The sequence below is a fragment of the Silurus aristotelis genome, assembly GCF_946808225.1.
Source record: "Silurus aristotelis genome assembly, chromosome: 15".
Classification (NCBI taxonomy): Eukaryota; Metazoa; Chordata; class Actinopteri; order Siluriformes; family Siluridae; genus Silurus; species Silurus aristotelis.
The window spans coordinates 19,398,800-19,470,888 of NC_139588.1; the positions used below are offsets into that span (position 1 = coordinate 19,398,800).

Sequence of the window (72,089 nt, forward strand, 5' to 3'; positions counted from 1 at the left end):
CATACACTATATCAGTCCGCATTACGTATTCTACTGCTAAAAATACTCACTGTTAAACATAAAACAAACCTGGAAAATTCTCAGCCTTGAATCCATCAACGCTGCGTTCAAAAAGCTGTTCTGAGAAACTGTTATTTCCTACTGTAAATGTATTCCTGCACACATATGTCAGCTGTACAAGCTACACAGAATGGGTGCAATAGCCTAAAGCCAAAAGTGCTCACAATGAGAAACCATCTGTTTTTATATAAACACCACTTTATATTTTAAATATGAAATACTCAAATATAAAATGCAACCCACTCCAACAATTTTTTGTGTAAAAAAAAAACAAAACAAAACAAAACAATAAAATAAAACAAAATTATATAATACTGTAAGCAACTAAAACATAGCATTTGGGTAATTATTATGTGGGTTTTAAATCCCATTAGATATCTGACATGTGACCTGTCACTATATAGTAGAAGATTAAAAAATGTAAACAGTTGGTTAATCAACATTATGTATTTTTTGGCAATTTCCTAATTATTGATTGGATGATATCGATTGCACTCAGTGGATATTTTCACAGAGCACAATTTGCAGTCTGCTTTCTATGCCATCATTAATTGTGTAACACAGTCAACTCCAAATGTATTGGACAGGCAGAGCCCTACAGTGAGAACAACTGGGCTTGGAAAATAAAAATAAACATAAACATAAGATGATACACTACATGGACAAAAAAAAAATTGTGGACACCTGGCCATAAGATTCATGTGCTTTATATGGTCATACATGTGCATTAACCTCCACTCTTCTGGGAAGATGTCCCACTAGATTATGGAGTGTGGCTTTGGAGATTTGTGTAAGATTCATTCAGCCAAATGGGTGTTTTTTGCACGACAAATTGATCTACAAACTAAAGTGAATTCCAGGAAAAAAAAAATACCATCCAAACCGACAGTGTGAAGCTCTTCAGAATCTACACAGGTAATATTTTGAAATTTTTATGTAAAAATGTGTTAAAACACGTTTCTCCATTGACATTGGAAAATACGTTGGGTTTTTTTGTTGCAATTTATGCCACAAATATTTTAGCACTGTTTTCTATGGGAAAATGTTTAAAACATGAATAATTAATAAGTGAAAAATGTGGGCATGTGTGTGTTTGTGTGTGCTGCCAAGCTTCTCTGCATAATTTCCTGTAAACCCAGAAGCCCATTTCTCACGCCACTTTGAGCTCTGCTTATGACTCGTACTACCTTCTAGGTCCAGATTATAAACATGCATTATCTAAATTAACCGATTTCTGTGGAAGATTAAATGTAAATGAAAAACCCTTTTCTTTTTAAGACTACTTTTTCACTGCATCACTGCACTCATTACATACACAATTTGTTTAAAAGAATTATCCATCTATAAGATCACTGACATTCTCTGAATCTACATGTGGATCATTTGATCATTGACTTTTGTCTCTAAACTTCTATATCACTATATATTTACACTGCGCACACATGATCAGTTTTAATAGTATGGGATATCTACAGAAACACCATTTCAACTAATATAATCAAACCAAGAACGCATTTTCAATTTACTCAATGGCAGTAACTGAGGTTTCCAACTATGTAATAATCCCAGGCCAGGCCACAATAACGATCTGTAATCAGAAAACAGTTCTGTGTGGCTGAGTAACAGTGAAAAGTTATAGCAATAAAATCTCTCACTGGCTTCAGGTGCAAATGTGTGTCCATGTGCATTAAGAACACATGATTGAAATAAACCGATCGAGTCCGAAATAACATTGGTATATTTTACAGCTCCATTAGACTACCGACTCTTCCACCCTCGCAGAGTTTACTTCGTAATTTATCCGCACACTACACACTGGGATATATCTGTGTTTAGATCAGCAAATGTCCGACTAGCAATGTAAATGTAAGGAATATGAGAAAATGGTATGTGCATATGCAAATCTCATTTACATATGTAAATCTCATTTACATATGTACATATGTAAATCTCATAATCGAATACTTTTAACTAGGATTTCGATCGATTTAATTAAATTTCATTTTTATTTGTATAGAGCTTTTAACAATGGACTTTGTCTCAAAGCAGCTTTGCAGAAATAAAGCGGTTACAAAATGAGTATAGCATCTATAAGTCCGTTCCTTATAAAGTTTATCACCAATGAGTGAGCCAGTGCTGACCGTAGCAAGGAGAAACTTCCTGTGATGGTAAGAGGAAGAAACCCTGAGAGAAACCAGACTCCATATGGAACCCATCCTCATCTGGATTGCACCGAATGTCCATTCATTACAGTTCCATCATTGTTGAGGTGTGCTGCTCAATGATCGCTTAAATGCAAAACTAATCATGCAACCTGTGGGCCTAAGCCACTGTAAAATTAATTACAAAAAATGTATTATTAAATGTATTTTTTGCCTTAATTTTTACTGTCAGGTTACATTACACATTTTTTTTGTGTTATTATATTTATTGTTTACTTATTTTTGTACCAAAATTACATAAATATATATATATATATATATATATATATATATATATATATATATATATATATATATATATATATATATATATATATATATATATATATTTTTTTTTTAAACAATGCATTGTAAGGTGAATATTAAATATTACATTATTTATATTAAATAACAATATATTCATTGGCTCAATGCAACAACAAATTTGAGATATATTTATATATAAAAAAATAAAAAATAAAAAAAAATATCATGAGACTTTGAATAAATTGGTTTATAAATCACAGACACTGTTTTGCTATTTGCTTTACCTGACTGTGAAGTCGTAGGAGCAGGATGCCAACACGGTCTTGCAAAATGGTGAGAACTGTAAAAGTCAGAAGAGAGGATAAATAACAGCTGTATAAAAAAATACACTGCTGCATAAACAAAACATATTGCAATAAATGATATGAGTTTGCATATGCACTGATTTGCTGCATCATCACTTTCTGACTATAATCAATCTGTTGCTTTTTAAAATGTACCAACCCTGTCTGCACCTCCTGTTCTATCAATCAGCAGAAAAGGACCACCACAGTGCCACTGCTAAACAGGTTTTAAATGGACCATTCTCAACACAGACACGAACATCGCTCTGTACAGTGTATTTAACACTAAATGTTGTCCCAAAGGAGCTTTACAGAAATCTAAATGTAAATTTAAATCCTTAATGAATTGGGACAGTGGCTCTACCAGAGGTCAATGTTAGGATGTGGTAGCTCAGTGGTTAAGGCATTGGACTCTTGATCAAAAGGTCACAAGTTTAAAACCCAGCACCATAAAGCTGCCACTGTTGGTCCCTTGAGCAAGGCCCTTAACTCTCAACTACTTAGTTTTAAGTCGCTCTGGATAAGTCTGCCAAATGTCATAAATGTAAACGTAGATGTTAACATTGTAAAATAAAAATAGAATAAAAAAAGCAAAAAAAAAATTTCGAACTTTTTAATAATAATTTTTAATAAATGTTTTAAGTAAAAGTAGAATAAAAAATTTGGCGAATAAAAATTTATAATCATAAAAAAATAATAATAATAACAATAAAACAAATTTACAACAGAATAAATAAATATAATATAATACCAGTATCAATAATAAAATAATACATTTCCGAATTTACACAAAAATGTAATAAAAAAAATACAATTGAAATAAAAGTAAAAGAATGCGACATAAAATTGACAATAAAATAAAATTAAAATAAAGAATAAAAAAAAAAGATTAAATGTAAATGAAAAACCCTTTTCTTTTTAAGACTACTTTTTCACTGCATCACTGCACTCATTACATACACAATTTGTTTAAAAGAATTAACCATCTATAAGATCACTGACATTCTCTGAATCTACATGTGGATCATTTGATCATTGACTTTTGTCTCTAAACTTCTATATCACTATATATTTACACTGCGCACACATGATCAGTTTTAATAGTATGGGATATCTACAGAAACACCATTTCAACTAATATAATCAAACCAAGAACGCATTTTCAATTTACTCAATGGCAGTAACTGAGGTTTCCAACTATGTAATAATCCCAGGCCAGGCCACAATAACGATCTGTAATCAGAAAACAGTTCTGTGTGGCTGAGTAACAGTGAAACGTTATAGCAATAAAATCTCTCACTGGCTTCAGGTGCAAATGTGTGTCCATGTGCATTAAGAACACATGATTGAAATAAACCGATCGAGTCCGAAATAACATTGGTATATTTTACAGCTCCATTAGACTGTAAGACCACCGACTCTTCCACCCTCGCAGAGTTTACTTCGTAATTTATCCGCACACTACACACTGGGATATATCTGTGTTTAGATCAGCAAATGTCCTAAATGTAATAAAAATATAACAACAGTAAAACTAAAATTTTACAATAGAACAAAAAAAAATTCGAACTTTTTAATAATAATTTTTAATAAATGTTTTAAATAAAAGTAGAATAAAAAGATTTGGCGAATAAAAATTAATAATCATAAAAAAAAAATTATAACAATAAAACATAAATTTACAACAGAATAAATAAATATAATATAATACCAGTATCAATAATAAAATAATACATTTCCGAATTTACACGAAAATGTATAAAAAAAAAATACAATTGAAATAAAAGTAAAAGAATGCGACATAAAATTTACAATAAAATAAAATAAAAAAAAAGAATAAAAAAAAAAGAAGGAAAACTGAAATTAAAAAATAAAACAAACAGAATAAAAAAAGATAAATTAAATTAGATAAATTAGATATAAAATAAATAAGAATCAAATAAAAAGGGATCAGATTTACTGTGGAGCATTGTCGGTTTTTATTTCTCGAACACCACAAATCAACTAACTGCACAATGTACTGCATGTTTCGCTTGATTTAACCGCTTATCAACACTGATGAGAGGCTTCTAATGCAGGAATCTAGTGATTAACAAGCTGAAATAACACGCAGACAACTTCAAACTGAAATGCCTAGACAACTAGAGCGACCTATTGATCCCCCACGACCCAGCCTTTCTCATTTTACTGACAGTTAGGTCATTTCCTAATCAGCCATATTATTTTTTGCATCTTTCATTAAAGGGGTTTCAGATCCCTGTGCTCAGAGCTGTAGAAGATGATGGAAGGGGTTAAAAAGACAATATAAACTGCTATATGTTTTAAACTTTTGTGATATGGAGGCAAGTATGTTAGTATATTTATATTTATGATGGTGTTTGGTAGACACCCTTATCTAGAGAGAAATCTCTCATTTATACAACTCAGTTTATGATTAAGGGCCTTGCTTAAGGGCCCAGAACAGGCAGCTTGGTGGTGCTGAGATTGAACTCAAGACCATTCGATCAGTAGTCCAACATCTTAACCACTGAGGTGTCACTTCCTTGTCAGAAGTTATGTCAGACATTTCCTCAATCTAATATTCTTCTAAAGTGTTGGTCTTCAACTGGGGGGTGACGGCGGTACTGCAGGGGGTCTGTTAATTAATGTTTAATTAGAAGGATTTTTTGTTGAGAAAATTAAACATGGTTAAAAACATCAACAATGAAATATTTAATTAAAAAATTATTATAATAAATACATTAAAGTTCTAGAAAAATTTAAGGTAAAGTTCATGTAAATGTATGATAGTCCACCCAGATTTTGGTTGCAAAATCGAAATTATGATGCACAAATCTTTTCGAAAGAATGAAAATCTATAAAAAATATACAGACAGTGATGCATGTACAACAACAGCATAGTTATAATAGTCTTAACATAATTAATACCAGCGTGATGAAATTGGTTTCTATTAATATCAGTGGATATGTTTGACACGTTTTGTATCAGGGGTCCCTGACCTGAAAAACGTTGAAGACCCCTGCGCTATAGTAACAGTTATTTTATTATAACGATGGCAATGAGAAATATTGGAATTCCTTCATCTAAGATATATGTACTTGTGTGAATCTTTTGTCAATGTGAAACAATCTACACTTACAGGCTATTATTTTACACTGAGAACAGGGACACTTTATCTTACACACACATGGTCACATCACGAGTATAACCTGTGCTTGTTAACTTTACCAAGCCGTATGCATTAATTGAGAACATTTCTCGAACACAATGTGACAGTGTTGGCATGATGGCGTGATTGAGGGTCACATTACATGCTAAGAAGGAAAAATCTAAAGTAAAATTGAGTATCACTTAGTGGAGTACGCCAGTGCCTCAGAATGACAAATCTATGAACTAGATATAGATTTAAACTATTCTGTATAGGGTAAAAAGACTGGCATGATCATTCACCAGAGTTTCCCCTGCAACAGCCTGACTGACACCATATTATCGTAATTACCGTATTTTTCGGACTATAAGCCGCTACTTTTTTCCCACATTTTGAACCCCGCGGCTTAAACAACGAAGCGGCTAATTTATGAATTTTTCCTGGGTTTTTCCCTGTTTCACAAACCGGTTTCACAAACTTCGTTACACCGTGTGTAACGTGTCTTTCGTTAAAGCCTGTGTAAAGTACATTAGTGTAGACAGGCTTATAGACAGGTGCGGCTTATTTATGTTAAAAATAAAAATTATTGTAAAATTCAGTGGGTGAGGCTTATATATGGGTGCACTTTATAGTCTGGAAATTACGGTCGGTTATTTATAGTAACTTCTCTCTCAAAGTTAAAAAGCAACAGATTGAACAGCACCACCGTATAAAACGAGTCACTTGACGTTACCTTTACTCTCCGGATGGCGTAGGAATGGCCCGGCATTTGAGCTACAGGCTGGCGGACGTTGCGAAGATCCCAAACACACACGCTGCAGTCGACGGCTCCCGTCGCCAACACATTCTGTAAAGCAAACATTTCGAGAATACAAATAGATGAAGTCTAGATGGTCAGAAAGAGTTTAATCAGGCATCCCAGAAGTAGTAGCGCAATCAAAGATATGCAACCTTCCTGTATCGTAAAATGTTTCTTCGGTAAAAAGAAAAAAATATGTTCTGAAAATTCGTAATCCGTAGGTTTGATGACTCCGTGATTAAAATAATTACTGTTAAAATTATATAAAACAATGAATTACAATGAAATTCAATTACTTAAGTAATGAATTATGAACCTAATTGACTATTCATATGTTATTTCGTGTATGTGTGTCATTTTCTTGTCACCTGATCATATTTGCACCAATCGCAGCTAAGGATCTCGGCTTTGTGTGCGGGAATTGCTAATCGACACGAGCCGGCTTTCACGTCCCAAACTCTCAGCGTGCCATCTCCTGGAAACACAGAAAAACGAGTTTTATGGCAAAAAAAAAAAAAAAAAAACTTGCTTCCAATAATTCTTGCAAAAATTATTTCACATGCAAAATATCAGTAATCTACGGGTTGACCATTCGTGATTGGGCAGAATTCACGCATTAAACCAATCAGAACCTGAAAACTGTCTACAGACTTGGAAATGAAGTCAGCACCTATTACTGTTGTAACCTGCAGGATATAAAGTGTTTACCAGGGCAAATCCATACATCGTCACCAGACATCCGTCATGCAAGTAGAAGTACAGATCATGTTTTAAAAGACTCTGGTAAAGGTTGAAGTACTGACTACACTTTTTCACTCAAGTTAAAGAAGTTTGGACTCTGACTTGTACTTAAGTAAAAAGTAGCCATAACTCATTGGTAACTGGACCTCACATCATATTAAAATATTAATAAAAAAGGCTGAACATCCACCAAAAAGAACACAAGCAGAGAAAAGATGATGATGATCAGGAAGGTCTCTGTTCTTAGTCATGTTTACATCATTGACTCTCTCTGTCTTATCAAGGTTAACTCCATACTTCTTGTTGCCTTCTGCCTTGAGTGTTTTTTCAGCTTCGTAAACTAGTCTACGTCTGTGGTGTGTGAGAGCCAGGAAATGATACACCAGTGGTAGATTGAAAAGGCTGTGCAATGACAAGAAATAGGATGATGGGCTAAAAATGGTGCCCAGTGAAAAAAAAACCTATTGATCATGTCACCAAACAGATTACAATTAAAGCCTGGTTTGAAATTTAAAAAGTACAGATATTTGTGTAAAAAAATATAGAGTGAGAGGTAAAAGTTGTCCGAAAAATAAATAGTGAAGCAAAGTACTGATACCAGAAAAAATCTACTTAAGTATTTGTACTTCATTACTTCCCACCACTGATCATCACCATCATCATCAAGGTCATTACAAGTGAATAATCTGCAATCATAAACATAAACATAGGTGTTGGTCGAAAAATCCCATATGAGGAACAACTGAATTGAAGAAAACTATGACATTACAACAAAACCAAGACTCATGAATGTACAAACAAACTAAACGGTCACTAAACTGGAAAGAAGCTGCCACAATCCGGAAACAAAACCGATCACAAGGCAGGGGTGGAGACTCCTGATGAACTGTAATGAATGGACATTCGGTGCCACCAAGATGAGGACGGGTTCCCTTCTGAGTCTGGTTCCTCTCAAGGTTTCTTCCTCATGCCACCTCAGGGGGTTGTCCCCTGGCCACAGACAAACTTACAATTATAAGGAACAAACGTATAGGCACTAAACGTATACATTCTTTTATAACCGCATTATCTTTGTAAAACTGCTTTGAGACATCGTCGAGTTTGTTTATTAAATTTTAACACCGTGTTAGCGTCAGTGCTACAAACATGGCTAACACAAGATTAGCATTAAATATTGCAAACACATTCGGGTTATACGTTATGAAAAATCCCTTGTAAACATGTTCCTGAATTAAACCATTTCCTAGCAGTATCGTCAAAATAATAATCCATCAAGACAAAGGTGGAGATTTACCTATCAGAAGAAACCATGTGTAAGTTCAAGTGAACAAGCAGAGACCCAGTGTAGACACTTGATCATGCCTTTATTTGAAACTATAAAGGACACTTATTTTAGTACTAGAACTTATTTCCTACAATTTACTATTTTTATATACGTTCCATTCCTTTTGCCATTTGTTTTGTGGTGTATAAGTTAATTAATGGTCTGAGGTCAGAAGGTGGTATTTCAGTCAGTTATTTCCACATCATGTGCTTTCCAGGCAGCCGTATCTACTCCCTCATTGTAGTCAAACCAATGTGAACCGAGCAAAATATAATATTAAAGGCTTCCTTCTTTAAATCGGTGCTTGAAGACAACATTGTGAATCAGAGACAATTAAGTCCGTGCTTGACCCTTGTAGCTTTGCTCCAAAAACCATATTGTTGATCTCCGATCATTGCTGCTGCTGATACGCTGTTAAGACCTTTTTGATCCATCCATAAAATGCAGTTCTGTGCAGTGGAAATTAACGCCTCAGTTCTAATTAATTAATTAAAGTAATGTTAAAATGTATTCTGATGGGTTTCTTATATTTAATGTCTATTATTAAAATCGCTATACAAATAAAAATGAGTTGAAATAAACTGAGAAAAAAAACAAACCAAACTAAACGCACATGATGAAGGCTACAAAAAAATAAATGTATTTACACGAAAACATTTATTATTAGTCATTATGATTGTGTTGTGAGTCAATCGTATGCATATCTTTGAATTAACTGTAAAAAAAATAAAATAAATAAATAAATAAATAATTAAAATAAAATAAAATAAAATAAAATAGTGATAGGAATTGGATTTTGGATAAGTTCAAATCACAGCCACACCAAGTTGCCACTCCTAGGGTCCTAAACCAGGCCCTTAACCCCATAGCTGCTCAGTTGTATGTATGAAATAAATATAATTTATTATATTTATTTATTTTATATTGTTGTTAAAATTAAAAATGTACAGGAACGACAATCAAATATAAAACTCTAGGTGAATGCATAATGATTCAGGAACAGTACAAAACTGGAGGCTATATATGTTAATTTGCAATCTTTCATTATTAGCAGCAAAACTTTTGGAGCCTCGATCGACTACATTTGGGGAACAGAGGATTGCTGTTATTTATTTATTTATTTATTTATTTATTTATTTTAGATTAACTGTTCGTTTTAAATACGACAATCAGCAAATGGTGGTCCTGCCAACTTCTCTTGCGGGTTCAGGCTGTGCACTAGTGCAGTAATTGCTGTGCACATGCTAGGACAGCAAATGCAGATCGAATCTAAATCCTAGAAATATTCCCTCTCTGACTATATTCTGCAGAAGCCTGTGAACCATGACGTTCATCTCAAGAAGCGTTTAGCTATAAGTGGATGAACATCAGAACTGCCAAGACGATGCGTCGGTGTTCCAGCTAGACACTGAATTTCAGCAAACCTCCCTCTCTCTCTCTTTGTAAAACCCTCTGTGACCTTCATTCACGTAAAGAAAAACTCCTAAAAGGAGGGGATTGCCTCGTTAGGCTCTGTAATTTAACATTCTGTAGTCAGCAGTTAGTGGGTCTCTACGTATCCGTGGAGACCTGCAACATCAGCACCATTTACAGTTCAGAGCTGAAAAACAGTTCAGCTGACCAGAAAAAAAAGGAACATAATTCTAGCGCTATTGATTATTGTACATATGTTCCGAGTTCAAGTCTGTGCATCAATTAACTCATCAAGCATTTAAATTCACTTTGAACTTTTCCCCTGCTGACAGACCTGAATCAAGTTGACAGGTAATTATTAAGCATTTAATGGTCTGGGCAAAGAGCAGCCCTAGTGAAGGAGGTGTGGCCTATCAGCCCTAGTAAAGTGGGAGTGTCTTGTGTACCTGTCAGCAATAATGGGAGAGTTGTAGCTTTTGTACCAATCAGTCCTAGTAAAGGAGGTGTGACCTGTCAGCCATAAAGAAGGAGGTGTGGCTTGTTTACCTCTCAGCCCTAGTGAAGAAGGTGGGGCCTGTCAGCCATAAAGAAGGAGGTGTGGCTTGTGTACCTGTCAACCTAAGTGAAGGAGGTGTGGCCTGTGTAACTTCCAGTGATAAAAAAGGGGGTGGGGCTTGTGTACCTGTCAGCCCAAGTGAAGGAGGTGTGGCCTGTGTAACTTTCAGTGATAAAGAGGTAGGTGGGGCTTGTGTACCTCTCAGCCTCATTAAAGGAAGTGTGGTGTGTATGCCTGTCGGTCACAAAATAGATGTGGCCGATGTGCCAGACTCAGTCACATTCAAGAAAGGTTTAGATTTTGTGCCTCAGTGAAGTTCGCACCAAACTAAAAGACTTTAAAGCCACTCTGATCTGATTAGTTTTTCTTTAGTTGCTTGAAAACATCTTGAAATATACGCTTAATTAAAAATCACTTATCCAAACATACATTTTAATGTCTCAGAGAATAAGCTAATGCAATACAAAAACCACAAAAAAAACCCCATACCCTTACCCAGCTTTTATCATACATTTTTATCTTAAATCCTTAAAGCACAGTAGTCAAGTGTCTCATAAACTTTTCATGCTTATTTGACAAGCATTTACCTTTCTGCATACTAAACAGGCTTCTGCTTTGCGCAGCTAAGCACAGAGCAAACAAAATATTATTCTCATTGACAATTTAATCTCACTGCTCGAATAAATGGCCTCAATTTACTTAACTACCACTCGAGAGCTTTTTTACGCAGACACGATAAGCAGCGGTCGATCAGAAAAGCCGCAGTGCTGAGCTCGAGCCAAATAAATGCTTGCACCAAACTAAAACTAGCGTCTATTGCGGAATATTGTGTGTCCCCAAATGGAGAGATTTATTCCCGGCTTGGTGCATTTCATGGATCCTCATTAGAAGGACAGGAAACTTCTGTTCCTGGAACTGCTGCCATCCTTGTAAAGTGGATTGCCGAGAGTCCAAAAGAAACAAAGTTCGGGAGATAAAATTAGCATTTCCGGGGATGCGGCGTTTAGTTCAAACCTTTGATTTGCAGCCCGCTCTGCTCGCTGCTGACTTTAATTGCGCCTAAATGCATCTCTCGTCGAGATTGCTGGCACACCAAGCCTTCGCCTTTCAAGCTTTCATGACACGGCTGTCAGCCGAGGCTGAGGAAGTTCGTATCTGCAGTGTGTGGCGGGGGGTTGGTGAGGATGCAGGACCGCTGATAAGCTTTAATCATGTGGTAGCGCTATTGTTTCTCTCCGCAGCTCTTCAAAGCAAACCTTCTCTGTAAAATGACATTATCATTCAACAGTGTGCCACATCGCTGCTCGACTACAAATCAAGGTGGAAACGCAGCACTTAAGAAGACTCGTACTTTAAAATCGGCACAAGCTTTTTTTAATAATAAGCAAGGATATAATGTCGAAGATTGTTCAGTTATTATTAGGCGATATACAAATTCGCAGGATCGAAATTGTGCCTTGTGACACGTTAACATAAAAAATAAATAAAAAAATTTAAAAAACGGCTTTACGTTTATCCTTATAATTCAGTCCCTTAGTGAGAAACCCTGAGAGAAACCAGACTTAAATATGAACCCATCCTCATTGTTCACTGATGGAGACTTGAGTAGAAAACAGTTTGCGTTCTCTTCAATTGGAGGCCACTCTGTGCAGCTAGGGATGGTTTCTCCTCAACGCCTTGGGTGGTTCCATGAAATTCAGGAGTAAGAACGGGAGCTTTGAGAATGGGTTTCGACTGTAGTTAATGTCAACAGTCTGCTACACTGACTCAGGACTACAGTTTGCATCTAATCACCATCACTGCACCTCTCAACATCGTTTATCTGTAATAAATGAACATTCAGTGCAACCCAGATGAGGATGTGGTTCCTTCTTAAGTTTGGTTCCTCTCAAGGTTTCTTCCTTATGCCATCTCGGGGAGTTTTTCCTCACCACAGTCGCCACCGGCTCACTCATCAGGGACGAACTTACACTTATAAAAAACATATACATTTTTATCACCACATTTTCTGTGTCAAGCTGCTTTGAGACAATGGTAATTGTTAAAAGCGCTAAACAAATAAAAATGAATTGAACTGAATTGAGTTTGTGGTCAATTATGCTCTAAAAACTGTAGAATCTCCAAGCTATTGGAATGTTCTAACATTTAAAACATATACATTATTATTATTATTATTACCATATTTAGTCTTCGTGCGCTATGTTGGATGGTTTTACTCAAAATCAACATAAATTTACATAAAGCATCTATATTTGTTCATGCGCATGTTGATTAGAGTATTAAAAACTTGAAAAGTATTCATTTGAGGTACATTTAGAACAGATACAAATGTGCGTTTAAGTTACGATTAATCTAAATATATAAATCTAAATATTTTAATCGATTGCTAGTCCTGGTATATACGCTATATGGACAAATGTTTTTGGACACCTGATCATAAGATTGGTAAGTGCTTTTTAAACATCCACAAACAGCACCAGTTTGCTGTTATAATAACCGCCACTCTACTGGGAAGATGTTTTACTAGATTTTGGAGTGTGCGTGTGGAGATTTGTGCTCATTCAGCACACTTCGATGTTAGTGAAGTCAGGTACTGATGTAGGTGAGGCGAGCTGAGGTGAGCTGGATTAGGGTGCAGTCAGCGGTCCGACCCATTTACAGTAAATCATATATCAAAGTCATGCCGGTTTGGGTCTAAAAGTTCAAGCAAAGGGAAAATTTTATGCTATCACATCCCAAGACATCCTATACAATTGGTGACTTCATCTTTGTGGTAAAAGATTGGGAAAGACGCACATATAGCTGGAAAAAGCAGGGATGCCAAAACTATTGTTCATATACTGCGTTTCAACAATGAATTTTTGTATTCTGTGTATTGTGTATCTGTCCCACACTGGTTGCACTTTATGTGGCGAGGACATTTACTTTAGTCCTGAGCTCTGTGTTCTGTTATGTAGCTTTACGTTGTGTGATGTAGCTCTATGTTGTTTAATGTAGCACCAGGGTTCTGGAGGAACGTTGTTTTATTTCGATATGTGCCGCGTCAGCTATATATGGTAGAAACGACAATTAAAGCTTCTTGACTTTACGTTATAATGTAATTGAACCACAATCCCATATGACTAGACCCAGACAACACAATGTAAAGCCATACTTTATAAATATTGAGTAAATTATATATAAATATATAAGTTTTTCTGAACGTTACTACTGAACTATCCTGAGGTAAATGCAAACATTCAGCTTTTCTCCCTTTGGCGAGAGAAACTCATTCTGGGCCACATTCCTGAAATCGGAGGTGTGAACCTCCAGCCTAAAGTGCTCTTTTATCTTTGAGTAAAGAACTGAAAGTAATTTCATGGTAGTGCCAATGAGGAGGGGCTCACATTTAACGCACGTGAGTGCTTGCTCGATGTACCAGGAAACCAGTTTAATGCATATTAATGGGTAACATTGGTTTCAAACTTTGGTTGGTTGAACATGTGAAGTATGTTGCTGGTCATATGTGATTACTCATTTAGGGGGTTAATTTATCTACTTTGCTAAGTACTCCTGTCCAGGTAAAATCCAGATGTTGCTATAGCAGGATGTGGATGAGAGGGGGGGGGGGGATATGAACTCTATTTCTCTCTCCACCATCAAATCCAAGAAACACTACTCATGTATGTGAAATAGTTAGAATAACACTTTTATCCGAGTGTTTTCTTTCTTTTTTTCACTGATGATGATGAACATACAAACAATTCTAAAAGATTGTTATAAAATCAAGCTCGATATGTAAAAAAAAAAAACTTGGTACATGTGGTTATAGGAAGCACATTATACATGATTAAACACTGAGTGGCCTAATGACATGGTGTTATTGTTTTGTATTCATCATATACCCCTTTTGCCAACATGAAGAAATTGTGTATGTACATTTACATATATGCTTTTAGCCCTTTAGCATTGTACCGCAAACACGCCACATAATCTAAAGCTGTAAATCCTATAATCATTGCTGTAGTGACATTTCTTGTTAGGAGACATTTATTTACCGTTTGTGAACGAAGTATTTACGGAAAGAGCTTTGTAAAGTTTACCAGCACAGGAAAGTCTTCAGCCCAGAGGATTTTACGCTTTCCGGGTTTCTCGGTAAAAGGAAAAGTCAAGGTTTATTAAAAAATGCCAGAGTGATAGAAAAGTTGGTAAAGGATGGACTTTTAATCTCACCTGTAAAATCGAACCATAAATTGTTCAAATGTGACGTGTCCTTCATTATTATTAAGAAATAAATATCAGTATTAATAAAAGGCTGTGGTAAAAGTTAAACACTATGCTGTTATGCAAAAATTATTCACCAATGCTTCAATGTTATTGAAAATTAATCAACACCTCTTGGCCAATCAGATTTGGGATTGCATCAGTTTTGTATTTAAGTTTTACTAAAAATTGAATATGCTAATAAACATTTAATAAAAAAACGTGTGTTTATTATTAGATGTCAGTCTGTTTTTTATGAATATTGCTTTTTTTTTTTTTTTTTTTTTTTTACAATTTTAATTGCATAAATTCTTCCTGATGTATATTATATATAAATTTTATGAATTACTCCAGAATATAAAAGATTGAATCTCTTTCTTTTTTTCTTTTTTTTTTTACTTCGATGTCTACTAATATTTTAAGCAAAAAAAAAAAAAGCGTAATTTATTAATTTTGATGATCATAAATAACATTATTTTTAAATATTCTTACTTCAACATAGAAAGGAAAACTATACAAAATGTGATTATTTACTACTTTCACTACCTTTTCTACTTTATTAGAGATAAACATGCTTAAACAAAAATTAATTGGTATTTAAAAAAAATATCTATATCATTTTGTCCTCAAATCCGATTTACTACATCCTAATGATAAAATTACTTATACCTCATAATTGTATTGATCTTTTTGAAAGATAGAACAAAAATAAATCATGCATGTTCCTCACACAACTGATGCACCGATCAATTCTTATAATTAATCATTTCCCCAGTATAAAGAGACACATTAATCCAACATAGCACAACCTGAAACCCAGCTAAAGCACTACACCACACTAGCATAGAGCAGCATAGAGTGTGTTTTGTTTTTTTATGACGGGCTTTACAGCATGTTTGTAACCTTTATAAAACGCTGCATCAGCAAACGCTTTTTCCGCGTGATCAAATTCAGCGTCGTTTCAGCATCGGGGCTCTGGGCATTGATTTCCAGACATCTCTCATTTCACACGTGTTTATGGCTCTGGCGCTCCTATTTTAATAAGAAAGAAAAGAGCTTTTTATCATTGTGTCAGAGTGTAGCATTGTGGCTAGATTTCAAAAGTCTGGACGATTCAAAAAGAGCAGAAGCAAAAACGTGTGCCTTGATGTATTCACTTTGAACTTTATCAGTGACTGCACATTAAAGTGAGCTGTAAGAGCTGAATGCTGTTATTCACCTGCCCATCATAGTTAGAATATGCGTTTGAAATGCTTTTCTGCTCACCACGGCTGTAAAGAGCGGCTGTTTAACTTGCCATTGCCTTTCTGTAAGCTCTATTCCTCTCTGACCTTTCTCATCGACACCTTTCAGGTGAAAATGCAAATCAACTAACCCCAATTTATGTTTTCAACCAATTGTAGAATCTGTGCCACATATAACTCAGGTTATGTAGTGCGTATATAGTTAATAGAGGAAAAAAAAAGCGATGATATACTGCTCACTGCATGTATATAAATAATTCACACCTAGGGTTGCAAAATTCTGGGAACGTTCCATGGGAATTAACGGGAATATATGGGAATTAATAGGAATAAACCTGGAGTTTACAAAATTGCAGCTTTGCCTGTAACAGCTAACTTAAATGTAGTTGATAAAAAGCAGCTTGCAGGATCATTTTGGTAAAAAAAAAAAAAACGGATTGAATGCAATTTCAGTGGAGTTTCATCGATCACATGCACACAGCACACTTACTGCAGGACTACTCAGGCCACACCCCCTACATGCACTGGGAATTCCTCCATAACATACGACATTTCTTTTAACAAATTTATATAATTCTTGAATGTAAATTATATAAATATTACATAAAATGATGTTTAAAACTCTCTTGTGCTGTGTGTAATCACGAATAAATCAAAGTCAAAAATGTCAGTTTTAAAATATTAATGTGCATGCACATCAGCTTATGACCAAACAAACGTTTATATTTATGTTTGTATATGATACAGTTTATATACATTTTCTCTAATTTCTAATTAATTCCCATAAATTCCCGTAAATTCCTGAGAACTTGGAATTCCCCCAAATTTCTGTAAAGTTACCTGAAATTCGCCACCCCTTCGCATCACCATTCACAACCCCCGAATAAAATTCACAATTTGTCAATAACTATAGTTATATATATATATATATATATATATATATATATATATATATATATATATATACACACACACACACACACACACACACACACACACACACACACACACACACACACACACACACACACACTTCATGAACACAAGTAATTGTTTAGATTTTAAAGAATGACAAATTGTTTGCAGTTATTTCCTCCTGCTCTACAGGCGTTGAGAGCTTTATTTCTGAAGCACCGATGCTCGGCAGGGTTGTGTGTTGCTTTATTTGGAACATAGCCTCTGGGTGAAACAGTGAGGTACTGAAGCGCAGGAGCTGCAGATTCTCTGTGTGAGCTGATAAGATCAGAACAGAGCAGCTGGGAGCTGAACAACTTTAGCACACGATGACAGAACCTTGTGATTCGCTCAAGAAGTACGTGCGTGCACACACACACACACACACACACACACACACACACACACACACACACACACACACACACACACACACACACACAATGCCAAGTGCTCTCCTTTTTGATAACATACATAGTTTTTCATATTTCCCTTAAAAGAATAACCCGTTTAATAAATTAAAAAAAAGATAGGATTTATTCAATTTAGCAACTCACGGCACAGGTTTTTGTATAACTTGCACCAAAATACTGACCTTAAGTATGGAATTGCAAAAAACTTTCATGTTGAATACTCAAAAACAACTGGTGGAAAACTACTGCACTACAGTTTACAGCTGCACCAAACTGTGATTCACATTGCCATCATTTAACATCACAGAAACAGTTCTCATTCATCTTGGTCTTCTCCTTACGTATAGTACTTTACTGAATGTATAAAGTGTTTACACGTTACTATATATTTCTGATTAAACCATGTAGGCTGCATCAAAACTTCATTTGTCAAAGCTGCTTAATATTTCGTCGACGTTATACAAGCCATTTTTGTAGATTAATCAAAACCTATTGGACCAAATCCCACATTTTAACATGAACCATGTCACTGATGAGCACAATTCATTCATTCATCCTTTCATTCATTTTCTCCCGCTTATCCGTAATTCGGGTCGCGGGGGCAGCAGTCTAAGCAGGCCCCCGCCTTCGACTGCTGCCCAATCCTCACAGCACCGTCCCTTACGGTCCCTCCTGCAGGTGGTGCGCCCACGGGAAGGCGGCCCCACGTCACTCCGACGTCACGGACCTTGATATTTCCCTCGTAAGGGACCCCCGGAGCATAGAGGGTTAAGGGCCTTGCTCAAGGGCCCAAGAGTGGCAGCTTGGCGATACCGGGGCTGGAACCCCAGACCTTCCGATCGGCAACCCAGCGCCTTAACCGCTTGAGCCACCACTCCCCCATGAGCACAATTAACTTCTGAAATCCTGGTTACTCTATAAACTGACTTTGTAGGGCACCATTGAAGCCCTCTGCTGGTCAAAATATAAAACTGGTGAAAAGTTCAGTGCAGAAGTTCTCAGACGAGTGACTATTTAGATAACTTATTATGGATCAATGGAACCATCCCCAGCCACTCTTAGTGCCGGTCCCAAGCCCGGATAAATTGGGGAGGGTTGCGTTAGGAAGGGCATCCAGCGTAAAACATGTGCCAAATCAAACGTGCGGAGGATCCGCTGTGGCGACCCCGGGAGAAGCCGAAAAGAAATCCCATTATGGATCAATGAATAGGGTTCCCTGGTGGTCTAGTGGTTAGGATGCGGCGCTCTCACCGCTGCGGCCCGGGTTCGATCCCCGGTCAGGGAACCAACCCCAGCCAGTCTTAGTGCCAGTCCCAAGCCCGGATAAATGGGGAGGGCAGCGTAAAAACATGTGTCAAATCAAACATGTAGATGGTCCGCTGTGGCGACCCCTAATGGAAGAATGTTTATTAGTAGTAAAACCATATTCAACATTAAATCCAAATATTCTTGTAAATGTTTTAAAAATAATGGTAATGCTAAAAGATGTAAATCATCATGGCAACTTTTGCTACGTTTCCACACGGACGATTTCAATTGCCGGACGTGTGAACCATTGGCGGAATTTGTTGCATAATTTGAGACTTGGCGTATCAGTGAAACAAATGTTTAGTGATTAAAAATCATTTTTAAGTCGAGTTTATTTTTTTATATCTATGTCAAATTAATTTGTGTTGCGTTTAAGGTTTTCATTTCGCCTCATTCATTTATTTATTGATCAGTGCCATTAACATTAATTTGCTTTAACGTATTATTTACGCATTAATTTATACAATTTAACATTTTATTTGTCATATAAGCACCACAGTACCGCTTGCAACAAAACGCTTTTTTTTTTAACTGTTCCATAAAATAGGAAAATTCCAAAATTAATGAATAAAAATATAAATTAAATATTAATATAAAAATTCATATATCAATATGAAATTTATATCAAATTGCATTAATAAAATATTAATATTATAATAATATCATAATATAATATGATAATATAGTATCATATTTCTTTAACTGCATATATGTGCATTCGTTTGTTTAATTCCAGCCAAAGAAATAAAAAATATATGGAAAATAAATTTCCGCTGCCCGAAACTCTCTGAGGTGAAATTATTTTTGTTTTTCATGTGTGCCTGATTGTGCGAATCATTTTCGATGTGTGGAATCGACTTAAAATCTTAGTCTAGTTCTAATGCAGAGAATCAGTGAATCAACTCTTTAATTAAGACAGGCTTTGACGTGAACCAAAATCAGAATGATGCTTGGTGACTGAACAAACGCACGTTAACCAAACGCACATGCTTTATCATATGATCAGTCAATTTCAAACCTTTTAGTGTAAACACATTAACTTCTGATGATTTGGCCAAGTGGAATAAAATAATGCTTTCTGATAATGCAAGAAAGATTGACTATATAAAAATAACCAGTAGTGTGCTGTAAAGAGTTCCTATACTTTATCAAAGATTATCTGTGTTCAAATACCTCGAGTTAAATTAAATGTGTCCTCATGAAGTGAAGTTTCGCTACAGCAGGCTTCAGAGCACCGTCACTCTAATCTGATAATGAAATTCCTTTTTATTGTATTTTTTTTATTACTGAATTTAATGGTTTTTGGTGATTTGGTGTCTGCTGCAGCTTAATTAGATTACTGTAAAGCACTTCTGCATGAATGCCAACGTGTCCATTAAGAAATTCCAGAAGCCCAGGACCTTATAAAAGATGGAAAGTTCAAACACACTAGCTCTATCCTAGGTATATAGGATAATATTACACATATATACAGTGTTTTTGTGTAAAAAATGTATTTATTATTAAAAGCAGGAAAAATCGCAAGAGTAAGGATTTTAGGCTCAAGGCCAAATTGTGACGTCTAGACGACTGGGTCAGGCATCTCCAAAACTGTAGATCTTGTGGGCTGTTACCTCGTCTGCAGTGATTAGTATCTATCACAAGTGCTCCAAGGAAGGAACAGTGATAAACCAGAAACAGGGTCATGGGGTCCGAGGCTCAGTAATACACGTAGGGAGCAAAGGCTGGCTCGTGTGGTCCAATCCAACTTGAAGTAAATGCTGTTGATGCTCGACGGATCAGGACAGTTTTGGCAGTAAAATGGGGACCAACACAATATTAGGTAGGTGGTCATAATGTTATGGCTGATCGGTGTAGACATTTGCACAGCACTGTATTTCAGTGCAATCCATTCCAATACTTTTGCTTAGACTGAAAATTGGGTGGTTACTTCCAAGTGAAAACAGAACAAGATGCAGTTATCAGAGAGTGAAAGCCAAATTCTGATTTATCGTCTCACAAGTAACTTCTGATCCAAATCCCAAATGCCTTCAGTGTATAGCAAAAAAAATTTAAATAATAAATTAAATAAATAAATAAAAACCTGCTCTGGCTGTCCCAATACTTTTGCACGGGAATGTTTTCCTGCGAGATTAAAAACAACGAGAGAGAGAGAGAGAGAGAGAGAGAGAGAGAGAGAGAGAGAGAGAGAGAGAGAGAGAGAGAGAGAAACAAAGAAATGGTGTGTGTGTGTGTGTGTGTGTGTGTGTGTGTGTGTGTGTGTGTGTGTGTGTGTGTGTGTTGGGGGGGGGGGTTGCTCAGTGTACTGTATCTTCTATTGTATTTCTACTATGCATTTCTTTCAGTCTTTTCTTTTAGTATCTTTTGGTAGCGCTCAGACCATCTTCAAGAAATGATGCATTAAAAATCCCGATTCATTATACTACACATTTACATCTCTATTATTCCTTGTAATCACAGGCCCTGATCCTAAAAAATCTAGATCTCCCTATCATATTTAATAGCAGCTCCTGGGGCCTATAAACACCAACATCTGTCCTAATCAGACAAATACCATCCAAATGCCTACAAGCTCTTGTGTCACTGACTTCCGATGGTTTAAATTATACAGATTCTAGTTTTTATTACTTGCATATTGCCATTCTTATGGCAAACCATTAACTTCGAATGCCTCTAAAATAAAACTCGTAGATTGGATAGAAAAAAATAAATTGAGTTCATTCTCCCTCAGTCTTTACTTCAACCAAACTCTGACTCTATATATTTATTGGTGTTTTACAACATGCATGCATCTCCAGCAGTATTTGTGTTTGTAAATGAACAAGGGGTTGTTTGTTATATCTGCATTTATACAATGCCATTTTGCTGCTCCTGTTTTTACATTGTACTGTACAATGCTATTTCTTTAGGTAAGTACTATTTGGGTACCCAGAGCTATAAAAAGTACCTAAAAGTCATACCTGATTAAAAGTATATATACTTTACTGCAAAACTACACAATAAGTGAAAAGTCACTAATTCCAATATAGTTTTTGATTTGAACAGTATCGAGCGTAGGCTCAAAGACGCACCAATCCTCAACACCAAGACACATGTTAGTGAAAAGATAAAAATGGCTGATTTCGAGGTTTTATTTCCCAAAATACAAATCAAACTCTCCACATCAGAAGTGCATTAACCAACAACACAACAGACTGTTCAGCATGTCGTAATGAACGAAGAGCAAACAAGTCGCCAAAAAAACAATATTTCAAAAAGGGATCTTCAATTAACAAATAACATTACAGTATCATGCCTCAAAGTAGAACCATTAATATTCAATAAACAAATTTAATTACAGAAAACGATTTTAGATAAAGTCAAACCAAATACCCAGAGCTGACTGACTGATTGCAAAATGTAATTGGTAACGCTCATAATCCATTCAAATGTAGTGTAGAGTAAAAAGTGCAAATACTGAATCACAAAATGTAGTTGAGTAGAGACTAAAGGTTGCTTATATCTTTTATACTCAGTAACTAGAAAGCAGCCAAAAAAGTACTTAAGTACAGTAAGGAAGTACATTTACACAAATACTTGACACCACTGTTGGAGAAAGTGCAAAAAATTTAACAATGCCAAAACCGCACTTACCTGAAGTTGAAGCGAAGCAGGCTGGGATGTGTGGAGACCAGATGGTGCTGTATACAACTCCCTCATGACCCTGAAGTGTGCACAAGGACTGAGGACACTCTGGGTCCCACTGTTAGACAGACAGACAGACATTTTACTGTGGTATATTTCACAGCATACAAAACATTGAACCTTTTCAATTGGGCTGAAGTGTAATAATAATTAATACTACTTGCTGTAATGATAACTTCCACTCTTCAGGGTAGATGTTCCACTAGATTTTGCAGGGTGCTTATAGATTTGAGTATAAATTATCTCCTATGTGTTCAGTAGGTTTGAGATCAGAGCTCTACAACAACCCACTGAAGATTTTCCACTTCAGCCCATATACAGTATACAGTGGAACCTCGGGTTACGAACGCCCCGGCATACGTATAATTCAGGTTACGAATCGCAGTTCGTCAAAATCTTTGCCCCTGGTTCCGAACAAAATTTCGGGATACAAACATACGAACGTCGCGCCCCAAAATATCGCATGCAAGTTGGTTCTTTTTGTATCGCCACCCAGCAAAGTGAATCTAAAAAGAGAAGTGATGACAATGATTCAGGTGACGAATCTAAAAAAAGAAAGTTAAGTGATGACAATGATTGGGGTGACAGTCTGTCCGATATCATAATGGAAGGAGATTCTCCTTCCAAACTATAACTCTCCCTCCTCCCCCTTCTACGAACGTCGATTCCATCATGCCAGCAGCGAGTCTTCTCGAAGGTAAAGTACCCAGTAAAGATAATGTTTTTCTCTCTTATATGTTTTTATATGTTTTTATACGGTATGATTTCAATATTAAAAGTAAATAATATTAGTGAATATTGGCTTTATTTTTATTTTTAAAGTAATATTTTTGGTTGTCCAAAACGAATTACCGAAGTTTCTGTTAATTCTTATGGGAAAATTTGTATCGGGATACGAACCTTTCAGGTTACGAGTAAAGTTCCGGAACGAATTAAATTCGTAACCCGAGGTTCCACTGTATTCTCATGGAGCTCACATTGTGCACAGGAGCATCTCCTAGTTTAAGTGAATGAGAAATTAGATGCTACCACATCTAAAGGCATCCTATGCAGAGCGGTAAGAGTTGGGAAGAACCACACATGACTAGAAGAGTCAAGTGTCCCAATTCTTTTGTCGAAGCAGTCTTCTTAACACTATGCAAAATAATTTATTGAAATAAAAAACCCTGGTGGAGAATTATAATAATTATATGAACTTCACTTTCACCCAGACAACGTTCGACAACCTGAAAACATACGAGGTTATGCTTTATTTAAAGCGGCACCCGATGGCTTGTGTGTTTATTTGTGAGTTGTCTACATTTCCTAGATTTACTTTTTAGTATTTAGATTTTCTAAAATGTTAAAATTTAACCAAGTAATATGTCTAAGTACAAAGATAAATATTTATATTTAAATGTTTCCTTAAGAAATGACTAGACCTGGACCACTCGAAACACTCTCACTTCACATTTGCGTTTTATCTGAATATATTTTTGTACATTCACTGCTGATCTTTATTAAAGCTCTCTTTCAGAGTTGCATGAGGATCTAAAAGTGAGCAGGTATTGTGTTCTACAGATGTAAGTGATTGGTGATGTATGTCAAATATTTCAACTTCAGGTCAGGACTTGTGCAGCTTTCTCACCACTTTGGCTGTGTGATCCCAGGATCCTGATACTACCAGGTTCTCGCTCCGTGTCTGGCTCCAATCTACTGCATACACCTGCAGCGCACACACACACACACACACACACATACACACACAATATAAATGTTATAAAGCAAAGGATTCAGATTGTACAGCACATCAGCAGAGCATCATTTTTAATGTCGGCAAAAACATAAGGGAAGTGAGTGGAAAATTCATTCAGTACAAAACGATACATTGATGCTATAAGACAGCGGTCCCCAACCTTTTTTGCGCCACGGACCGGTTTAATGTCAGACAATATTTTCAGATAATAAATAAAACGCAAATAATGTACGTTATGTATTCTTTGTGTGTGGCCAATTACAATCGCAATAGTGAAATGAAAGAACTCTGTTTACTGTTATCTGTCGAAACAGCGCTGCTTTTATGCCCCCAATAAAAATTCATTGAATCGTTCTGACATGCAGTTTCTATGCAGTGTGTACCGCACATCTCAAATCCTATACATGAGGCATTTCACCTCTTGAGTATGCTCCTTCAGCACTCTGATAGGACCTTGTGGGTTGGCGGTGTCCCAAATCTGCAGCGAGCCATCACCGGCTCCGGTCACCAGAACATGCTCATTGTTCTCGCTCCACGTCACGTCAAAAAGCCCATCGTTCCAGTCGAAGCTTTGCGTTAAAGTGAAAAAACACCGAAAATGGTTAAAGGCACTGTATCAAACTATGAATAAACAGAAACGGAAAAACTTTGCATGGATTATACCTTCTAATCAGCACAATATCCGACTCCCTCTGCTCCAGGACTAGCAGCGCTCCACATCCTGAAACATCCAGCAACATTTAAGTATTTGAAATAAAGTTTTAGCATACATACTGATTTCTATGATCAACACAGAACATCGTCCTTGATTTATTGTTGATTTTTATTCTACACGTTTTAGTTTAGAGAATAAAAGGAACATTGGTGAGGGAAAGAACATTTACAGCTGCTATAATGTCGAGTGAACTTTTACAGTCATTAGAACCGTATGGCATTCACAACATTCCTTTTGGACCAAACTGCTACATGAAAGAGCAAGTCAAGTTTATTTCTATGGCGCTTTTCACAACAGACATTGTCTCAAAGCAGCTTTACAGAAATCAACAGTTAAAGTGAATGGTGTGCATTTATCCCTGATGAGCAGCCGTGATGACTGTGACCAGGAAAAACTACCTTCGATGTTATGAGGAAGAAACCTTGAGAGGAACCAGACTCAAAAGGGGAACCCATCCTCATTTGGGTGACATTAAGAGTGTGATTATAGTCTTTAATCAATACAGAACACTGTAGAGTGAGAACTAACATGAGCACTGGAGTGTGTGATTATCAGTAATGTTCTTTCTACAGTCATATACAGACAATTGTGGTTATAAAACTAGGAGCTACTGAGCAACTCATAAAATAGCTCAACATTTGAGATCATTGATGATCATTACAAAGAGGTATTCAAGTGCAAAGTAAGAGACGTTCACATATACTGTGATTTTGATTGACAATGCAATTAGAAACTATTAATTTTGTGTCAATGGACGTAGTAAAGTCTGATCTATTTTCCTCTGAAAGAGCAGGGCGTTGGTATCTTGAAGCTGTACTTTAAATACCCGCTATGCCGAAATACTGAGCTGTTGCACAGGCCAGTGAGTTGGGAAGAAACGGGGACATTTCCACCGCATAACCGTGCCGAGCTGGACATCGGAACCACTTCATCTTCCCTCTGTTTCACAAAGAACATGCAGAAAACCTCTGATTTATAATATCCAGTGCAGGCTATCCGGCTAATACAACACGTACTGCAGAATATTATTATTTCACGGTATGTGTATGTAAAACCAGCCACCGCTTCACATGCTTTTCTACTACTTCCGTGTTTTGGTTCTGGGGGAAGACAAATACCGCGTACCTTCTACACATGCGCACTATGTAGACTATAAGGCAATAGTTTATAACGCATTAGGTAGTGCACTATCTAGTTAAAAAGGATTGAATTGGGATTAAACCCAAGTATCCAGCGCTGATTGGTGAATTCGTTCATTCGGGACGTTTATTGGCTGAGGAGTTTATAAAGCGGCATTGTGTGTCAGATGAACAAAACAAGCGAACAACATTAATGAATTATTTACGAATTTTCAAATATGTTTATATAAACATAAAAAACAAATCATCATTGCAAATCGCCAAGAGTAAATGAATTACTCAATTAACCAGTTCCCGGATGTTACACTTGGTTATATAACATTTATATATAAATAAATAACATTTGCTATATAAGTGGAAAAAGGGCCACAGCACTGACTTGTTGGTTAAAGCTGTTAAATGAGTGCCAATTTTATTATTATTATTTTAGGTGTATTCAGTTGTAGTATATAGTTTCTCCACTGTGTGGCGCCATTGTTCCTATAATATTCCACGTGTTCCTTTTCGAAATAAAACTTATGGCAAAAACCCATTTGCGAGTTGGTATCAAAAAGTTTCGAGTGTTCTAAAAATGTGCAAATGGTGCTATTCTGATCATTTGCGTTACCACGTCTGCGATCTAATCACATCTAATCGCAAGTTAGAACAAAGAGCTAACGTGAAATTCTGCGTGAAACCAGGCAAATCATTTGACATGCTGCAATCAGTCGTTCGAGGTGTTTTGAGTGGCGCCCGCGCTTCATGAGTGGAAGAACATAGTCGGAAGACGACAGGAGATCGGGAAGACCTTCGACGTGCTCAACCCCCGAAAATGACGAAAGCTTTCGGCAACTTGTGCATGATGATCGTCGGAGAACAATCCGTATGATCTAACTTCCGCATCCACCCCATTTCCCAGAAGATAAAGGTCGGCATATTTACACCATCTCCGTGATCCAGTGCAAATCGCAGAAGATTAGAAAAGAAGACTTCCAGAACACATTCCAGATGTTCCAGGAACTTTGGAAACGCTGTATTGCGGTGCATGTAGACCATTTTGAAGGTGATGGTGTGTAGATAAATAAAGTGCAGTGGAGATCTTGGTACAAATGTTACCGTGAAAGTCCCAGAATGCATTGCGGATATCCGAAAGCGTTTGTGTTGAGTTACCGAGACCTGATCAGTTGAGAATTTCTACGAGAAGATGAGTATGATGGTATTTGATAGAGATATTAACATGAAACCTATGAATGCTGATCATCTTAGTGACATGCAAAGGCTGGACAGACTGAAGGAATAAAGCTCTGCTGCAATAAAAACACTGAGAAAAAAAAAATACTCTGAGGGATTTTCTCACCCCAGTGTTTTCAGAGGTGTGCGATGTGAAGATCACGTGTCTCTCTGATATACGACGGCCTCTTCAAAGCCGCGAGCCTGAGAAGCAGCGTTCTAAAGCGAGATAAGCGGTGGATTTACTGCCCCACTCCGTTCCCATGTGCGTCTACGGTCTGCACCCGCCGTCTGCCCTAATCCCTATTCACTTGGAAATGCTGATACTTGTCCCTTTTAGGAATGTAAGGACAGAGTTTAATGGCGTGACAGTGATTTACTCGTGTAAAACTGTCCAGTGGAAAGGGAGTGGATTAGAGGGGCACAGAGAGCCATTTTGGGAAGAAGTGACCTCTCTTGTTCTCAGTTAACGCTTTGAAGGCTGCGAGTTTTGAAGTCAGAGGTTCACACACACACACACACACACACACACACACAAACACACCAAAAATTGGCTGCGGTCTGCAAGTGCGTCAGCTTGAAGTTCACTCTTGGTTTCTTGTTTTCATCTAAGAGAAGGTTGTAGGCATTGTAATGCCTCCTGACAGAAAATATCACATATTTCAATACATGAAACGTTTATTTATGGCATTTGGCAGATGCTCCTATCGAGAGCGACTCACAATTATCACATTTGTATACCTGAGCAGTTGAGGGTCAAGACCCATCATTGGCAGCTTAGCAGTGCTATGATTTTATAGACTTTTTATACTACGATTTGATCCATTTTTATCCACTTTATACACTGATTTATCTCAGATGTGGAAAACATGTGAAGCCTTTTAGCACATGCCAATTATGATTTCAAACTGCATTTTGCGAATTCAATCAAACCCACGTGAACTTGGGAAAAATATGCGATCGCACGGGGAAATAAATGCCTGAGCATAAAAATAAAAAGGGATGTAGATAGATTTTTGGAAACACCTAGTGCTTTAGGGTTTTTGAAAGACACATGCATGTTATATTTGTTCATATTTAAAGTAGACAGTTAAAAAATTGAAAAATCCTCCCTTAGCAAAACAGCTTTACATTTTCTTAGCTTCTCGTTCAGAGGGACATTATATCGGTAGGATAATGCTGAGGATGGAGCCGCCAGGAAGCAGGAAAAGAGGAAGACCAAGGAGGAGATGTATGGATGTGGTGAAGGAAGACATGCAGGTGGTTGGTTTGAAAGAGGCAGATGTAGAGGACAGAGGGGTATGAGGACGGATGATCCGCTGTGGCGAACCCTAATGGGAGAAGCCGAAAGAAGAAAAAGACAGTTCATTTCTCCAAACATTCAGCTACTTTGCCGTGTTGCTCTTGTGAAACTTGCCAAAGGTGTTATTTATTAGATTTCTGATCCGGTTCATCCCAGAGCAGTTAAATAGGATTTAGGTGCTGTGAATGGGCAGGTTATTTTATAAAATATATCTCTCTACATGACTGTTTATGGAATTGAAGTTATGTTGGTTCAGTTTTCCTTTCACCTGGAATAAATCTCCAACTTTCCCTGCTCCAAAACAACCCCACACTTGGACTCATTTGTCCATAGCACTTCACAGTCTAATTCTGGTGGTCCAATTTGACTGGATATTCTTCTCACTCAGGGCGGTTTCTCAACAACGGCCTGTGGATCCATGAAATTACAGAACAAGAACAGGAACTCTTTGGATTTGGACTTTAGTTAATGTCAACAGTCTGCTACACTGACTCAGGACTACATTTTGCATCTGATCACCATCACTGCACCTCAACATCGTGTATCTGTAATAAATGGACATTCGGTGCAACCCAGATGAGGATGTGGTTCCCTCTTGAGTCTGGTTCCTCTCAAGGTTTCTTCCTTATGGCATCTCGAGGAGTTTTTCCTCACCAAAGTCGCCACCAGTTCACTCATCAGGGACAAACTTACACTTATAAAGAACATCATATTAATTTTATCACTACATTATCTGTGTAAAGCTGCTTTGAGACAATGTTCATTGTTAAAAATGAATTGAACAGAATTTGATTACTTTCCAGTAACACCATTTCCCAAAGTGTTATACAACAGCAATTTGCCAATGATTACTTGAGGAATATAATTATTTTGTCAAGTCAAGTCAAGTCACGTTTCTGTCTATGGCGCTTTTCACAACAGACATTGTCTCAAAGCAGCTTTACAGAAATCAACAGTCAAGGTGAATGGTGTGCATTTATCCCTGATGAGCAGCCGTGGTGACTGTGACCAGGAAAAACTCCCTTAGATGTTATGAGGAAGAAACCTTGAGAGGAACCAGACTCAAAAGGGAAACCCATCCTCATTTGGGTGACATCAAGAGTTTGATCATAAATCTTTCAACAATACAGAACACTGGAGAGTGAGAACAAACATGAGTACAGGAGTATAAGATTATAAGTAAATGTTCTTTCTACAGTCTTTGGTATAAAAGTAGGAGCTACTGAGCTCAACATTTGTGATCATCACAGATCCAGCAAGGCAGATTTTGTATCAATTTATTAAGGAGTTGTAGTTATAAAGCCTGCAAAACGAGTGTCTTTATTTCACTCTAAATTGACAAGACAAAAAATTCACAGCTTGTTATGTTAGAAAGGAACTTGTGAAAGTGTTCGGAAAACATAAAACTGTTGCTATGAAGGTCTGACACTGGAGACTCCTACCACAATAAATGCAAAATATTAACACAATTTTTCTTCTTCTTTAATTTGTTACATCTAATATTAGAGAATCATCACCGTTTGATCAACACGAATTGATCCTTTAACAAAAACGTGTTGTTTCTTGTATTAACTTGTTATTGTGTTCACTCAGTCTGAACTGCACAAAAGCAAGAAAGTGTTTCACTTCAGAGAAAAACTCGACATTCCAAAGTGCCACACAGAGCTTCATCTGTTTGTTCAGCCTTTTGATGGTTTCTTCTATTCTTTTTTAATGCGTTACTATAAAACCACACTGAAGCCCTTTATTTCTTTCGCCAAATAGTTTCTGGAACTCGGGTTGTGTTTCAACAAACAAGTCTGTCCTCCGGTTTGCGGGTGAAAGAAAGGATGAGGACGAGGGCAAATAAAAAGGATTGAATTTTAATCGGTGACATCTGTTTTTTTTTTTTTTTTTTCATTTTTGCATAGAAAAAAAAAACGGTTACATATTAAGAGAGCAGGATGGGGATAAAATAAAAAAAAAGACATACAGTAGTGTGGTTTACTGGCAAATGCCACATACAACACCAACAAACAGTGAGAGCTGTAGCGCCAAAAATATGGTGGAGAGAATCCCGTCTCTCTCTTTTTAGGCAGTAGTGACCGAAGTGCATCATCATAACAATATACAGCTCCAGTATAAACTCTAGTTACACTCTTAGACATGTACATATTTACAGACTGAGTGGTTAATTCCTCACACACACTCTCATTCACACCTCCATTGTTCTGTGATTATCTGAAAAAAACCTTTGGCTTACTGTTGTTTTTCTTACAAACAATGAAAAATAATGTTTTGATGCTCGTTCTGATGAATAAAGTCACAGGAAATCTGGTTTGGATGGATTTACGGGCACAATGCCTCCTCGGATATAAAGTGGGCGGAGTTTATTCATGCTAGATGTTTTACTATAACCAATCACGTGGCTGATCATGATTGCACCTCCCACACAGATCCATACATGCAATCCACGTTATGAAATCTATTATAGATATTTTGCATAATATTAATATAAATAGAGAAACTCAGAGCTGAAAACCTGCCTAAAGGAAAGAAATGATAATTAACCTCTTATTAAATTGCTTTAAAAGTGAATTTTTGTACTCATGATAATTATGTGTGTAATACAGAACTGTACCTTCCATATTTATTATATCAGTGATTAAGGTTCTGGTCACTGATTAGAACGTTGGGGGTTTGAGCCCCAAGGATCACCAAGCTGCTACTCTTGGGCCCTTGAGCAGGGCCCTTAACCCTCTGATCTGTATCTGTGCTGTATCATAGCTGATCCTGCGCTTTGAGCCCAGCTTCCTAACATCACTCGGATTGGCAAAGAAAGAATTTCGCTGTACATTTGATAAGTAAACGTGTATGCTATACTGGCGCCTTTCATCCAACCTTTCCTGCCTGTTTACACCAAATATATATCATTTTCAATATTCTGCACTGTTTCCTGGGACTTTATACACAGACATGATATTTCAGTCGGACAGTGGTAGATCAGCAGTCAAAGGGACTGAAAGGTTGTGAGTTCAAATCCCACAAGAACCGCAACTAAGATCTTATTTGCTCATTTGAAATAAAGTGTATTTCTTTCACGCTATTGTGCAGAACGGCATTATCCCTTTATGTGACGTTTGTATGAAAGAAAAGGAAGAAACAAAAAAAGAACTTTTTTCTCCAAAGGGAAATGTCAGGGTGACGATAAGAAAAGAAAAAAAAAACAGCGATCGGCCCATTTCATTGAAAATACAAATCGATCATCCATATGTGTGATGCATACAGAACAGAACGATCCACATCCGTGTTTCCTCCTTGGTTTACTTCAGTGAGAGACGCCCAGCCAGGCACTTGTCGGATTGATTGTGGCTATTAAAAAAGAGCAGCGTTTACAGTTCGTAGTCTCGGCACTTAGAAGGCTCCCACTTCAGTCCCCCACGGCCGATACGGTTTAGCAGAACTGGAGCCGGAGCTGCTCTGCTGTGACGTTGATGATGTGGACGAGCTGGAAATGGACGGGCTGATGGTCGCCGATGATGTCATGCCAGGAGCGAAGAGCGGGAATCCGGCTGGGAACGACAGAGGGAACGTTGCCGAGAGCGAGAGAAGGGACGTGGAGAGCGGCGGTGCTATGCTGCCGGCGTGGGAGAAGGAGGAGCGATGTGGCTCTGAAGAGGAAGACGAGGAGGAATGCGACGGTACGGCGTGCGCTAGAAAGGCTGCGGGTAGCGGGTGAAGAGGGTGAAGCGGGTGTAGGGCCTGAGGGTGGTGTGTGATAGACGAGGTGACGAGCTGAGAGGCACAGCTGCTGAGGTGTGATACAAGACGAACACGCAGAGGGTCACTCGAGTCCAGTCCTTCTACTGAGCTCAGGTAGCGAGCCACTTCAGTCAGACACTCGCGGAAACCGATGCTCATGAAGTCCATGGCCAGGGAATGAAAATCGAAATAACCTGTTGAAAAAAAAAAGAGAAAACGTGGTTAAACTTTCACTCTGACAGTTACGTGATTACTAGATTAGCCTCCTGAACTACAAAAACACCCGCATTGTTCCAATAATCAGCTGATTCCATGCATATAGACGGTTAATGTTTTTTGGTTTGTTCTACCTCATTACATTTTGTTCTTCCCTTTTGCACATTGAAATATATCCGCACTATTTTCCTAAATACCACTTCATCATTATATCTATTATTCTCTTATTTTCTTTTCTCATATTTTATTTTTATAGTACCTTTGATCTAACGCGCACATTTTCAAACAGACGATCGGGTTTACATTTCAGTTGTTTGCTAAATATAACCATGTTTGTGACAAATAGAAATCTTGAAATCTTTATCTACTATCAGTTTTTTATAGATTTTTCAAATCGGTTTGTGGTTTCCTTCCAAAAAACCTGGTAATTGAGACAAGCGAGCAATTCAGGGCTTTAAGATCTTCCTTACTGATGCTCAAAAACCTCCAGACATTTCAATTACGTTGAATTAAACATCGGCTCTCGCGGGGTGTTCAATGTTTAATAATCGACCTGCACACCGATGAACCGACACAGTGTTAATCCGACTCTCACGGCATCGAATACGGATTTGATTCGAATCTTACAGCACTGAACTGAGATGTTGCCGTGTTCAGCTGACTCTTACAATGTTAGTAACAGTCTTGTGCACCGGTTCTGGAGAACTTCTGTAATCTTTCTCTGTATTTATCAGTATTATTAAACTCTAAAATGAATCACCTTCCATTCTGGTAAACCCCTGAGTCATCAGTTTCTGTCCATAAAGCAACACCATGATCAAATCCACACCAGGATGCAGAACATTTATGGGGTTTTTTTTGTTTAAAAATGTATTCTTCAGAGTTCTAACCTTTGGTATTTAGATTTTCTTTAATTGAATTAAAAATTCAAAATTTCCTATTATAATAAATGTATTTAAGAATTGAGCTTATTAAATTATAGGAGTAGAAATAAAGAGAGAAAATGGGATGAGGAATTAACACCTTTAAAATATATATATATATATTTATTAGATCTTTATTTCACTCTGTTACTGTGAATATGTCTTAATATCAATTCTACATATTTTACTTAAATAATGATTCTAAGGTAAATTATATGACTACATCTTTAAATAACTGCACTCACAGCATTTGGCAGACACTCTTATAAAGAGTGACTCACACACTGATCATTGAGTTTTAAGGGCCTTTGCTCAAGGGCCCAGCAGTGGCAGCTTGAAAGTGTTGGAATATCAACTCACAACCTTCTGATCAGAAGTCCAACACCTTATTCTAATGAGCTACCACTTTCCTAGTTGGACACCTGATTTCCAGCTATATGTAGTTGTTCTCCAAACTGTTTCCACAAAGTTGGATGCACACAAATGTATATGTCTGGATGTAGTGGCATACAATTTTCCCTTCAATTGGGTTGGAGTGGAAGATCTTGAGTTGCCCGCAATAGAGCTCTTATAGAACCTTATTGAACAACTTTAACCCTACCAACCCCCTTGTGTCTGAATAATCTCAAATCTCCATGAGCACCCTCCAACATCTAGTGGAACATCTGTTCAGAAGAGTGGAGGTTATATTTGCTGTTACATTATAACAGCAAATGGGGACTAAAAATGAAATGTGATGTTTAGAAAAGCTCATATTATAGTCAGTGTGTCCACATACTTTTGGCAATATAGTGTATATCAGATATGAAATCATTAAATCACTAGATTTTAATTTTTTTTCAGTTTTCAGTGGACTGATTTATTCTTTAATCGTAAATTTTTTTGAAAAATATGATAGAATCATTAAATAAAATGATTATCATTACTATGGCATAACACATGGGTTAAATGCTAAACGCCTTCACAAATGGCTCTTCAGTTAGTTGAAAATGAAGCCTCAGCTCATGCATGGAGATGAACCCCTGTGCGCTGAACACTCTGACTGTTTGTGTGTTTGTTTTGTCTCCCCAGTGAAGCGGGTTTACACTTGCTGTAAAGCACAAACACACCCCCAGCGGTGGGGTTCGTGAATACGTCCTGCTCGCCTCCCACTGGTTTATCAAAGCAAACACAAGCCCGGGGTCAAGTGATGCTTTTGTCCTGCCTGCGCTTTCCCACGGGCTCAATCCGGCCATTAGCGTCAACTTCCACTCCTTTAATCTGAGCCGAAAAGGAGACGAGCGCTCATGTTTCAAAACACACACACACACACACACACACACACACACACACACACACACACACACACACACACACACACACACACACACCGAGAGAGAGAGAGAGAAAAGAGAGAGACAGAAAAAAAGAAGGGAAGTCAATTATTTACCTTTTCCACCTGTAGCCTGAAGCATCTTTAGATGATCTACAGTCATCTGCAATATTTCAGCCTTCTCTAATTTAGCAGAGCCCTAAAAATAAAAAAAATAAATAAACAAATGCGATTATTCTTTCGACATGAAACACACATCACATCTATTCGCTTCGTTTACACTCACCTGCTTCTCGAAAGCAGTAGGCACCAGGCGACGCAACTCCGACAAACTGTTATTGATCCGGTCTCTCCGTCGCTTCTCGATGATCTGCAATAATATATCAGCGGTTTATTGTAAACATTTTACTTATTCTGTATATTTCTTTCCTTCGAACGTTCATGCCGATGCTGTGTTGCTCACCCCTCTGCGTTTTTTCCGGGCCATGACCTGCGAGGTGGTGGTGGTGGGCGAAGCACATCTCAGAAAAGAGCTGCTGCTTTGGCTGTAATGAGAGACATGGAAATGGGTTCGAATGACAATCATATCGCTGTTTTTGGATATCAGCATCCTGAAATGTTTAATGTTCACGAGTGCAAATGTTTTTGATTCTACGATGTTCTCGTATATTATGCAAGGCAGCTCCTGAACCCAATTCTATTAATTATTATTGATCATTAAAAGTGTAATGAAATTCAAAGTAACTTTATAAGTTACTAAAGCAGGTTTATTTGTCACATTTTTTTTTATCTCATATTCCAGGAAATTAGGAATTAGGAAGCTGGGGGTCAAAGCCCTTGGAGCACAGAGGGTTAAGGGTCTTGCTCAAAGTCCCAAGAGTGGCGATAATAGGGCTTGAACCCCCAACCTTCCAATCAGTAACCACTGAACTACCATCTCTTCCTAAACACAGCACAATAGAACTAACATTTATAGTGTTAAATTACATTTATGTTTTATATTAACACATTTACATCACACTGCATTTCATTGGCTCTACACTTGTACTCTGCACAGTCACAATAAAGCTTCATTTAATTTACATTAGTTCAGCCTTACAGTGTTACATTATCACCCGTAGTGTTCATCTACAAGTGTTGGAGTGTTTAACCTTCGAATTAATTCTCAGGTTGTGAAAACCTACAATTGAATTGACTCTTGATTCCGAACAACACTTACAATATTAATTTAATTCGCACAGCATTAATTCGACTCTGGTTTAAAAGTGTTGACACCCTTATGTTATGATTTGAGCTCGATAATGTCAAACGATATTTCTTCTAAATACTATAGACACTTTTAGCATTATATATTTTGTATAGTGTAAATTTTAATGTGAAATGCCACAATAAAATACCGTTTACAATCAATGTATTGTGATGCATAATGTGTTTCATAAAGCATTTCATTGCATGTGGTACGCTGTATGTGTGTATGTGACAAATTAAATGAGATTCGATTTGATTGATTTGATTTGACACTTTGATGCCTTTAGAATTGCATTTTAATTTGAATAATTACAAGATGCTTGCAAGAAAATTTATCTTTTGAATGGCAAATTGCTATTATTTTTAGCATTATAGATTTTCTATAGTATGAATTGCAATGTAAAATGCCACAATAAAATACACTGCTAAACGTTTACAATCAATGTATTATGATGCATAATGTGTTTCATAGAAAAGCCTTAGAGAATCGGGACAATTTCCCACAATTTCCAGCCCTTGTCCACAAACATACAAAAAAAATTCCTAACTTTTTATTATTTTTTTTTTTTTATAGATTATAAGCAGAGGAATAGAGGAATGATGTCATGTAAAGGATTGTGTAAACTGTTGCAAAATAATACTTTTTCAAAAATCTTGTATATGAAACTATGCAAAAGTATATGAAAAGTATATATATATATATATATATATATATATATATATATATATATATATATATATATATATATATATATATATATAAATTTTTTTTTTTTCATATACTTTTGCATTTTTTTTTTTGCATAGTTTATCATTCAAGATTTATATATATTTAAAGTATACTTTGTATATAAATACTGTACTTACGCGGGGTAATTATTCTCACTGCCCACGTCAATGGTCTCGTCCATGTCACTGTCGGACGTGGTGTCCTCGCAGGGACGCTTCATGTCGGCGCGAGCTTCGGTCTTCCAAGTGCGGATTCGAAGCGCGAGCGTTGTGCGCACAGCTGGTTTCGTGGCGCGCGCGCGCCTCTTTCTCAATTCTTCTCCCCTGTCTCTCTCGCTCTCGCGCGCGCCTCCGAGCTTCTTTTTCCCACGGAGCGCTCGAGCCTCGGGGCGCTTTCCTGACACGCCCACATCCCTTACTGGACACGCCCCCTATCCCGCTTTTAGGACACGCCCACATCATAAGAGCAGCAGAGAACAAAGAGTCAAGTATCAAGATTCAGGATACCCTGATGGACACCAAGCCGTGTTCCGAGGCCCTGTCTCTGCTATACATCAGCAATAAACTAAACAGAACGTGCAAGTAATGGGCATTAATACCAGTGATGAGTCGTGCATTTCACACCTTGGTCTTCAATGGTGTATCTGATTCGGTCCACCTCATCCTGATGATGCCACGGTTATTATACAAACCATCAATATTATTTAGAAATCTCATGCAGTGAGATGCAGGCATTATTTAAGCAATAAACCCAAAAAAACCCCACAGAACTCATCTCTATTAGAAGCATCAATATCAACTTTAGAAACTCCTGGTTTTCTGTGCATATTTGTGCACTTTTTTTCATGCATTACAGTTTCCTATGGGATTTGAAATGATGGCACATTGTCTTTTTTTTGTGCAAGTTCTACAGGAAAGAAAACACAAAAGTATAAATGGTTCATTATGCCCTTTTCTTACAATGTCTAAAAAAACAGCTATTTAATCCACAGTAATATATTTAAGTTTGGCTGATGTGGTTTGAGAGCTCTGACTTGTGCACTCTCTGACCATCCAATCAAAGGAGGTGAAAATGGCGACATTATTGTAGATCTGCTGCATGAAGATACAGGCACTTGCACTGTAGATTGTGAAGGATTTCTTAGACCCTGGCAACACATGATGTGACGGCTGAAATATGATTGGATCGAAACTAATACAAACATACAATATTGGAAGCGGTGCAACCAAAAGAAAAGTTATAAAATGAAGAAAGCAGACTACTGGAAATATTTTTATACATATTCACGGAAAAAATATATTAAAACGTAAGTATCATTGATTCTAGTGTTTAGGACAGTGTGAAGACGGAAGATTATGCGCAACATAGGACACATCACAGACATCTCCATAATTTATACACTTCATTTCCCGATATCAATCAACGATCGCGAAGTTTTTCGTTATATGAAATAAATGAAATGGAAATATGAATGTGGCTGAGAAAATTGCTCTAAAATGTAATTAACACATGTGTAACACATGCATCTCTTTACTCAAAATTTATATTTTGCACACATTGATGTGTGCAAAATATTGATTATATTGATTATACAATATTGATTATTGTGTCTACCTTTTTTTTTTTTTTGCAATGCATTTCGCACACGCATAATCTGTTGTGTCTTTTTTGGAGGAAAATTTGTGGAGGAACAACAAGCCTTTTCATTTGATGTCTGAGAACTTTTGCAAAAATGCATTGAAAATGCTTAATTATTACCATCCAGTGCACCACATTATAGAGCTACAATACACACTTAAACAACTACTTTTAAGAAAATATTTCTTTTTTTTTATTACAGTATTTAATAATAATAAAAGGTTTTCACAATTGGCCATTGAAACTCAATGTGGAAAATGTGCATCAGTATAGAATAATAATTAAAAAATAAAAATAAATTCTTTATGCCAAGTTTAGTTATAATACCCCATATTGTCATTCTTCCCAGGCAGAGCAAAGTCACTTTGATTTAAGTGTAAAAGTAAAAAAAAAAAAAAGAGAAACTTTCTTAGTTTTAGTAATTCTGGGTAAAACTTTATATATTTTGATCACTTTTTGATCAAAATATGAAATACTTATCACAATCAAACCTTCTACATAGGATTAAAATAAACATCAGTTGAAAAACAAAACAAGTCTGGCATAATCCCTCTTTTTTTGTGCTTTAGTGAATAAATGAACAAACAATGCTCACAAATTAACACACGTACCCACAGAAGCACATACTGGAGACTCCAGCTCAATAAGCGGTTTCCTGGGTTAACAGGACATTGTCTGGGGGCACACACACTCCCTCCTTTCTACACACACACACACACACACACACACACACACGCGCACACACGCACACACGCACGCACACACGCACACACACACACACACACACACGCACACACACACACACACACACACACACACACACACACACACACACACACACACACACACACACACACACACTCTTCTGTCATGTGCCTTCGTCCTGGTGGAGTGTAACACACTCTCCCAGGCATCCTGCCAGTGTAACAGGCTCTGTTCCCACAGCTCGGTGCAACATTGAAACCCAATCACCATGTGAGAGAAGTCACAGCGAGGGCCGTCAGGGGCCGCCGGGATCTCGCTGCCAGCCGTGAGGCGCCCGCTCGCCACCGTATTCTCCGCACTGTTTGTGTTTGCTCTATGCCCAATTGAACCAACATGACATAAAACCAGGGAAATGCCCAGCTACCATTGTGAACTGGGGCAGCATTTGACCTTTCTCACGTTAATTTTTCACAGCTTAGTGGTTTGGATTGTTTCAGAGAAAGTACCTAATTGTATATAAAAGGGATAGGCAACGTATTTAATTTTCACTTGGACAAAAACATCTCTTTATATGACAATTTTCGGTATATTTAAGTACGGCAAAATTAACACGATTAAAACAACTTTTTAGAAGAAATAAAACGCTTCAAGCAAGTTCGCCAGTACACGCTTTCACTTCGGTTTTAGATGACAAAAGCACATTCGAACGCATATCACTGATTCATTACAAAGAGAAACAAAATGACCAATGCCAAAATTGTCATTATTGCTATAAAATGAACCAACCATTTTTTCCATTACGAGACAAAAACACAGCCAACATAGAGAACACTGGGCATGTGAAGTGTGCAGTGTGACAGTTATAGGATTTGTCTGCAAAAGCAAGTTTTCAACACAAAAAGGTCTCCAACGGATTTGGCTGCCACAGCCCCCTCAATCAGCTGCCTGGTCTGAAAAGAATGATGTTTCAGCTAAACAGGCTCCAGCAAGTACCATGGACAATAATTCTGCCATGCTCCATACAGTAACTGCCAGGGGTCCACTATTTATGCCCAGATTTACACTTGGCATTTCAGAATAGAGAGACTATTATTTAGTAATTCAGTTGCCTGGAAAGGTTTATGCTTTGGCTACCGTATGGTCAGAAACAAAAACTCTGAAGATGCATGATGGAATAAAACAATCTGGATGCTGGAAATCTATCTTATATATAGTACATTTATATATGGTAGCTAGCAATGTACATTATTTTTCTATAACAGACAATACTATCCTGAAATTTTAAATTATACATATAAATTAAACAGTATTTCTATTTTTTTTTTTTTTTTAAACATGCTATACATGTATTTATACTACAAATGTAATGCTGGGAATCATCTATTAATTAAATGTATTTTTGTCATCGATTAGATTATAGCAGCTATAAACAGTCATTCACTCTGTCTTGAAGCTACACAGTGTAAAATCCTCTTTTGACTTTCCTGTGGTGGAAAACTTGAAAACACTGGCACTAAAAAACTACTTTAAAGAAGTTGCCCAGCAGAAAAGTTTTCCATGTCAGCAATGTTCTGATTTTTATGCGGCTTAGTTCATGTACAGCGTTCATCATACAAGCCTGTGTGAATGGGTGACTATGCAAAAAAAAAAAAGCTGCTTTTATAAAAAAATTTTATTGTATTTTTATATTATTTTATTTTAATCAACATGTTGGAACACACAAGCATGCAACAGAAGTAAAAGAATAAAAAAAAAAAAAGGAAGATTTTTTGTTTGTTTCTTTATATTATGATTTTTTTCAAGCGGAACACAAAAAGGTTAATTTATTATTATTATTATTATTATTATTATTATTATTATTATTATTATTATTATTATTAACAATAACAGCATTAATTTTTTTTATAAATATTGGGGCAATAATAATAATAATAATATTAATAATAATAATAATAATATTAATAATAATAATAATATTAATAATAATGGGGAGTGGTGGCTCCAGCGGTTAAGGCGCTGGGTTGCCGATCGGAAGGTCTGGGGTTCCAGCCCCGGTATCGCCAAGCTGCCACTCTTGGGCCCTTGAGCAAGGCCCTTAACCCTCTATGCTCCGGGGGTCCCTTACGAGGGGAATATCAAGGTCCGTGACATCGGAGTGACGTGGGGCCGCCTTACCGTGGGCTCACCACCTGCAGGAGGGACTGTAAGGGACGGTGCTGTGAGGATTGGGCAGCAGTCGAAGGCGGGGGCCTGCTTAGACTGCTGCCCCCGCGACCCGAATTACAGGTAAGCGGGAGTGAATGAATGAATGAATGAATGATAATAATAATAACCTTTTGCCACTTTTTTTTGGATATCTCAATGAATGCAGACTCACTGGAGAGCTTATTGCTTCTTGCTTCTTTCCATTCTGTCATCACTGTGACCAGGTGAAGCTTTATAGTGAGATTTTATGGGTCCAGCTTGACCCCATGCCCCTGGCTCTCTGCCCGTCATCCTGTCAGCAGCCTCTCATAGCACAGCTCTCTTCCAGGTGTGTGTGAACTCACCAGCTAATTAAAGTAGCTTTACGCACCCCGGAGTTTCCCTCATTTTCCCTTGCTGATGGAGGTGTCCCACGGTAAGTCCATTTATTTATTTATTTTACGATGTATGAGGCTATGAATTAAGTACAGTGATGCTACAGAACTTGTAGTATCAAATTGTAATGTGAGAGGACTTCAATGGACTTGAGTCCATTTTGTTTGAAACAGTTTTCAGCCCTTAATACTTGCTGTACATTAAAGTTAGATTTGGAGGTTTATTTTAAATAGGAAAAACTACACTAACATCAATAATAATAATAATAATAATAATAATAATAATAATAATAATAATAATAATAATAATAATAATAAATTATAAGAAATAAAATCCGGTCTAAAAACAAGAGAAGTGAACCAACGATATCCACCAAATTCGAAGAAGGCAGTGTCTCAACCCATCTGTCAATCATGTTTCCTCCCAGTTCATGTTTTATGGAGAGAATAATTTGTTGTTAATTGCATTTGTTTGGACTTTTTTTTTAAAGTTTTAGCTTTAGCTCAGAATAATTGCCAATATGTTTAATGCTCACAAATTACTACATTTATATTTATGGCATTTGGCAGACGCCCTCATCCAGAGCGACTTACAACTGAACAGAGGAAGGTTAAGGGCCTTGCTCAAGGGCCCAGCAGTGGCAGCTTGGTGATGGTGGGATTTAAACCTGTAACCTTCCGATCAAACGTCTAATGCCTTAACCACTGAGCTACCACCTTCTCCTGCAGTCTAGATCATGACCAAAATGTCTTATGACTGCATTAAAGTGAGCAATTGTGGTCAAAGTATGGTAATAATCCAAAGCAAACAAAAAAACTTTCACTGCCATCTGTAGTCATCTGAAGTACGGGAGCAATATTGGTCATTGTACAGTATGTGAATTAAAAAGCTGGCATACTCTGTCTCGCCTGTCAGTCACAGTGACAGTAGCTGATCATGGGCATCTGTAAACTTGTGTATGCAGAAGAGGGCAAATGGCACCTTCCTCCTTGAGAGCACACATGAGAGCATGAAAAGGACAAGCCCACTATTAAATCTGGCTCCTCTCCAGCCTTCTTCTTCCAGATGTCCTCTCAGGGCAGTTTTCCTTTGCACTGTCTCTGGGATCTATATCTACATCCTGATTTCTTTAAGCTGTGACAATGTCTATTGTTAAAGACTCTGTACAAATAAAGAATGAAATGAATACTAATTAATGAATTGCAGTGCTTGTTTTTTTCTTTAATCTGCCTTTTGTCAGTCCATCCTGGTCCCCTAAAAATAATAACATATTAGTGGAAGGACATGAGTGTGCAGCAAAGATTAAACCCCCAGCAGAGAATACACTGCTGTGCACTTTGGGAATAATTAGAGCATGATTCAGAGTGGCTCCGGCCTTACAAGACGGCTCAGCATGAAGGTTCATTCTCTGCGCTTGTGTGTGTGTGTGTGTGTGTGTGTGTGTGTGTGTGTGTGTGTGTGTGTCTTTTCTTTTCCCAGGAAGGAGGAAGGATTCCTTTCATCCTGTACATAGTTGCCGTGTGCAGGCGACCGACTCGGCCCCAGTGCCTAGTGAGAGACGCCCGGCCCTGGTGTGCCACGCTATCAGCCATTCCCAAGGCTGGCCAGTCTGGGAAAAGCTGTGTGGATAAGTTCCAAAATCAGCATTACATGCATTATTGTTTTTTTGTCCTCTCCGCGTCCAGAGCACACAATGAAAACAACAGCAGCGGCCACGGTCTCGAAGCCCTCCCTTCTAACACAAGGCTGCCCTCAGTCACTCGCAAAGTGGCCTTTGCTTCTAAAAAATTAACTGCTTCGTGGCAACCGAGTGTTGCCCAGACACCAGCTTCCTCTGCCTATGGTCTGCAATGTGTGTTTAAAAAGCAACAATAAATTTATAACTGTTTATTATCTTACAATAAAACCATTGAAGAGTTAAAAAGGTTTTTAAGGTTCCATTTAGCCCCTGTAACTCGTAAAAGTAAAACTTGAGGTTTTTAATAAAATAGAACTAACCAAAATGTGTTTAACTGCCATTCGTACTAAAGGAATAAACAAATTAAAGTCATCCTGTACATTGACTGGCAATTATTTTTAACTAAAAGTTTACATTCAATCTACCTATAATCGCAGTAACAGGCTTTACCTTGAATTTGACTTGGCCAGTTACTGTCACAATATCATTAAAAATAATTATAAAACATTGGAAATATATACAATGTTTCTTCCATGATCTTCAGAATATTCATTGTGTAATGTGTGAGAAATACAGTACATTTTAGATGTTTCATAAAGGTGAATGTGTTCGTCCAACAGGACCATTTTCCATAATGTGAGCATCAGCCTTTACATGGATTTACAGATGACATTATTTTAATAACATTTTAAGGTAAAATGTAGATGCAGAGGGCTGCAGCAGGCAAAAACGCTATGGTTCAGCTAACTGCTAAATATCGTAGCAGTTAGCGTATCAGTTTTGCACCAAAAAATTAGCGAAAGCGTATCAAAGTCATGATTTTTTTACACAATGTGAATGTATAATATTTAGACATACAGAAATGTACACTGTGGACGGTCATCCTGAACTCTGGACATTTAGCAAACGGCCCTTTTGATTGCTTTCAATAGCACAAGCTCATAGTGTGACATCATCCAAGGAAGTAATTGTTTCCATCGGCATATGAGCATGCACAAAAAGAGTTTTCCTTACACTCGCTGAAACAACAGCCTCTCTTGAAACAAACAGACTCAGGTTTTTCTTATTGTTGTCCAGGAGCTCAGAGACAAAACGGTTTTCCATTTTTTTGTTTTTCCAGTAAGCAGGAGCCTCACAATAGCTCGGGCCACCAGATTCAGCACCTCTTGACTCCCGGGACGTATTATAGGCCCTTTATTAGTGTTTGAGGTCACACAGAGACAAGCGAGTGCATCCTATATCAGGAAGCGCCGTCCGTCTCAGGAGTGAAATATTTGGCGTTGAGTGGGAGCGGTGGTCGCGAGTCGGATATCCTGGCGAGCGAGAACATGGCAGACGGGCTCCAGGCGTCGCACGGCTCACCGCTGCACAGAATGGCTTAGAATAATAGGGCCCTTCCTGCCATTCTCAGCTTTGCCGTAAGATTACGGTCCAGCTAATCTCATCCGCTGCTGCATGGCTGCATAGTGTTTTTAAAAATTTTTATTTTTTTTTTGGGAGAAATACCGAACAGTGCATAATGCTACATTAATATGGATGTGTGCTTTCAATGCAAGATTTACAGATCATACTCATAGACTAAATGAACAAATAAAAAAGAGATTTACATACAAGACAGGTGTCCCTTTTCTTTTTCCTGTTCCTAGGACCTAAGCTTCCTGTCAGGATACATAAGCTTACGGAAGCCTTGGATTTCCATTCTATGCATACAGCGCTCATTGTTCAAGCACACCCCCAAATCCCCCCTCCCAATAATACACACATTGTATGTGGTGTGTGGCCACCAACCGAGCTCACATGCTTTCTTTCAAAGCTGTTTAAAAGTTGTTGATGAGTCTATTTTCCTCTTATTTTTTATCCATAATAACCAAGTTCCATTTTTTTCCAGATCAGAGATGTGAAATCATGCTGTTTTAATAGAATGCTAACAAACACAATTTAAAGCAAAGTAAATAAATCCACAACCCTGCCCCCTCACACCCACCTCAACCACTTGTACAATATCAAATTGTATTGTAAGACAATAAACATAAGCCATGTAAAAAACAATAAACTAAGCAACAAAAAGTTAGAACTATTAGTTTAGCATCAAGTAAAGTCAAGCTGATGGTAACTCAGGTCACTCGGTACAATTGTGGTGAGCAGAAAAGCATTTTTCAGAATGCACAACAGGTCAAAACTTGAGGTGGATGGGATAAAACAGAAGACCACATCGTGTTTTACTATCACTATCAGTTAAAGTTTAAGTAGAGATACACAAGGCAAAATATAACCTCTGTAAAAGTAAAAATGCTCCCCTCAAACTTTCACTTGAGTCAAAATACAAAAGTATTTGCCTTCAAATGTACTTAAATCGACCTTAATCAACTCAATTTATGTTAAAAGACTGTAATGTTACTCTTAACAAACCAATATATTAATAGAATGATATTAATTAGTCAATAAAATTACCATGAGCCTAAAACCTTCTTTCCAACTACTTAAAAAAAAATCGTAAAGATAAGGCCACTGGTGTTGTGGCAAGTTAGAGTCTGCTAAAAAGTTAAAATGTTCTGCTTGCTGTTGACGCTGAACTGAACTGTATGTTGGTGATAAGTAAATGCCACCAAATGGCAATCAAAACAAGTTCAAAACAGAGCGTGCGCTCGACCCTGATTGGTGGCTTGCTTGAGCAACTGATTTCAGAAAATGTAGTTGAGTAAAAAGATATTTGATTTTGAAGTGTATTGAATTTAATGTCTCCCCAAATGGAAATACTTCAGTAAAGTACAAAACCTAATTAAGTACAGTAACGAGTAACTTTGTGACTGTCCACTGCTTTTATATGAGTAGTCCAGCTTTTTTAGTTGTCAATATTGTTACCCTTTTACCAATGCAACTCATCACATTAAATGCTATGCTAACCATGTGCTAACATTTAACAGCTACAATTGTAAAGCAAGACAATGTATCATGTCACAAATCAAAAGTCATCTCAAACTAGTTCCATGAACATGACAATAAGGTTGATATTCTTCATTGGTCTTTTCAATTTGAATTCAGTAATGCCCCTTTGGGATAGGGTTCAAACAGGAGATGTATGAAAAAATGCATAAACATGCACCCTCAAAATTTGGCTTGAATTGCATTATGTAACCATGTCAACATGGACTCAAAGGAATGTTTCCTTTATGTTCGTTGGTTTTCCCACCACATTAACTCACACCATTGTCACAATAATATTAAAGCTGTAGTCCCACCCCTCCTCTTCACCTTTTACATCTATATTTAATAATAATAATAATAATAATAATAATAATAATAATAATAATAATAATAATACAAACTAGATGTGTTTTAATTCATTTTAAATGAAGGACATGAGAAATGAAGGTAATGAGATACAGTTGGCCCAACATTAAGCTAGAGGATATAAGATTTCCTTATATATTTTATAGATTTTTAATATTAGCTTTTGTAGCTTCTGTACAAAACTAATACTTTGGCCAGTCGACTATATTATGGGATAAGCGGAAGCTGGATTAGTGTCTGTCTGCTCTCGCGCCTCCACACTACAGCTGCTCTGGACACCCATGGCTAGAAGTAAACGTGTTAAAGTCATTATCAGCCAAGAGGGAGGAAGTCATTGGACGCACATAAAGTGCCCTGGATACAGTCTGGGAAAGATATGTGCACGTGTGCACGTGGCACTGGTCAACGCAACCAACAGCCATGTCTCATCTCCTCTGCAAAGGACATCAAACTAAATGAGGGTCTAGAAGCTGTTGACATCTGTGCTCCGCATTACTCTGAAACACCCAAACTAAATAAACATGACACTTTTACCTAAGATAAACCAGGAGCAGATCTTCTGTGGCTACTAATCCGTGATATACAGTGGTGTGAAAAATTGTTTTCTTTTTTCTGATTTCTTTTTTTTTTTTCCATGTTTGTCACTCTTTAATGTTTCAGATCATCAAACTAATTTGAATATTAGTAAAAGATAACACAACTAAACACAACAGGCAGTTTTTAAATAAAGGTTTTTATTATTGAGGGAAAACCAAATCCACTGGTCCACTCATCTATGGAGAATTGTTGTAATTCAGCCACCTTGGAGGTTTTTCGAGCATGAACCATCTTTTTAACGTCATGCCACAACAAGGTCATCTTGCCTCTATCATGTCATATCCTACACCCACACCACCGCATTATGATAGTTTTGTTAAAGCCTGTGTTCATTTACTTTCTTTCACTTTCAGTAATCCTTTTCAGGGTGGCAGTGGATCCACTGTCTATCCCAAGAACAGTGGGTGTGAGACAGGTATACATTATGGATGGAATGCCAAATCCATTGCAAAATGCTATGAAGCTTCATTGCACTTTAGTGTGGGCAGTTCGATATGTTTTACAAAATAGGTGGAAACCTGGAGAACCTAAAGGACACCAATTTGGACATGGGGAGATGTGAAAAACTCCATATTGAATGCAAGTCAAGCTCAGGAACCAACCCAGGACACGTGACATGACAATGCTGCCCACTCTTCAACCCTGCAGTGCATATCGAAGAAAAAAAGTATTGCATCTACATTTTGAACAGAATTTTAACATTCAGTTCTTGACACAGATTTGAATATAGGAAAAATCCCTTCAAAATCAATTCTTAACTTTTTAAACAAAATACTCAATTATCTAAACTACAAATGTGGCAAACAGGATAATGTGGTAAGAATGTCCAAATGTGTGATACATGCTGGGTGTCGTAATGCTAAGAAATTGATTTAACAAAAGACAACAATATCAAATCTGGTACAGAACACGTGATACAGATTGCTAAATATTTCTAACAAAATATGGTAATGTAAACTTCCTCTACAATGAACGTGTGTTCTATAACCTGATTACAAGGTGAAGTATATTTTCAAAATATCGGCACGTGCACATTTGACCGTGTTCCTGTAGATCTCTTTTTTCAATGTAAAAAACCCAAACATCCTTTGATGAAAAACATGGCTCGTGGCCTCCAGACAACAGCATCCCAGTCTTAGGAGCTCTCCTTGGGTGAGGCCTTCACATTATTTCATCTGCCCAGGAAACTTCCAGTTATCAGAGCAAGACTCAGCAGCGCCATAACACTGATATGGTAAACCGTTGATAAACAACACTGGGTGGTGTTGTAAAGAGCTCAACTGTGTTGTTCTAGGGAACATAATGAAGGTTAGATGTAGGGAGTCAATGTTCTCATCACAAGCCCAGTTTAGTAGTTTAGGTATATTTAGAAATAAATTCCCCTTATTTTTTTTAAACAGTTAAAATGAAAATAAATACTTGAATACTGAATACAAGAATACTTTATTTCAAAAAACATACTTCAAAAACATTAATACAAAAATTTTACTTTATGTACTAAAGATTATGAAATAATCTCAGACTTTTTTTAGCAATTTTACCTCAACTTTATCTTTGAAACATCATAAAAAGCTTTCGGTCAGTAGGTTGGTTGTATACAAGATTTTTTCTTATCTCTGTTAATGCATGTACCTACATTATATTTTTTCTCGACTGAATCTCATTTAGCTGACACAAACAAAAAATTTACCTCAGAAACCTGTTTTCAAGACCTGCAGCAAAGACATTTTACCTCGTTAAAACCCTTAAACATCTATACTTCATAAACATTAGCGGGGCCATTAATAAAACTAAAATTCGTCAATTTAGCCGGAATAATGTGAGATCATAAGATTTTTTTAGGTCAGTGTAAAAAAAGTAATTTACATTTTTATATGAATTAATTATACCAAATAAATAGGTTATATTAGTTGACAAATTGGTCCTAAAATCCTGCATTTTCCTGAAGCTACATGAAAATGCATTATCAAATACATTAGTGTTGGTGTCTTTCCAGTAAGCCTTAACTTTTTGCTGTTCAGCTAGTTCAGCAGATAGTAAGAAAATGTCATATTCCTTATATATACTCACAATGATAATATTTTCATTATAATTCAGGCTTTTAGCCTTTATCAGTAGTGTGAACTGCTGAAAAGCACTAGCACACATACTTGACCCTCTAAAACTTCTGCCCTCCTCCTGTACTCTGAGATTCTGCTAAATCTTTAGCTGAAGGTGACGACATGGGTTTAGCTAGTGTTATCAGCCCACGAGCTGGGCACGACAGCTATGCACAGGCTCCAGATCAGTTATGTGATCAGCTATTCCTTCACAGATACAGCAGGGGAAACCTGGTTACATTCCCTGTAGCTGTGACTGTGGTGGTCCAGGTCTGGAAAATACCTGTCATCAGAAAGCTTGCGATCAGGAATCTCCACATTTTCACACCAGCAGTGAAATGGAGGGAGAGGTGTTCATGAAATCTCCCAGATCCTTCCTTCTCCACTCTCTATTCTCCTACAGTCGGCCCCCAAACACCCCCCCCCCCTCCCACTCCAAGGGCAGGTTCACTTAATTTGAGAGCTCATCATTTGGAGATTTAAAAACTGTTGTTTAAGTTATAATTTATCTCAAACTATTGTTAATATGCTTGAATTAGTAAATTATAGAATTAACCATCATAGTGGGACAGAAAAAGACACACAGGCCAGACTATCTACTGCCACCTTAAACATACTTCAATCACTCTGGGGGTCTAAGGAGATTACCATTAAAACTAAAGTAAAGCTGTACAAGAGCAACATCGACCCTGTTCTTCTCTATGATTTCGAATGCTAGAAGGTGGTTGATTTAAGCAGAATAAAGCATATCACCATCGATTTCAACATTTCTGAATTCTGGCCAAAATCAGTAACAGGCTATATCAGAGGATAGACTGTCCTAGCAATGGCCATGAGATCTAGCAATGCTGTCTGAAGTGGTTGAGAATTTGAAATAATTATTGAATAGGTGAGTAGAATACAGTACATTTACATTTATTACTGCATTTTAAACAAACCAAATAGGTTACATCGTTTAGACTTAATGAATATTAAATGAACATTTAAAGAAACTTTACCTCATGAACATTACCTCAAGAATTTTAGCTACGAAACATAACCCAATGTCAGAAAGTTCATTTCAGGCACTTCAATAAAATAACTTCAATAATGCTACCTCAGAACTTTTACCTCATGAATCTTACCAGAAAGTCTTTAGTTCAAAAGGCTTTTATTAGCTTAGAAACATATTTCAAGAACTTTACCTTTACCAAAAACTTGGGCCTTGTCTAAAAGATTCTACCCAAGAGGATTGAAAAAAAAAACTTAACACGTCCCACTGCAGGCTCGGCAGGGATAAGGGGGATAAAAAATTAAGAAAGTAAGTATGGTAGTTGCTAATATTAGTGTGTCTCCTCTATAGGCTACACAAATATTATGCTGGATACATTTTAATATTCATTTGTTTCTCTACATTTTGGCTTTCTGTGCACATCCAGAGATGGCGTTTTTGCCTGGAGAAAATGTGTTGTTCTTCTTAGTCTTCTTAGAATGCTCTTCTAAGTAAATACATTTGAAAATGTTCTCATTGTAGTGTGGACTCGAGAAAGTCGAGATATTTTAAAACAAGTGTGTATTTTTGGCCATGTGATGCAGTCAAGTGATCCGTTCAACCAAAAACAAGCAACTTTATAATAACAACTCCAACTCTTTGTATTTAACCCCAAAAACACTTGGTAACATGGAAAAACTCCATGCTTTACAGCATAGTGATAGTCGTCCTAAACATAACCCAGAAATGTTCAGGTCTGGAGCCAGAGTGCAGGGTCAGCCATGTTACAGTACCCTGGAGCACTGAGGATTAAGGGCCTTGCTTAGGGGCCCCCAAAAGTGACAGTTTGGCAATCCTGGGGCTTGAACCCCAACCGTCCAATCAGTAACCCAGAATCTGGTACTTTTTTGGAGGATTGAACTTTCAGTATGTACATTACCAAATTACTTACTTTTTCCCTTTTGACCTAATAATCAAAGTCATTCTACATAATAGCATCTGGCAAATATCATAAATGTAAATGTGTACTTGGCTCTTGTTTATTATATGGTATCTTGACCAGTTGTTCAATAGATAAGCTCACAGAGATGCTGTAGATTTGTACTTAAGAACTCAGCTATATTATATACCTTTTTAATACACTTAGTACTGTCTTTTCTTCTCCACATCTTTATACTACAACAACTTGTAATTCCAATATCCCATTGCTTCCCAAGAAAACAAAGGTCCCATCAATGTCTTATTTATGTCATCACAGGGACTTTTTTCCTCATCACATCTGGATCACTCATTATGCATCTACAGATATACAGTACATCTGGAAAAGGTGATCTGTAAAGCTGATTTCCAACATCTACTGTCAAAAAAAAAATGAAAATAGAATTTTACTGATTTAGAATAAAAGTTCTAATAATGGTTCTATATAGAAACATTGAATCTTTGGTTAATCGCCTGATTTATTTACTTTTTTGTTTATTTGTTTATTTCTGTGTTTCTCCACAGAGCTTTCTTTAAGACACTGTTTAGTTCAGGTTAGCTGTAACACATAAAGTTTGTGAAAAAAGTGGCTTGCTTTGGCTTGCACATTATGGATCTATTTACTTCTCCTTTCTGTGGTTAAACGAATATTATCATGAATATTATTGCCAAAAAATAGTGGTGTTTTGCGTGCAAATGATGTATCTGTTTATGTACTCATGCACTGTTTTGCCTTAGTGTTCCTCTCATAAATGTGATACCGGAGCTGCGGAGCTGGCGGTCTATTGAAGAAAGTATTTTGATGATGTCAGTGAGAAAGAGGGCAGTGAATGGAGGTGGAAGTGGCAGTTCATTGTTTGACCGGGTAACAGGATAAGACCAGCGTGCTATGGAGAATAATAACATGCTAGACTTTTATTACTACCATTGACCAAACAGCTGTGGGGGGTAAGTGGGTGGCTGTCATGAAGTTTGGTGCTGCTGCATTATGGGAAATGACAGGCTGTGGCTGTTTGAGGCAGCACTCACTCACTTACTCGCTCACTTAATCACTTATTTATTCATTCGCTTTCTCTCTTTCTCTCTTTCTCTCTCTCTCTTTCTCTCTCTCTCTCTCTCTCTCTCTCTCTCTCTCTCTCTCTCTCTCTCTCTCTCTCTCTCTCTCTCTCTGTCTCTCTCTGTCTCTATTTCTGGAAGTGGAGGCTCCACTAGCACAGCTGGCTGGTGCAGAGAAAGTGTGAGAATAACTAGGAGAAGTTGATATTGATATGCAGCTGGCAGACTCACTTATTATTAAAAAAAAAATAGTTCATTACAGCTATTTACATCCACAACCCACACTCACACAAAAAAGGTGGTGTAACCTTTACCTCTGTCTGATTAGTACTATATACTGTATATATATATATATATAGTGAGGAAAATAAGTATTTGAACACCCTGCTATTTTGCAAGTTCTCCCACTTAGAAATCATGGAGGGGTCTGAAATTGTCATCGTAGGTGCATGTCCACTGTGAGAGACATAATCTAAAAAAAAAAATCCAGAAATCACAATATATGATTTTTAAACTATTTATTTGTATGATACAGCTGCAAATAAGTATTTGAACACCTGTCTATCAGCTAGAATTCTGACCCTTAAAGACCTGTTAGTCTGCCTTTAAAATGTCCACCTCCACTACATTTATTATCGTAAATTAGATGCACCTGTTTGAGGTCGTTAGCTGCATAAAGACACCTGTCCACCCCATACAATCAGTAAGAATCCAACTTCTAACATGGCCAAGATCAAAAAGCTGTCCAAAGACACTATTGTATTTTTCCAGAGACAAAATTGTACACCTCCACAAGGCTGGAAAGGGCTACGGGGAAATTGCCAAGCAGCTTGGTGAAAAAAGGTCCACTGTTGGAGCAATCATTAGAAAATGGAAGAAGCTAAACATGACTGTCAATCTCCCTCGGACTGGGGCTCCATGCAAGATCTCACCTCGTGGGGTCTCAATGATCCTAAGGAAGGTGAGAAATCAGCCCAGAACTACACGGGAGGAGCTGGTCAATGACCTGAAAAGAGCTGGGACCACCGTTTCCAAGGTTACTGTTGATAATACACTAAGACGTCATGGTTTGAAATCATGCATGGCACGGAAGGTTCCCCTGCTTAAACCAGCACATGTCCAGGCACGTCTTAAGTTTGCCAATGACCATTTAAATGATCCAGAGGAGTCATGGGAGAAAGTCATGTGGTCAGATGAGACCAAAATAGAACTTTTGGGTCATAATTCCACTAAACGTGTTTGGAGGAAGAAGAATGATGAGTACCATCCCAAGAACACCATCCCTACTGTGAAGCATGGGGGTGGTAGCATCATGCTTTGGGGGTGTTTTTCTGCACATGGGGCAGGGCGACTGCACTGTATTAAGGAGATGATAAACGGGGCCATGTATTGCGAGATTTTGGGGAACAACCTCCTTCCCTCAGTTAGAGCATTGAAGATGGGTCGAGGCTGGGTCTTCCAACATGACAATGACCCGAAGCACACAGCCAGGATAACCAAGTAGTGGCTCTATAAGAAGCATATCAAGGTTCTGGCATGGCCTAGCCAGTCTCCAGACCTAAACCCAATAGAGAATCTTTGGAGGGAGCTCAAACTCCGTGTTTTTTCAGCGACAGGCCAGAAACCTGACTGATCTAGAGAAGATCTGTGTGGAGGAGAGGGCCAAAATCCCTCCTGCAGTGTGTGCAAACCTGGTGAAAAACTACAGGAAACGTTTGACCTCTGTAATTGCAAACAAAGGCTACTGTACCAAATATTAACATTGACTTTCTCAGGTGTTCAAATACTTATGTGCAGCTGTATCATACAAATAAATAGTTAAAAAATCATACATTGTGATTTCTGGATTTTTTTTTTTAGATTATGTCTCTCACAGTGGACATGCACCTACGATGACAATTTCAGACCCCTCCATGATTTCTAAGTGGGAGAACTTGCAAAATAGCAGGGTGTTCAAATACTTATTTTCCTCACTATATATATATATATATATATATATATATATATATATATATATATATATATATATATATATATATATATATATATATATATATATATCTATCTATATATATCTATATATATATCTATATATATATATATATATATATATATATATATATATATATAAAATTAGGGCTGTCAATCTAAACAAAAATATTTAATCGCAACTTAATCACACATTTGTATCTGTTTAAAACGTACCATAAATTAATACTTTTTAATTCTCTTATCAACATGGCCATGGACAAATATTTATGCTTTATGCAAATGTATGTTTATTATTAGTAAAATTATACTCAACATCACTCAACTTAACAATCAACAGACAAAAAAAATCTTTGTAAATGTTTTACAATTATTTTGCTGTTTTAAATTAAGTAAATCTTCAGGAGTAAAGGAAGGACGTTGTGAATGTGTGTTGAGCTAAAGATTTTTATTTTAACTCTTTTATATTTGTTTATATTTTTATTTATATTTGTTTATATTTTTAATACAAATGTTAATAAAATTTGTGTCTTAAAATTTTCGTTAACACAATATTTTGACAGCCCATAGTATGTATGTATGTATGTATGTATGTGTATATATATATATATATATATATATATATATATATATATATATATATATATATATATATATATATATATATATATATATATATATATATATACACACACACACACACACTAGGGCTGTCAAAATATTGCGTTAACGCAAATTTTTACGGCACAAATTTTATTAACACTATTAATGCAGAGGGCATTTCTGTTTTGACCATTATTAACACTATTAATGTACTACTGTACTACTGTATATATACGTGTGTGTGTGTGTGTGTGTGTGTGTGTGTGTGTGTGTGTGTGTGTGTGTGTGTGTATATATATATATATATATATATATATATATATATATATATATATATATATATATATATAAGAAAGAGAGAGAATACTGTCATCAAAGTCTGTCAATTATTGCATTGTCATGAATTTTTTTTTTTATAATTGATTACTAGTTTCTATTATATACTTGCCTGTAATTATCATGTCTCTTTTCCCTTACTTTGATTCAGTTCCTACAAAAAGTCGCCATGTGCATTCACCTTTCAAACCCCTTGGGAACTCCAGTTATTTTGTTTGGACCCGACCACAGGTGTAATGGGGGAAGGGATAAAAAGGAAGTGGGTCCTCAGAACAGGGCTTGGTTGGTTGGTAGTATATGGCAATAATTAAATATTGTGATTTTACTTTTTGTACTCTCTGGAACACCAACCAGAGCAACATGTTTCAAAATTGGGACTTAGAATCTGGTTTGTCACGACATGTTGTGTGATGTAGAAATATAATGTAGATCAAAGTGTTTCTTTTTCTATAACATCTTGTTCAAAGTGTTTTATTCAGATGAATTTAAATTTTTTTGCATAGCATTTTTAACAAAAGACAATGTTCTGAAGCAACTTCATAGAAATAGATTATGAATATGCGGTACATTTATGCGGTGAAAAAAAAATGGTTTTTGAGTTCAACCATCCACATTTACCTCATAGATCTTTAGGCTGTTCATGTGGAACCAACCTCAATTACACTGAGTGGTCTCAAATTGAAGAGAAATCCATTCAGAGGTAGGGTATTTCTTTAACTTCTTATATTAAATGTAGACAGAGATAATAAAAAAAAAAAAAAAAAACAATACTTGGTCATGTTACTGAAAAATCTTTTTTACAAAAATGTTCCTATTTCATAAAAAATTATACAAGGATAAATAAAATAAATAAGAAAATAAATAAACTCTTGGCAATCAGATTAAAGGATTTAACATCACTGTATATATACATATGTATATGTACGTTAAAATACATTATTTTTTTATAGCTCATGCTCTCTATATACCACATATTTAATAATTGTATATACATATTTATCTTATTTCACTTTACTCTTTACTTACATTTTAATGTAAGCAACTGCAACCCAACAATTATCCTATGGGTTTAATAAAGTATTCTGATTCTGTCTTAGATATTTTACAGTAACACTGCATTTTTTTATATGTATTGCTCTTCTAATGTATATACAGTATATTTAAAATTCTTATAAGCTTGGGGAGTTGTGATTAGATTTCATTGTATATTAAAACAATTCTATTCTGTTCCATTTTGAAGAAAATCTTGGATACAAACAGCAACCTGTGCATTTTAAGATAAATTGGCAACACAAGCAGAGGAAGTGAACTCTTAACACCTTGGCGTCTGGACTCATATTTCATGTCATAAGGCAGAAGTGCAGCTGTTTTAGGATTGAGCAGAGTGCTCACTTCCACATAGTCATGATCTCACATCCCGCACGACTGCTCTGTCTGTCAGAACTTCAGGGAAATCCATTACACTTATCCCACACTCTCAAGAAGTCACCTGCTCTTTTCTTATCTGCAGGGTGAACTTTATTTCAAATGATGGTGAAAATTAAGGGTGTGGATATCAGAAGGCACCACACTGAACTGCTTTATATACTTAGATATGTTTCAGATATAACAGCTCAGATTAAATTGAGGTTTAATCAAAGAAAACTGACCAGTACACAGAAGCGTACACAAAAAATGACATAGTTGTACATATTCATAACACAGTAACATATGATCAACTTACCAAAGCTTTATTTCATATGTTCTTTCATTTCATATAACTTTGTGGTGTTTAATATCATGTCAGCATGATTAACTGCTGGTATGAAAATGTCAATATTAAACTGGTAATCTTGATAATACTACATGATATTAAAGACTTTTCTTATATAAGAAATGTGGGTTAGTTTTAATGAATAATAAATTAATATTATTATTATTATTTTTTAGAAAAATAGGCTAAAAACATTAACATCATTTATTGAAATCCTGGTCATAATAAAATAAACATATACTCTTATTAATATTCACTTTGTTCTCCACTATATATATTTAAAAAAGCTGTTTCTTCGTGTTTCTTGCAAAGACCTGCGTTGTCCTCAGGGGTCTGTTTAGCTGAAACACATCAATCAAGTGGAAATCGTGTGTTGCTCTTAATTTGCTTTAGCATGTGTGTGTTTCCTGTCACACTGGCTGAAGTCGCAAAAGGTCACGGCCATACATCATGCTTTGATTGGTTTGTGCTCTGCTACATGTAAACGATGTGTTAAAGTACAAGGACTGAAAGTGTTGGAGCTTTAAAGTCAGTTATAAGATGCAATTGCAATGCAATTCTAGGTATTATTATAATATGGTTTAACTTTTTTTATTTTTTTGCTGTAGTATATAGCTTATACATTATAGCACCCATTTGTCCCCTTTTTGCTATAATATATATACAATAGCATATACACCAAAAATGCTATAGTAATACAGTACAGTCAAGTCATACTAGACAAGCTGGTGCTGATGACAATTAATACAAATGAACAGTTTAAATTTAAGATTGTTACTCAACAATGAACTCACATCCTACTGATAAAAAGTCCAAGGTCTCAACCACTAAGCTAACAATTCCACTTGGTCTACGCTTGCTAGCTTGTTAAAGACTCAATCAAATTAGCCAAACAAAGTTGGTTTCATGAGGCAAACAACTCCCTTGATTAGACATAGTGTATCTTTTCATGGGACCTTTGAATTGGACTGCTTTCCGTGTCAACATATATCAGCAAAACCTCAATTAATGTTGCATTCAGAACTTTTTTTTTCCTGGTGCTGAAAACGACTGAGTGGAAAAAAATAGCTAAATATCTAGCAGTACCAATAGCTAGCTCTTTTGGCACACAGTGGTCTAGTAGCTTTTTTTGGTTTAACCTAAGAATAACATTAAGGCAACATTTAAGGCAGCAGATGGTAAAATCCACCAAAAGCACATCTTCAGATAGAAATCTTAAATCATTGCTTCCATGTATTTTCAACAAACCCTTTAGAAATTATGTCAAATCAACAAAGCCACTCACACCATGAACCATGTAAAGTCCTCCTTCTCATTTTTTAAATATGTTTATAGCAGTATTGGCATTTAGATTAGTTACAGACCTTTGGTTAAATCTATAACAGTGACTATTACTAATCAATTTGAAAAGCTACTTAGTAGCATTAGAGCTATTACTGACATTAGCTAGTTAAATTGTTGCCAAGCTAATTGTTTTTGCTTGCTGTCTGTAACTATAAAAGTGCATTAGAGTACATTTTTATTAGTTTAACTTAATTTGACAATTAAGTCAAGCAGAGGTGGTCATGTTTCTTTCCCCCTGTATTCAATGTTAAATATTCTGAGGTGGAAAATTTACTGGCCTAATCTTGATCTTGAGTAGCGTTAGTGTCTAGCAAGTAAAAGGTTAGCTGGATAGGATAAGCTAAGTTTATACTGGGTTTACTATTTCATATTCAAGCAAAAACCCTATCAAGATCATCAAAACAATGGCATGGCTAACAGAAAAGTCAATCATTTGCATAAAGAAATGTTTTACTAGCCATGTATGTTAAAAAATGACACACTGATAATGAATGTCCGCCATGGTTCCCTCAAATTTGACCAAAATAAAGGGCTTTAGACTGCAGCTGCCTTGTGAGCAACCCAGCCTTTATCTCAGGAGTGTGCAGAAAAACATTATGATTGGGACGCAGTCTCCACAGCTGTGGTGTGAAATTCCGGGCGCAGTTATGAGCCATGTTAATGCCGTCTGACCTCGAGCTGTGTTCTGTAAACAGCATGGGTCGCATGAGGTCACGTGAGGTCACACAGAGTATCCAGACAGGCCACTGAGGCCTGGATGCAGCTCTGCATGGATGCCATAGGACACATGTGAACATCTCCTCTGCCTTTCGTGGTGTGTGTTACAGCAGCTGGAGCTTCAATTACTCTCTGGTTTGTTCTAAACCTGCCCTGCTGTGTCACACAAAGGAAACATGGTGTCACAGAGACTCTCACACACAGCATAAAGAGATAAATGGGGTAAGCAGAAACAGCTAGGTACACTATATTTCCAAAAGTATTGGGTCACCTGAACTTTCCTGCTATATGTGGTTCTTTTCCAAACTGTTACCACAAATCTGGAGGCACTTAATTGTACAGGACGTCTTTAGATGCGCTATAATAACATTTTGCATTCACTTGAACTTGCACAAAGTGAGCTCCTTGAAGATCTGGTTGACATGCTTTGGAGAGGAAGATCTTGCTGCTATAGAGCTCTGATCTCATCCCTACTTAACATCTTTGGGATGAATGTGAACGCTGACTGCACCCCAGGTCTCCTCACTTACATCAGTACCTGCCTTTCATAATCCCCTTGTGGCTGATCAACACAAATATCCATAAGCACACTCCAAAAATCTAGTGGAACATCTTCCCAGAAGAGTGGAGGGAATTTATCAGAGCAAATTGGGACTAAATGTGGAATGCAATGATCAAAAATCACATACCGTACTTATGACCAGATGACTCAATACTTTTGGAAATATAGTGTATATACAGTGTGGAAACATCACAAACAAGTATGTAGTCATGTAGGAGATTAAATCAGGTTTGAAAAACATCAGGCTTACTATGCCAACTATGTAAATATATTTATGTGAAATCAAGACTTACAACAGTTTCAGAGCTTTTAAACACATAACATAATTGTGACTGCTTTCATAGAATGGCTTGTACATCTCCAACATTTTGTAAAACCCCCTACTTATATACAGTACAAATACCAGCCTTGTGCATGTAGGGACAAACAGCAAACACAAGATGAAGAAATGGATTATAATAATAATAATAATAATAATAATAATAATAATAATAATAATAATAATTATTATTATTATTATTATTATTATTATTATTAGAAATTTAGTTTGCAATAATTAATTAATTATTGTATTTTTTTTTTTACTTAACTCAACTTAAGCATTATTGATATTGTTCCACATACAACGGTGTACAAAAGAACAAAATGTTACTATGAACCAAGGTGCATATACAGTGAACAGTAAAAAAAATAACTCTCTTATTTATGCATTATTATTATAATTATTATAAAAAAAAAATTATGTTTTAAAATTTAAGTCTATGTGTATACTATGCATAAAATTTGTAAAATTAGCAAATTGTATATGCACATTTTGTTTATATGCTTTTTTTCTCCAGGAATTTTTTTCCAGGCTGTTAAATTTGAAGTCCTGCGGTTTTCTTTTGTTTGCTTGTTCTTTTAGAAAGTCATCATTTTCATGCAATTATCATTTGCATTCTCATTAGGATATTCTAAATTATCTTCAATGACTCATTAGAGGGCCGTTTATCACAGCCTTGACCTTAGGAGCGTAACAATGGAGACGTCTCAGGAGAAAAAGTTGCCCGGTGGGAGCGGGGGTCGACTCTCAGCGGTCACGGTGATGTTGCTGATGCTGATGCATAGAGGAGGAGGAGGGAGCCACAGTGGTGGTGTTGGTGGAGAAAATAATAGCCCCAAGGTAGAGCACGGCGGCAAACAGGAAGGGTGTGGGCAGGATCCAAGTGCAGCTGCTGCGCCAAGCGCCCGTCTGTTCCCACAGTCTTTGATGTGCGGGCACACTGCGCTCTGTGCCATGAGATAAACACCCTGGGAGCGCCACTTTGTTTGTGTTACACATAGCTCTGTAATGAGACGTAGCCGCACTGAGCCTGGGAGAAAGGCGGCCGTCGGCCGTCCGCTTTCAACGCCCGGTCAGTGAAAACTGACCTAATGCCCTGAGACGCTGAAAAACCCCCACAGAATTGTTTGGTACTTGTTTAGAATTGTTTGCTTTCACTGTGTACTCTTCACTTGGCCGTAATCTTTTCAGAACAGGCTTTATTTTACTTGTTTGAATGTATTCCTCTTCTCTAAGATCCATTCTGTTCCTCAGAGGCGCTGCGTTTTGGCTCAAATCCCTTTTATCCTTTCACACTCTGTAAAATGTTATACTCACCTCGGGAATACTAAGTACTGAGAAAGGCTACAGTATCACACAGGCAGACATTCTTCTCAGAGCTAAATAAAGTCTCAGAGACACACTTTCTTATGGACCCACTGGGCTCTCAAGTAGCAACAGCAAGAAGCGTGTGGACGGCCCTGTGTCAGCACTTAGAGTTGGAAAAAGACTGCATTATAGCAGACACACTAATGCCTGCAAAGCCTCCGAAATGAACCTGAGTAATGCATGGTGCATGGAGTAGAACATCGGCTTATGGGTGTCTGATGTCTCTGAAATCTGGGTCTCTGAAATTATTGTCATTGTCATTGCTACTGTTTTTGGTCCGTTACACAGTACCTCATTACATTTTGTACTTCCTTTATTGCACATCTAAACATATTTTTCAGGAATTTTTAAATACCACCTTATCTTTATATAATAGATTTTCTCATATCTTCTCTTACTTCTTTTATCTTATATTCTCTCATAGTTTATACTCATAGACCCTTTTCTTAAGGGACAATTTCTGAGCAGTCAATTAGGTTTACAAATAAAAATCTCGAAACTTAAAATCTTGAAATCGATGCTGTCATAATGGTCATTTACTTGTTAGAACAGTTGGCTTACAAAACACTAATTGACTTCTTTAATAACCAAAACATTGTTGTATTCTTAAATCTGATTGGTCAAAAGGTGTTGATAAATCTTCTCCAACAGCATCTTGAAGACATTTATATAGATTTTTTATATAAACTCATGATTATTTATTTATTTATTAATTTATATTTATTACTTCATGTTATTTATGGAAGCCCATGCATAGTGCAATGTTCGGCCACTGAGACTCTTGATAAATATGCCACATATTGGTGGATCTAAGAACAGATGGATAACTGATTAAGATGCAGCTAAAAGAGAAGAAACTTTGAAAACATGAACTGTCGAAACGAGGTATTCAGACTATAAAAAACAATGAAGCACACACTACAACAAATGCTTGATGGTAAGAGACTAGAAACTAAACAGTAAAAACTAAACTAGAAACTAACACAGGTGATAGTGATTATTGAGCCATAGTTAGTGTAGTTTGGTATCTTTTGGTGCTACCATGACAAAATGTCATGTTAAAAAAAGTGGTGCAAGTTAATATTTATGGTGATGTTTATTGATGAATTCCCCAGTGTTTGTGCACTTTGTTAGAAACAGTCAAATAATTATGGTTTGATAAATACAGGTTTTTTTTGTTGGGTTTTTTTTTCAAGCTGTGATAATTTTATTGTTGTTGTTCTCACTTCAGGAAAAAAGAAAGGCTTATGTGAGAAAATACTTTTATATTTTACTATCGTTTTTAATAATAACAGTAGCTAACTTTTTTTTCTTGGATGTTACAAAATATGACGATAAACAAATTCAATGTGCGACATTGTTCTTAAAAAAAAGTTGTTAACGAATTGCTGTGGAATAAATTGAAAGGATTTTAACACCTCCACTTGTTTGGAAACAACTTTACATGTGCCACATCACACAAACCCCCCTCTTTTCATTATTTATCTGTAACTGCATGCACCAAGCGTGTCCGTACCCCTAACATATTGAATCTAATGACTTTGTTCTGACCCTGAAAGCAATTCTAAGAGATATATATTGAGTTCTACACAACAGTTATGCAATGCTACAAAAGGCATTGCTTGAGGAAAAAAATTGTGTTTCCTTAAGCAGCACATTTTCTGCTGAATATACTCTTTTACAAACAGCGGACATTTCTGTCTCAGCCACACACCATTGTCATTCCAGTCCTCCGGCTTGTGACACTTTTGTGGTCTACTGGGCAGACAATGCTTTTTTTGAGCCATTGTTCATGCCTATTTATAAAGTAAGAGAGCGGTGAGAGACAAACAACCACCCAGGTCCCATAGGTACAGGCTGCGGCCAACGTTTCAAAAGACCCAGGCGTGCCAGAAACCTCTAATTAGGCTTTGGTAGATTGGGGAATAATGAAATATCACATTTGTTTTGACTACCCATCATGATTTATCATGAGATGGGAAACTAATGGCTTACTTTGGATTATAAGTTGAACACAATATATGAGGACATGTGTATTGGGCATCACTTATTGCCCTGGTCTTATGAAACTGCAGTGTAGATAAACATCTTTTTATGGCTTTTAATTTTTGTAATTGGGGAAAAATTTAAGCAGAGGGTCCCAATAGCTCGGGCAAACGTTTAGGTTTAGGGAAACATTGAAGGTTTAAAAAGAAATAATTTTAATTTCCAGACTGCCTTCACTAGCCTGAGATTTGTTATTACAATGAAATCAGAATTATTCATTACAAATTACCATTGCAATAGAGCTTTTGGTTAGCTGTGAGCTATTTCCATATTAAAATCCGGCGTATATGAACCTAAATCTCTAAATGGCTAGTGACGGGGCATGGCAGAAGTGTGTAATCCAGTCACGTTTAATAGAGAAAAGCTCCATTATTCGAGTTCATAGACTACATGGCTGGCATTCACAGGCACACAAAAAAATCCCAACGAGAGAGGATGGTTCATTTTTTGCTGCACAATGGCCCAAAGACGGCAGCGCGGCTCATGATTATGCAAAATCCTTTATTTTGCAATTCGGGCCTTCATTAAAGTGGCCTCACTCGTCCCATTCCAGAGCTGCAGAGTTTCAAGTCCTGTACATTCCTGAGGAGAAGGAAGGGGGTGTGGGAAAGACCTTGAGGTTGCAGCGTGTCTCTGGATCAGCTGATTTGGCTTCGTGTTTAATTCCTGGTACAGTTTGCATCTGTGTAAAGGTCAAGGCCTGTGGGGAACGTTCACAAACGAAAAGAAGCGCGAGACGTGATCGGTTGCCGTCCACAGTAGATTAGCTAATGTAAATGGTTCTCACTGATGTATTTGGCAATTAAAAAAAACCCTTTGTATGTGAAATGAGTTTTATTTAGATGAAATGGACCACCATCATGCAAACTGTGACCAACTATAGCATTAAAGTGCTGCAGCCATTTTCTGCCTATTGAGTGAATTCAAAATGGCTGCTTGTTTGTTTTTTGGCCCTAAAAAAAGCGTGCATGTGTAAAAGAACTTAGCATAAATCTTGTACCCAGAGACCTGTCATGAGACCACTAAAGGCTTTGTGAAATCAAGGTTAATTACATTTTGTGGTTCATTTTCGAGACTCTGAAGAAATCGACATGCTAATAAGAGGCGGCGGAAACCCAAGAATAGAGGCTGAATATATTTACACATTCAAGAATGTTTCATTCTTTAGGCTGACATGTAAACCATGATTCATTACCTACAGCCTTTAATGCTCAAATGCATCTATTTCACACACGAACTGAACAACGTTGAAAGCGTCTTGTCTTTCAAACGCAACACCGGCTTGAGGTTTGATTAAATTCTCGGCTTTAGCACCTGCTTACACATCTGATGTTTGGAAAAAAATAGGGAAAAAATTAAGTTTTTCTTTAACCTTTTGTATCTGAAGTGTTACCTGTGATATTAAACAGCTACATAGTGCCCAGTAAAATATATATTACTCAATAATTAATTATTATTAAATATCTTTTTTTATAATTAATTTAAGATTTTGGTGTAGACAGTCTGTTTTGAACAACAAAAAAAGGTTTTTTATTTTGTCTGCTATTTTGTCTGATCTATAAATAAACATTCTGGTCAACTTCTTGTGAGTTTTTATGGGTTCATTCCACAAACAAAAATCAAACAGAAATAATAATCAAATTATTTACAATTACATTTAATAAATTAATTCCGCTGAAGGCACATTTGCCTGCATTGGCTTAATTGTGGTTACTGTGTTTACGGAGATTGTGGTTACAGCTCAGGTGATTAGCTTACAGTATGTCATGCTCATGTGATCCAAGCTCGAGACATATGCTCCCACCACCTGTTGAATATTTAACACTGGGAAAGGATTCTCCGTGAAATCCCCATGGCTTCAATTCAGCTTTGTGTAGTGGTTTTTTTCTTTTTTTTTTTTTTGGTTGTCGGATGGCCCAAAGGCGCCACGTCCAACACAACACAATTAGAGTGGCCGGCAGCGGAGGAGTAAGATAGTGCTGATTGCAATTACGTGTTGAACTCCGTGCCTCCGTCTCTGTCAGCAGCCTCTTTTTAAAGCTTACATCCTTCTACCATGAAGTCACTGCGGCCTGATAATCCAGACAGGATGATATCCTGTTGGAAGTGCCTTGTGTTTCACAGCATTGTTTTTGCACATTTAGTATTTTTGCAGCTTTTACACATCTGACAGCTTGTCAGCGAATCGTGATGGTTATTCCATCTAAATTGTGCACTGAAAGTAGAGAACAGGATCAATTTATAAAATATCGAGAATCATCAGGAGACAAATCTTGGTTAAAACAAGTTTGGCCAAAAAAGACTATTTACACAGATTTCCCAGTACCACAATTATAGTCGATTATCCAAGACATGTATCAAATGTTACCCAGGAGTTTTGAGGCTAAATGTTTGGCATTGTGCAAACTTTATCCCTAAATCATAACACATTAATCGCAAAAGATATAGATACAGTACGAATAAGTGCATTAATTATACTAAAACCACACAACTACCACTTTCATTTTCTTTTATTTTCTCAAATTGTCTCTTATTTTGTTTTATAGTCCACCCAGGTTTACATTTCTCTGCAAGTTGTATTCTATATACCATATTTGTGACAAATAAAAATATTGCACTTTGAAACTGTTGATATTTTTATTTTATTTGATTGGTCAGAATTGTTGTTGTTGTTTTATTTGGGCTGCATTTCCGACAGTAGCTCCAGATGTAGGATAAATCAGGTGCTCATATATTGTTGATATGGAGACATTTTCTCAGATTTTTTGGAAGCAGTCTTTATTATCAGCTCTTTGTACAGGCCATAAATAAAGTTGTAACTTTTTTCAATAGACATAAAAAAAACTCTCCAAGACGCTATTTAGTAGGTTTAAATTAACAAGAAAAACTACACAATTTGTCTTATTGACTTATTATGTAAATAAAAGAGAGACACTATTGAAAGAAGGAAATAGCTTGCTTTATGAAAGTTCCATTAGGTTAATAGGTAAATAAATAATGTGTTCAATGTGCTTTTAGTTTATAAAATAAAAAATGGTTGGTGATGACAAATTGCTGTGATTTAATAGAGAAATAAAACACTTTGGCAGATTTCAAGAATACAAGATTTAAAGATTTTATTTGTCCCAAATATAGTTACAACTAGAATACAGAATAATACAGTGAACCTGAGGGGACTATGAATGAAACATTTGAGAAAATAAAATAAAGAAGATGTGAGAAAATATATTAGATAATGATAAAGTGGTAGTTTGTAGTTACAGTATTGCAGTGAAATGTTGGCTGTTCAGAAAATTGTGCCTTAAATAAAATAAACTATAAATATAAAATAAAATAAAATAATATATATTACATTAAGATAAAGTAGTGGTTAAAAATTGTCTTAATGATTGAATCTGTAAAAAAAAAAAAAAAAAAGGATGTACAAATTGCAACAGGAATATTCACATATGAAAATGGAAAAAAATGTATGGAACGTAATGAAGAATGATGATAACAAAACCAAAAGCAGTAACACTCAAAATATAAGGTACTTTGTGCAAATGCAAAATGACACAAGAACAAATGGAAAGGAAAACTGAGCAGAAGAGACTTGTGGTATAAGTGAGCTGGGCATGCTGTCAGCTTTATCATGTTGTCATTATCAGTTTTCTAGAACCACACCCTGTGATATAAGTCGAAGTCAGAACTGTATCATGTAAATTAATTCCAGCATACAATTCCACCTTCAAATGATTTTTTGTTGTCATTTTAATAAATTGTATTTTTTAATACACGTAAACTGTGCTAAACTGGACACAGTGGCTACTTTAATGGAAACTATTTCCTCATTTTGCTAAACCAATCAACCTATGGGCTATATACAAGAGGGAGTGGTGGCTCCAGTGGTTAAGGTGCTGGATTACTGATCCGAAGGTCGGGGCTTCAAGCCCCGGTATCGCCAAGCTGCCACTCTTGGGCCGTTGAGCAAGGCCCTTAACCCTCTGTGTGCTCCAGGGGCGCTGTATCATGGCTGACCCTGCGCTCTGACCCCAGCTTCCAAGCAAGCTGGGGTATGCGAAGAACAACATTTCACTGTGCTGTAATGTATATGTGACAAATAAAGGCTATTCTATTCTACAAGTCAATGTGAAGCATTATCACCTTCAAACTTTGATGCTACCCAACCATTTGTACTATGATGCTTTCATTGATCACACACACACACACACACACACACAAACACACACCTGACATACGATCAGAATTAAAAAGTAAGTAGTTGCAGGGACAGACATGCTCTGCTGGCTTAATATAATACTCAGGTTTGGATTACAATGAAAATAATAGAATGAGTAACGATCGTGGCCGTCTGAATGAGAGACAAGAGCTATACAATACACAGGTCGGGATTAGGAGTGTGAAAGCTGCTCTCATTTACAAGCCATCAAAAACAGGCTGGATCAAACCAATGTATTTTTTATGATCAAACCCTACCAGGGCTTTTAATTTGAGTATTAAAGTACACTGTATGGACACAAGGTGGTAGACACCTGACCATAAGATTCATACATGCTTTTTGAACATCCCGTTCCACATTTAGTCCTCATTTTCTTCTTACAGTAACCTCCACTCTTTTGGGAAGATGTTCAACTAGATTTTGGAGTTTGCTTGTGGAGATTTGTGTTCATTCATTCATTATGGTGTTAGAAAAGTCTGGTACTGATGGAGATTGAAGAGGGTTGGGGTGCAATCAGCATTCCAATTCATCTCAAAGGTGTTCAATAGGGTTGAGGTCAGAGTAATGTAAAGTATATCTTCATCGAGCTCATTTTATGCACAGAGGCATCGTGGTCAAGGTGTTTGACTTTGGACTGGAAGGTTGTGAATTAAAATCCATACCTCTCAAGTGCTCATATATTGTATAAAACAAAAAAATTATATAATTGTTAGTGGCTCTGGATAAGCGCATCTGCCAAATGCCATTAATGTTTGGGTTTTTTGTTTCAGGTGAAAAGATAATTGAATGCTATTAAATCCAAAGACACCTTGTACCATTGTGTGCCTCCGACAGTTTGGGGAATAACAACATATGGCTGAAAAAGGCAGATGTCCCAATAAATCTGCCTATTTAGTGTATTTTAACTTGATTTTAAAATCTACCATATGAACAGCTTTCATACACAGAATGTATGTCATTTGTCTTAAAGATTGGTACACTTTTGGCACCCTTCCCCTGACGCTGTCTCTTATGGTTAACATGCTTTATTTAGTGCCAGATTTCACAACATCCAAGTAGATACATCATGTTAGTAATAAAACATTTGAGGACGTATTGTTATAGTAAATCAGTAAAGCAAGTAAAAAAAATAGCTTGTCATAGGTTGCCGAGTATCCAGTTCCCTTCTCAGCAGGTTTTCTAGAGAATGGAGAAAACTAGAATTTCAAGGTAACACATGTAGATGGAGAGAAAGTACAGACAGTAACCTGAGATCAGGACCAGAAAACGTATTTAAAAACCTCTACACACAAAGGTCTGAGGTCTTTTGTCCACAACCTGGAATCATGCTTCATGGTTCCAGCTTGGATTACTGTTGAGTTTCTTCTCACTGTGTTTATGTGGGTTCTTTACATCTTTATGTGGGATTCCTACATGTTCTCCAGGTTACTTCTACTTTATAAAACATGCTAACAGGTGGACTAACCACTGTAATTTGTCTCTTTTGTGTGAATGTGTGTACCTAGTTTTCTGAAATAGGCTGGCATCCTAATCCAAGTAAATTCCTACCTCATGCTCAGGCTCTCTGGCCTAGGGTCTGGCTCCATCATGACTCTGGCCATGATAAAGCAGATACTGTAGAGTCAATGAATTAACGTTCTATCCATGCCTACATGGTCAATAGGTCCTGACTCTGATGAAAGAGGACCTTCATAAATGCCACCTCTCTCATTTTCCCATCAGGTCTAAAATAAGAAACTTGAGAAATGGCAGATATTGGTGACTTTTGTCTGTGCAGACAATACAATGTCTCTGTGTGGAAGACAGAGTCCATGCTTTAATTGAATTAGCATTCTGACATCGGTCTGTGGGATTCAAATGGTAGCACATTGTGATGTTTCAGAGAGGAGCTAGTTTCCTGGACCGTGTCTTCTCACGTACAGTGTGTGTCAACTAGCAACAAACCTCTAATTTCCACAAAAAAAATCTGAACTGCAGTGTGAATGAGTTGAATGAAGGAATTCTTTCATGTTTACTTCATGGTCATTCTTTGTTTTTGGTTGAATCTTTTTCACTATACTCCAAACAAAAATAGGAATTGTCTAAATCAAATAAAAGTATGAAATGTAAATAAAATTGCTTTACTTACTTTAGTTGTAGGTTATTTTATTTTATATAAAGCAAGTTTTAGTAAAAGTTTTAAATAATGGCTGTAGTTTTAAGCTTTTTTCTGTAAGAACACTTGCATGTTTCCTGCATGTCTAAATTAGTGATATTATATATGTTTTATATTTAATTTTCATATTTTAAATTATAATAGTTTTAGTTAATTTCCATTTTGGTTTGGTTAATTTTTATAATGTTTTTTTCTAGTTTATGATTTTTGATATTAGCCTCTGTTTCGTTTATTGTAACTATAATTATCGATTTCATGTTTCTTTCATATTGTTGCAGATTTGCAGTTGCAGTTTATTCATTTAAAAAAACTCACACTTACTCACACTCTTACTGCCCAAACTAAAGCTTATTTATTGCAAATAATGATGTTATAGTTACACAAATAAAAAATTCGTTTGGAGTTTTGTTTTTAATTATTTATTTAGTCTTAAGTTTAATATTTAATTTATTTGTATTAATGTGTTCCTTATTTATTTAATCACTTAATTTATTTTGTATATACTACATGTACCAAGCAATTATCAAATAACTGTCTCTTTTATTTTGGTCCACCAGAGCAGGGGGATGTTGGGCAATTTGGGAAAGCACCCAGATTAATCAGTCCTTGGCACATTTCTCCATCTCGTATCTCTTATCTGAGCATGACTGGACCTTTTCTCCCTGCAGGTTACACAGATGAAATGATGTTGGAGCAGTGTGTCGACTTTGGGTGGAAGATCAAGCTGCTGGATCGCAGCTTTACACACCACGTCCACTCGTTTGGAATCTGAGACATATCTCCAGTAGATATTATGTATCTCAAGCATCCAATGTATTTCTAGTGCTTGAAGGGTTCAAGTGCATTCTTGAAACTTTTTTTCAGTAAGATCTGAACTCATCAAAGTTTGGATTTTTTTTATTTTATTATTTGTACAGATGTGTTGGATAATTAAAAAATCACACCTTGCAATAGCATATTGTTTTACCTATCAAACACTGGTGGAAGTAAAATACAGTAAAATATAAATAATATGATTCTGCAAAGAAAGAAATATTTTAGCTTTTAAAAACACATTACTTTTGAGAATACATTATTCCATATGTTGTGGTTATATCAAGCGCTCGAGTAACTATTCATTTTTAATGGCAAAAAGAATGGTTGCAATATATTTATGAAAAATGATATATATGGTATACAAGAGGAACCCAAGCAAGTGCAAGATTAGATATTAAGCTCACAGAACAAAAAAAGGCCACGGAGTGAGTTATATGTTCATTCATTCTTCCAATCTTAATTATATTTGAGCTGGTCAGAGTTTTACTTTTTTTTTTTTTACATATCTAGCTAATATTTTAGTCCACAACTGTGAGTAGTAGTTCAGTGGCAACTACCAGATGTATTGGATTAATTGACTAGCCTTTGCAACCACTAGTTGTGTCTATGATAACACTTAATGCTAACGTTATGTACTCAAGCACAGAATGCTAAGCATATTGCTATCTAAACATAACTTACAATCTGTTTATGTGCAGTATACACTTTCTTACCCAAACTCTCAAGAAGATATTTGGATGACTACTTTTTTATAAAAAAAAAAAAATAATAATATTTCATTTGAGTCATTTTAACAAATGTAACTTAAAAAACATTGATATGCTTTAGAAAGGCTTGTGTCTGCAATGGGTTGCTGCAATGAGAAGAGTGTAATTGTGTGTTTCGTGAATCAACAGGAAAAGTGTTGGGAGGGAAGTTAAACGTGTGCTTATTTTCCTGGCTAATGAAAATCAACAACTCTGAGGTGGCTTGGGAACTCTGAACTGAGATAACAATAGAGGCTTTATGTGATACAAATTATACATTCAAGGGGATTAGTTTTGGCCAACTTCGTTGTGTGAGGCAGTGGTAGTTCAGAGATTGAAGTTATGTGTTTACAGGACCGCATGAGAGCCATTGCTAAACTCTTGAGTAACTCTTGTTCAGCACTATGCGAAATGAAATGACAGGGAAAATAACATTTGCACTTTTACCATCATTGAAATATTCTATAAATCTATATATGATTTATATTTTATAGAAATATAAAATTAACCTTACATGTACTCAGCATCTTTCTTCAGTAAACTGGTGTTTG

At 36.6% G+C, this 72,089-nt stretch overlaps 2 protein-coding genes across 3 annotated transcripts in view; both read right to left on the reverse strand.

The window, feature by feature from the left end:
• Positions 1 to 26,289, reverse strand: part of pex7 (peroxisomal biogenesis factor 7) — a 42,432-nt gene extending 16,143 nt beyond the window's left edge. Inside the window, exons 1-8 of the mRNA XM_083562549.1 lie at positions 25,976 to 26,289; positions 25,098 to 25,155; positions 24,853 to 25,003; positions 24,327 to 24,404; positions 22,649 to 22,757; positions 7,189 to 7,295; positions 6,755 to 6,868; positions 2,813 to 2,868 (exon numbers count right to left, since the gene is read on the reverse strand). Coding sequence (XP_083418675.1) covers positions 2,813 to 2,868; positions 6,755 to 6,868; positions 7,189 to 7,295; positions 22,649 to 22,757; positions 24,327 to 24,404; positions 24,853 to 25,003; positions 25,098 to 25,155; positions 25,976 to 26,081 — 779 coding nt within the window. The 5' untranslated portion in view covers positions 26,082 to 26,289. The remainder of the gene's footprint in view (positions 1 to 2,812; positions 2,869 to 6,754; positions 6,869 to 7,188; positions 7,296 to 22,648; positions 22,758 to 24,326; positions 24,405 to 24,852; positions 25,004 to 25,097; positions 25,156 to 25,975) is intronic.
• Positions 26,290 to 30,646: 4,357 nt separating this feature from the next.
• hey2 (hes-related family bHLH transcription factor with YRPW motif 2) lies at positions 30,647 to 39,281 on the reverse strand. 2 transcript variants are annotated; one of them, XM_083561807.1, is made up of 6 exons: positions 37,108 to 37,337; positions 35,456 to 35,537; positions 35,279 to 35,362; positions 35,110 to 35,191; positions 31,650 to 32,735; positions 30,647 to 31,572 (listed from the first exon to the last, which is right to left on the reverse strand). In XM_083561807.1, exons 1-5 carry the CDS (start codon positions 37,188 to 37,190, stop codon positions 32,194 to 32,196), a joined length of 873 nt encoding a protein of 290 aa, XP_083417933.1. In that variant the 5' UTR covers positions 37,191 to 37,337; the 3' UTR covers positions 30,647 to 31,572; positions 31,650 to 32,193. The 2 variants fall into 2 exon arrangements, with proteins under 2 accessions (XP_083417933.1, XP_083417932.1); XM_083561806.1 differs by having other exon boundaries at positions 30,647 to 32,735; positions 37,108 to 39,281.
• Between the last annotated feature and the right edge of the window lie 32,808 nt (positions 39,282 to 72,089).

Excerpts from the sequence above, each read along its gene's own strand:
- hey2 (XM_083561806.1), bottom strand. The coding sequence starts at position 37,190 with ATGAAGCGTCCCTGCGAGGACACCACGTCCGACAGTGACATGGACGAG. Across the intron at positions 35,192-35,278 it reads CTACTGCTTTCGAGAAGCAG|GGCTCTGCTAAATTAGAGAA; the intron begins GTGAGTGTAAAC and ends TTTTATTTTTAG. Across the intron at positions 32,736-35,109 it reads TCAGGCTACAGGTGGAAAAG|GTTATTTCGATTTTCATTCC; the intron begins GTAAATAATTGA and ends TTTTTTCAACAG.